General features: G+C 42.2%; 3 protein-coding genes across 3 annotated transcripts; 2 read left to right on the plus strand and 1 right to left on the minus strand.

Annotated features, from left to right (window-relative positions):
* The first annotated feature begins 6027 nt into the window (after nt 1-6027).
* Nucleotides 6028-41375, plus strand: CHRNB4 (cholinergic receptor nicotinic beta 4 subunit). Its single transcript, XM_074964738.1, has 6 exons — nt 6028-6163; nt 21156-21301; nt 30454-30498; nt 30614-30723; nt 37835-38807; nt 41211-41375. The coding sequence occupies exons 1-6, from the start codon at nt 6109-6111 to the stop codon at nt 41349-41351; spliced, it is 1470 nt and encodes a 489-aa protein (XP_074820839.1). The 5' UTR covers nt 6028-6108; the 3' UTR covers nt 41352-41375.
* On the minus strand, nt 8605-19508 carry LOC141994627 (uncharacterized). Its single transcript, XM_074964859.1, has 3 exons — nt 18871-19508; nt 18061-18291; nt 8605-8681 (listed from the first exon to the last, which is right to left on the minus strand). The coding sequence occupies exons 1-3, from the start codon at nt 19451-19453 to the stop codon at nt 8605-8607; spliced, it is 891 nt and encodes a 296-aa protein (XP_074820960.1). The 5' UTR covers nt 19454-19508.
* Nucleotides 41376-50484: 9109 nt separating the features above from the next.
* On the plus strand, nt 50485-60174 carry CHRNA3 (cholinergic receptor nicotinic alpha 3 subunit). The gene is made up of 6 exons (XM_074966071.1): nt 50485-50800; nt 52787-52926; nt 53019-53063; nt 54679-54788; nt 56172-57183; nt 58963-60174. The coding sequence occupies exons 1-6, from the start codon at nt 50722-50724 to the stop codon at nt 59089-59091; spliced, it is 1515 nt and encodes a 504-aa protein (XP_074822172.1). The 5' UTR covers nt 50485-50721; the 3' UTR covers nt 59092-60174.
* Nucleotides 60175-63902: the final 3728 nt, after the last annotated feature.

A 63902-nucleotide genomic window follows, 5' to 3' on the forward strand; every position in this document is an offset into this window, starting at 1 on the left:
AGTCCAGTCCCCTGCACTCATGGCAGGACTGAGTATTATCTAGACTATCCCTGACAGGTGTTTGTCCAACCTGCTCTTAAAAATCCCCAGTGATGGAGAATCCACAACCTCCCTAGGCAATTTATTCCAGTGCTTAACCACTCTGACAGTTAGGAAGTTTTTCCTAATGTCCAACCTAAACTGCCCTTGCTGCAATTTAAGCCCATTGCTTCTTGTCCTATCCTCAGAGGTTAAGAAGAATAATTTTTCTCCCTCCTCCTTGTAACAACCTTTTATGTACTTGAAAACTGTTATGTCCCCTCCCAGTCTTCTCTTCTCCAGACTAAACAAACCCAATTTTTTCAATCTTCCCTCATAGTTCATGTTTTCTAGACCTTTAATCATTTTTGTTGCTCTTCTCTGGACGTTCTCCAATTTGTCCACATCCTTCCTGAAATGTGACACCCAGAACTGGACACAATACTCCAGTCGATGCCTAATCAGCGCGGAGTGGAGCAGAAGAATTACTTCTCGTGTCTTGCTTACAATACTCCTGCTAATACATCCCAGAATGATGTTCGCTTTTTTTGCAACAGTGTTACACTGTTGACTTATATTTAGCTTGTGATCCACTATGACCCCCAGATCCCTTTCCGCAGTACTTCCGCAGTGTTTGTTTGTGACTGACTGTTCCTTCCTAAGTGGAGTACTTTGCATTTGTCCTTATTGAATTTTATCCAGTTTACTTCAGACCATTTCTCCAGTTTGTCCAGATCATTTTGAATTTTAATCATAGACTATCAGGGTTGGAAGGGACCTCAGGTGGCTCAAAGCAGGACCAATCCCCAACTAAATAATCCCAACCTGGGCTTTGTCAAGCCTGACCTTAAAAACCTCTAAGGAAGGAGATTCCACCACCTCCCTAGGTAACACATTCCAGTGCTTCACCACCCTCCTAGTGAAAAAGTTTTTCCTATTATCCAACCTAAACCTCCCCCACTGCAACTTGAGACCATTACTCCTTGTTCTGTCATCTGCTACCACTGAGAACAGTCTAGATCCATCTCCTTTGGAACCCCCTTTCAGGTAGTTGAAAGCAGCTATCAAATCCCCTCTCATTGTTCTCTTCTGCAGACTAAACAATCCAAGTTCCCTCAGCCTCTCCTCATAAGTCATGTGTTCCAGTCCCCTAATCATTTTTGTTGCCCTCCGCAGGACTCTTTCCCATTTTTCCGCATCCTTCTTGTAGTGTGGGGCCCAAAACTGGACACAGTACTCCAGATGAGGCCTCACCAATGTCGAATAGAGGGGAACAATCACGTCCCTCGATCTGCTGGCAGTGCCCCTACTTATGCCGCCCAAAATGCCGTTAGCCTTCTTGGCAACAAGGGCACGCTGTTGACTCATATCCAGCTTCTCGTCCACTGTAACCCCTAGGTCCTTTTCTGCAGAACTGCTGCCTAGCCATTCGGTCCCTAGTCTGTAGCGGTGCATGGGAGTCTTCTGTCCTAAGTGCAGGACTCTGCACTTGTCTTTGTTGAACCTCATCATATTTCTTTTGGCCCAATCCTCTAATTTGTCTAGGTCCCTCTGTGTCCTATCCCTACCTTCCAGCGTATCTACCTCTCCTCCCAGTTTAGTGTCATCTGCAAACTTACCTGTTGAGCCCGACGATCTAGCCAGCTTTCTATCCACTTTATAGTCCATTCATCCAGCCCATACTTCTTTAACTTGCTGGCAAGAATTCTGTGGGAGACTGTATCAAAAGCTTTGCTCAAGTCAAAGAATATCATGTTCACTGCTTTCCCCTCATCCACGGAGCCAGTTATCTCATCATAGAAGGCAATTAGATTAGTTAGGTATGACTTGCCCTTGGTGAATCCATGCTGACTGTTCCTGATCTCTTTCCTCTCCTTTAAGTGCTTCAGAATTGATTCCTTGAGGACCTGCTCCATGATTTTTCCAGGGACTGAGGTGAGGCTGACTGGCCTGTAGTTCCCTGGATCCTCCTCCTTCCCTTTTTTAAAGATGGGCACTACATTAGCCTTTTTCCAGTCATCTGGGACCTCCCCCGATCACCAAAGTTTTCAAAGATAATGGCCAATGGTTCTGCAATCACATGCGCCAACTCCTTTGGCACCCTTGGATGCAGCGCATCCAGCCCCATGGACTTGTGCTCGTCCAGCTTTTCTAAATAGTCCCAAACCACTTCTTTCTCCACAGGGGGCGGGTCACCTCCTCCCCATGCTGTGCTGCCCAGTGCAGTAGTCTGGGAGGTGACCTTGTTCGTGAAGACAGAGGCAAAACAAAGCATTGAGTACATTAGCTTTTTCCACATCCTCTGTCACTAGGTTGCCTCTGTGACAGTGCCCCCCATAAGGCTTTATGGAAATATGCTTATGAATATATATGACATAATTGGAATATGTTCTATGCTACATATGCCATGTAACATATCTAAGCAAAGGTTATGATCTACTGAATCTATTTATCCCATTTGTATGCATGTATCATTTTTGTATTCGAAGTTATGAATATTGGCCATGTACTGGCTTGATTACTAAATAACCTTAGTAAAGCATTTGGTCAGTTACTGGAGAAAGGAATTCGTAAAGTTAAGTGCCCAGTGAAGAAGCACTTAAGTAACAATGCGTCTTGGAATGCTCCAATCCACATAAGAAGTCTTCCTGGAGACATTCAAGATACCATGGCTTCTGCCTGTAAAACTGTGAGTCATGCATGGACATGTGACTTGCTCAGGTGACTCCAGAACTCCATCTTGGAGCTGGACTTTGCAAAGGAGAAAGGAGGGGGTCTCCACCCACAAGAGAAAGTCTATTTAAGACCGTGGGAGACCCCTCCATTTGATCACACAGAGCTGAGGAAAACATCCCTTGACTTTGATTAGATGCGCCATGACCCAGGTTTAATTAATTAATTAATGTTCACTCAGATGGAAGGTGCTACAGAAATGCAAATATTGATATATTTACTTTCCCATTAGACATTTTTCTGTAGCAATTTTCAGCAGTAAAGTGATAGCCATTCTGCTAGTTCAAATATTTACCAAGCCAATCTGAAGTTTTTCTTCAATTCACTTTAACCACACACTATAACCTAAATTTCAGTTCAACATTATAACTACTTGAGGGAAATGGTGTTTTTTTCACTTGGAAGCAATTTCTTTTTGCGGTGTTCTTCTTGTATCTGTACCAGTCTCATTAGGGATGCCAGCTATGCTTCAGGCTGCTTCTGCTCAGCTAGCTTCAGTATCTGTGGCTTGTTCTTAAGTAATACAAGGGGCAGCCTGAAAACACAGTGATAAATCTGCCAAGATCCCTGCTCAATTCTTGGGCACATTGTGATCCTGAATTCCTTATGTACTCAAACTGTCCACTGAAATCAAAAGAAGTTTTGGGGGTGGAAAGAATGCAGGTCAGATCTCTGCAGTTAGGTCAATTAAATGGATAGATTTCTTCCCTCCAATCTTCACTGCTTGTGCAGAACATTAGTATGTGACTCCACAATACTGGATACTAAAACGTCTGGTAGAAAGGCCTTTCATCTCAGGATCTCAAGGCTCAATACACACTACGAAAGCCCCACAACATCTCGGTGGGGAATCAATGTACATATGGCTAAAATGATGCACAGAGAGTTTAAATGACTTGTCCTCAGGGTCACACAAGATGTTAATGGCAAAGTAAGGAACAGAACACAACAGAAGAAAATCTGTCTGCCTGTTCTCTGCTTTCCTTATCTGATTCCAGCTCCACCAGCTATGGAGCAGTAGCACAGTCAGTGAGAGATTAGGAATCCTTCGGCTACTCTGGACCACTCACATTCACCCTATTCTGACTCACCCACTCTGAAGTATTCGAGCTAGCATGGCCATATCTACTCTATGTTTGTTCTGATATGTCCCCTGCTTTCTCATGGCTTTAGACTGTAAGCTCTTCACAATATGGACCTGTTGATTGTTCAGCACAGATCGCCCATTCTGTGGTATCACATAAACCAGTGAAGTAATATAATATTCTGTGTGAACTGTCTGCAGGAAGGATATAGGTACAGAGATGGTGCAAGATGACTCCAGGGTCCACAAATCCATTACTAATACGACTGCTGCCGAAGCCCAGAGCTATATTCAGTTGGCAGATGGAGGTCTTTCCTTTAGGGAGAAGAGGGCCAGAAGCAGAGAGGATAAAAATAAAACAAACATTTGTGTTTTTCTCCCAGCAGAGTGACACTTTGCTCCACTACAACCTCAAAAGCTGAAGAGAATGGCAAGGCTGACACAGCTGTCTTGAGCACAGTTCCCTAAATATTACTAAAGCCATGATTGCCAGATAAGATCAGAGATGTAGGAATCATATGATTCACAGGCCTCTAACACAGCCTTTCACACACAGAACAATAAAATATACCAGTCTGAATGCATGTTTTGATAGGTAATGTGAAGTGGAGGGGTACGGTATGAGAAATCCATTTGGGACACATGGTATGGGTTACAACTTGCACAAAGAGCTGGTCTTCTGGTGGAAATAATATCTAGAACTGTAAGGAAGAGCTTAATTGAAGGCTGCAGGAAAGGGGCAAGGACAGTGTTATATTTTGATTGCAAAAAGTAGGATTAAAATGCAATCACTTGGCTTGCAGTGGCTTTTTTATCCACTCAGACATAGATAAATTCACAGCTCCTCCATCCTGTCTCTCTCTTCTCAGTGTCCTTCTCTAAACTCCCTACAGTGTTCTTGAAGTACAAATTGCATTTACTAACTCCTGCTCAAATCAGTTAAACTTAGACACAACGTACAGGGAATAAAAAGGAGAGAGAAAGTAAGAGAGTGATATAACAACTTATTACAGTGTAGAACATAGCGTAATGAGGCCCCGATCCCTGATTTGGCTTCTTGACATTACCGTAATGTAAATAACAACAGATTACCAAGGCATAGCTGAGGATCTAGATAAGAGGAGACGCATTACAAGTGACTACTTTTGGAGGATATGGACATTAACACAACAGTAATTCTTGGTACATATATAGAGCTTTTTATCTCAAAGCTCCTTATACAAGCTTTAAGATATCAATAAAAAAAGAGTAAAAATCAGACCATGCACAAAGTTACCTTCCATACATGTAAGAAGTTTAGCAATTAAAATAGATGAAGAGGCACAAAAATTGAGCAATACTTTTGGACTTCTGGGCAATAATTAGAGAGCAATAATCTATCATTCATTCTCTCTGTCCTTAAAGAGTAGGTGAGCTCTCCTTCCCCCATCCCTGATTCATGACTCTTCACTGTAACTCCACAATACATAACATTTTCTACCCTTCATATACTGTTACCGGATGTGAACTCTCCAAACAGTAACAATGACCGGCACAGAGTTCTCCTGACTTCCCCTACTACCGCTCAACAGTGTCTTTATTATTGGTACTATTATTTCTCACTGGGCTGATTTAACCTCCCTTTTACAATTCCTATTAATGTTAATCACAATGCATGCGCCTCCTGAAACTTCCTTGGGCTTTCAGAGATCTAGCTGAAACAGAACACATACCGTCTGGGTTTTGGAGAGGAAATAGGTTGGTGGTAGATGACCAACTTTTCCACTAATGCAAAAAGTGATCCTAATATTTGGGCCTTAATTCACTTATGTGAGTTTCATTAGCTGGGCTTCTGGAACACAGTTATCTCTAGCTCTTTCCCAGCCAGCCATCCCCTGCCAACTCCAATGCATCCACTAATGAGAAAGCTATTTAAATGTTAGACAAATGCATAATTCTTGCTATTATATATTACAGACCTTGTTTATTTACTGGCCGTTATACTCCCCTCTTGCTTTTTTCATATTAGCACATTATGTTTCTTCTTTTCACATGCTTTTGCTCTTGCTCTGGTTCTTTAAACAGCTTTAAAGGGGGAGGGATCCCCATGCTCATGAAAGCTCCACTTTGCAGATCAGATCTGCTGGGTCCTACTGTCTCTCTCTTTCCAGAGAGTTAATATCTCCAAGGCTCAGGTTTGCTTTTATCTCTCATGCCTGTGCAACCCAGACAGCTGCGCCTATCCTCAGCAGTCTCGACTGAAGAACAGTAATTCACATCCTCTTGTTATTGCCATGAGGAATACACACAGGTTCTTTCTCTTTGTAGTGGTTTCTTTTTCTTTTAACGGTGAGTGTCTTTTTGGATAGAGTTTGTAGAACAATTGTGGCATTCAGGGAAGAGGAGGGAGCAATGGGGTTATTGATTTCAAAATGTCTCTAACTTCCAGGGGGATAGTTTACAGTCGTCAGAAAGATGCATGAAATCTGTTATTTTAGTGCTGTTTTGTCTTGTGTGGTATTAATGAAACCAAGATGTAGCAATGGTAACCTGGATTTAACATAACTCAATAAAAGCCAAAGTCAGTAGGAAACTATGATCACGGAATAATATTCCTATAGATGCTGCCTGGATCATCTGTGATAGTGATGGGGATGTGTTTAGAGTGACTGTAAATAGTAAGGAGAGAAGCGTGGCTTCAAATAATGTATCGCACAACTGATTCTACAAGAACAAGGCAAATATTTCCTTATGCTTTCTGATTTGTTTATTTCCCAGAGTCCTTGTTACCTAAATACTTGATTAATAGTATTTAAATATTGTTTAAATTAAGTTTATGTAAATATATGTTAAAGTATTCAATCATATATTAAGACCATTTACTATAGCCTACCCCTATTTTCATATACAGAATTTAGCCAACACAGAGACACAAAAATCAGGCAAGAGTATTAGTTTAGTGGTGGTGGTAGAAATGAAAGTCTGATTCCCAAATGACTAACCTTCCCTTCTGATCATTGTTATTTCTGCACCCAGCATTTTCTTACTTTATTCATAAAATGTAGTTTAAAAAAAATCTGTTTTGAAACATAATATTTGAGGAGTGAGGCCTAGTTTAGATTTAACAAAAAAAGAAATTAAGAAGACAAGCTTTGAGCCCTGTAAATATTTGCTATTGCTTTGCATTAATTTTTTATTGGAAATTAAAACGAACTTTAAAATGAGGCTCCATTAGATGCTACTCTGTATTGGAACAACCGGCATTAATTCTATACCACACTATAATGCAACAGCAATGGATTTTACATAAATAAATAATTTTACATAGAATATTTTGAGAAGTAATAACAATGTCAGTAAATAATGTAAGAGGAGACAATGGAACATTCTTATTTCTCTTCCCTGACAGTAAGAGAGAATCTGGCAAGTTACCATAGTCCATTTAGTCATTTTGCAGGGGGAAGGAAAGAAAAACAAAAGAAGTTACTCTACACATGGAACAACATGCCATTTCTAAATATGATTCAACATTTGTTAAAAGGTCTCAAAAGTCAGGAAAACAAAGGAAATGTGATTTATGTTTAGTTTTGCAGTTTAGAAGGTGTTCACAGGGCACTCAACTGTAGCTGCCAACTTTACTCCTTACTTCATTCTGTGGAAATCGATCCAACATGTTTGTTGTGATGTTCTCAAAGTGACCAGCTGTTGAAGGTGGTGAGTAGCTATTTCAATCTCATTTTACATTATTAAATGCTAGATCATGTAAAAGAGAAACTTTACACTGATGCTTTAATAAAACATACGATTTTGTTTCTTTTAGTATGAAATGCAAAATATCGTGGAAGGAATTTGTCGTAGCAAATGAGCTGTGGAAAAAAACCTTGCCGCTGAAAGGTATATTGTAAGTTACATACCAGTTTGGATTTTCTTTCATTGTACTGTAGCGTGTCCACTGCTGTTATGACAATTTGCACCAGCTGAGGATCTGGCCCTAACTGTTTTTCCCATTTCTGTTTTCAATATGTGAAAAAAATATGTACACCTCCTAATTAGAGCTGCTTGATTATTCTTGTTACAATCGTTTGTCCAAAAGCATCTGTCTACTCAAATGCAACATTTTTGTTGGTTACTGCCATTTGGAAAACATTTTGTCAAGGAAAGAAGCACTTAAAAAAAGAAAAAGTTTGAAATACATTGCCACTGACATTGTGAAATATATAGGACCTTGTCCACTTGGCTATTTTGCTTTCATTAGGTGCCATCCAATTAATATGTAGTTTGGCAAACAGAAAGTAGATTATAAAACCGGCTCAGGAACAAAAATAATTTTTAGACACTACTTGCAGGCATAGTTTCATCCTGGAATCTTTAAGTCAAGGCGCTGGTGACATCTAGTGGCATCCTATCTGTGCATCTGAATGATGATTTGTCATTTAAAGCTAGACATGAATGGATAATTCATAAGAATCATTTATTCAAAGAGTTCCTTCTCATTACCTTGCTTGTGACTTGCCCAAGAGCAGCTGATAGTTTCTTAAATGTACTCATTGTTTGAAAATATTTGCATAAGACTTTCCCAAAATAATTCTTAGTCTGTAACTCATTTGTGAACAATTCATTGCAAATATTTGATATTCCAAACATGAGCTGTTCTGATTGGACTCAAGTCCCATGGGATGTTTTGGTTTCCTACTTGGATGCAGATAAGGTTTAGAATCAGATTTCCAATGGAGAATACTCATGAACACAAATTCAAAATTCACCTTCTGCAAATATTCTGCAGTATTCATTTACCATTGGCCATTCAAGCAGATATCGCAGGGAGTAAACTCATTTGCTGGAATAATCTCAGACAGGGGTGTGAACACTAATATAGAGAATTAACAAAGATATATGCACTGAAATTTGTTAGCAGGGGTCACTCAGCTCCATTTAATTCATACCAAACTGCACTCCATTTCTATCTGGCTTTCTTATACAAAGAAGCTAGAGCACTAGGTTTGTTGCTGAGACTATTTATACATTGAAGTTACCTCACTGATTTTAAAACATCTTTGTGTTTAAAGAGAGATGCTCTTTTCAACTACCTCAAGACATCACCTCTAATAAACACACAATTAAAATTAATCACTCTGGGGCTGTAGTATTTCTCACTTTCTTCACTATATAGATATTTTTACTCTATATTAATGAGAAGATAGAATAGAAAAGAAAAGAAAGCAAGCCCAGAGTTCAGCATGGATCAGCACAATTCTATCTTGTTAGGCCTTTGATGAGACAGATTTGGATTTAGAAATGCCACAGCTAGTATGAATATGATATTAAAATCTCATATGGTACTATGTTTTTTGACTGAAAACAAAACAAAAACAGCCACCCAGAAGCATTGGCCTGCAAAACTTTTCAAATAATTTGGAACATTTTTGTGGAGTCTGTTCTGATGTGCAGAGCTACAGTTATCTTATTTTTTTCTGGTGATTCATCACATAAGAACAATTCTTAAGTAGATCGCTCACATGGGAGAAAGAAAACACAGGTTTCAAGATATTCTAACTGAAGATTGTCTAAAACCAATGCTCACAGAAAGGCTTGTGAGAAGGGTGGGATCAGAAGTGTTAAAGCTGAATACCGATTTCAAATGTGGACATTACAATTCTCTTTCTGGAGCATACGAGGAAATAACAAAAGTTGCAACATGAAACATCCACTTTATACAGTATTCTGGTGCAATCCTGCACTACTGTAGTCAATGGGAAAAGGGCATCTGGCACAAAGAGACAGCCTCCACTGTAACATATTAGAGTTGCTTGGATTCATAGGAAATAGAACAGCCTCAATATAATCTAGCCATGCTGCCCTGCTGCTTCTGGTGGACCAAAAGCCCATAGTCTTTATGGCTGATGCAGATACACACTGTTAGTATCAGTACGTTAGTGTATTTCAGGAATAGAGCCCTGGGTTCAAGCCATGACTGCTCAAAATAAATGTGGCAGTCTTCTCCTACCATGTATCCACCATACAATTATAACATTCAAAAACCAGTCGGAGAACACTTCAATCTCTCTGGTCACTCGATTAGAGACCTAAAACTGACAATTCTTCAACAAAAAAACTTCAGAAACAGACTCCAACAAGAGACTGCTGAGTTGGAATTAATTTGCAAACTGGATACAATTAATTTAGGCTTGAATAGAGACTGGGAGTGGATGCGTCATTACACAAAGTAAAACTATTTCCCCATGTTTATTCCCCCTCTCTCCCAACTGTTCCTCAGATGTTCTTGTCAACTGCTGGAAATGGCCCACCTTGATTATCACTACAAAAGGTTTTCTTCCCCCCCCCCCGCCCCCTGCTCTCCTGCTCGTATTAGCTCATCTTAAGTGATCACTCTCCTTACAGCGTGTATGGTAACACCCATTATTTCATGTTCTCTGTGTATATAAATCTCCCCACTGTATTTTCCACTGAATGCATCCGATGAAGTGAGCTGTAGCTCACGAAAGCTTATGCTCAAATAAATTGGTTAGTCTCTAAGGTGCCACAAGTCCTCCTTTTCTTTTTGTGAATACAGACTAACAGGGCTGCTACTCTGAAACCATACAGTTGACAGTCTTTGCTCAAGAGAGTCCCTGAACAGAGGCAGCACCGGTGCTGTAGGTCATGATTGAGATGCTGATTCAGCAAAACACTCAAACACATGCTTAGTTTAAATAAGCGCTTAAATCCCACTGATTTATTTGACCTGAATTTCACCAACTTCATAGAATATAAAAAATGAAAAGCTAGCTAAGTGCTTTGTGACTCTCAAATGAGTCTCAGGATGGAAAGATCTGAATGGTGTCACTGAAAGACACAGTTGGTTTTCTGTCTCATTACAAAACCTCACTGAGTGGGAATTCTAGGCATAAGGTAGTGGAGTATGCTATGTTCTTTGGGTTAGATCCTCAGCTTCTCCAGAGAAAAGGATGAGGAAAGTGGGCAAGGGGGCTTAAAGCCACCTTTGTGCTTACCAATTGCTGGGGCTGCCAGGGACCAGTCTGGCCCTGGTGTACCTTAGAGCAGTCTAAATTACACTGGTTGGGGATCACTGGAGAATCGGCACTCTAGCCACATATTCTAAGTCCAGCCCCATACACCAGCTGGCAGTCTGGGAGGGGGGCTGATGCAAAGGCAGTTACACCAGCTCTACACCAACTGAGGTGTACTCCTCTATTTCAGAGAAATTTCAGCTGCCAGTTTAGTGCAACTTTACAGCTCTGTTATAGTGCCAGAGAAGCTCAGGGGCCTTACTGAAGGGCAGAATCTGGCCTTTCGTGTCCATAACATATTAGAAAAAACACCAAAGACAACATTTGCATAACAGAAAAATTACCCTGAAAGCATCCCAGCAGTGAAATTAATCACAGTACAAAAAACTTGGTGGAATTTTTCACTGCAGGACTTTGTGAATATCAGCAGCTAGGAACAGGCAGCTATTAATAATGAGGAAAAGAGGCAAACTGAACAAACTTTTTGACATTCAAAAGAAGAAAATGATACTTTTCTATACAGTTCCCAGGCTGGAGCATGAGCTAGGGGTTAGAGTTGACATGGGGAGGAGTGGGTAGAAGGAGTGTCAAGGATCCTGCACCTATTTCCAGATAGTATGTTGGCTTTTGTTCTGTTACGGACTCAGTCTTTGACCTTGAGTGTGTCATTTCAGTGCAATTCTCACTGAAATCAATAGGAGTTTCAGTCAACTGAAACATGCTGTAGAAAGGCTAGGTATGATCATCATCATCATTAACTTTATTATTCTGTGTCTACCCAGAGAGCAGTCAATTGCCAGAATATGTAACTCAGCCCTAGGGAAGAGAAACACCAGTGGTACCGGCCCATCACTTCCACAAGAAGAAAGGAGAGAACTGTGATTTGTTGCCAAAGAGGTGATGTTATATGTAATAGTTCATTAATAGTAATCAACAACAAAAAAACAGCTTTACTATTGCATCTGAGCTCTTTAAGAACAGCAGTGGAACATCAACACTCTTCTGGATGAGAACAAGTCACACCCTTTCCCTACCCACTTGAAGCTGTCCCAGCATGCACTGGAGTAACGGATGAAAGGGCAGCATGCTAACAATTTTGACGTATGTTTTCAATTTTCCATTTTGGCGAAATAGTATAGGGCTTGCATTTGTTACTCTTGCTGCTGTGACTGAGAGTAAAGAGACAGACACAGGAATGAACTGCTAGCTCAGCTTTTTACCATCTGCATTAGATAACGAGGTCTCGCGAAACATTTTGAATGACTGTTACACTTATCCTATGCATTTCTGTAGAAATGGATACCATGACATACAGAGCAATAACTCAACAGTAAATAAAAATCTTTTCCCACCTGGCTGCTACTTGTCTGGAAGTTCTTGACCTGAGCAATTCAGTCTGAATTATTTTGATCACATTTGGTAACTGATCACATGGTTGTCTCTTGTTATGATAGTATTTTCAGAGCTGGAGAGCTACAGAACACACACTGAGTGGTCATTGCAACAGACATCTCAAAGTGGCACTTCTAGCTCATAAAGTAAGCAAGATGTTAAATGTCAAGCAGAGCTTTTTCTAAAGGGCAGGGGAAATCTTCACTTTTTTTCAATGATCTTTAAGATCCTATACAGTATATAGCATCTGTCTTGAATTCAAATCTAAGCTGGCTCTCCTATCCAAATGGACATGTTCAAAAGTGTGCTTACATGGCATTCCTAGTTCAGGCATACTGTGAGCCGAATATAAAGATTAATAAAATGTGCACATTGTCAACACACTGCATATGGATACTCAAGTTGGCTCTTGAATGCCCCATCACCCGATTGTAGTGACTACCATGTCAAATCGATGGCCCATATGTGAGCCCTAACTTACATACCCACATGTCCCATGAGCCAAACTGTCCTCTCACTTACTAAGGTACATCTTCAATGGGGTAGCAATGATGTAAATGTGAAGATAATTTGGCATCTTGTCTTTTATAGCTATTACACCTTAAAATTACCAGAGGCTACACAAATCACCAAAAGGAGGTATAATTTCTTTTTCTTAGGGCTCTGTGAAAAAAAATCCTACTTGATGAAGAAACCAACTTTTCCCTGGATTTTTAGAGTGAAAAATATAGTGCCTGTATGAAACACCTTGTTGCTGTCAACACCATTGACTGTTGGGAATTCCAATGCTTGAGACTGCAATGTCATCTTAGGCAGTCCACTGGCTGAAAAGACATCACACACCACTCTACCAACCCCATCTGGGTGTCAGTGACCCACCAGACTGGCAAACTAGGATCTGAGGCATGGAAAGAACACTGTCCTAGAAGATTCATGGCTTACCAGAGATTTTTCCTCTTTGGGTCAATGCCAATCAGGTTGGATCTGAATAATTTTTTTTTTACTGGCAAAAAGAATGTTGTGAGCAGAGGATGTTGATATTTCTGCAATTTTTGCGTTTGTAAAATTTCACAAATCTCTCTCTTTTCACAGTGGAAAATATGCAAAGTGAATACTTTGCATTTTGCTTAGCTTCGTCTTTTCAGACACAGGCACTGATCACTGCTTGTTGTATATCTCATCTTCTCCCATGGAAATGTCAGTAAAGTAATTAAAGGTGTGAGGCTAAGCTCGTGAGTGTGCACCATGGACATATTTGCAGAGAGAGATGGTATACATTTCTGTCATGCATTGTGTAAATTTGCTACGCTATCAATGCCTTGCTAGATGCTGGTTCTTAAGGGAATGAGCAATGCTAATATTCACCTCAACCTCTCCAGAAAGGTTTAACAGATCCTGCTCTGAGATGTGAAAGTGTTTGGGTGATTATATCCTACATTTTCCTCATTTAAATCAGAAGCAAAAATACTGAGAGGCTCTTCTTGTAGCATTTCTAACCTGGGTATAATCCAAAAGTACCACGATTCTCAAGAGAAAGCCTGTTCTCAAGAGATTTTAGCCCAATTCTAGGTCAAATTAAGCAACTCTTCAGATATAAGCAACTCAACCACTTGGAGGATTATTGGATACAAGCTTTCTGATGACTGTTCCTCTTTGAGTCTTACTGACATGCTACAGTGTATTGAACATGCTACCCTAATGTATTATAAATGTGAAACATTTGTAATGCTTAATGGCTTTTACTGCACATAACTGCTTTGCAATGACTTAGGGTATGTCTACACTACGGAATAAGGTCGAATTTATAGAAGTCGGTTTTTTAGAAATCGGTTTTATATATTCGAGTGTGTGTGTCCCCACAGAAGTGCATTAAGTGCATTAACTCGGCGGAGTGCTTCCACAGTACCGAGGCTAGAGTCGACTTCCGGAGCGTTGCACTGTGGGTAGCTATCCCACAGTTCCCGCAGTCTCTGCTGCCCATTGGAATTCTGGGTTGAGATCCCAATGCCTGATGGGGCTGAAACATTGTCGCGGGTGGTTCTGGGTACATATCGTCAGTCCCCCCCTTCCTTCCCTCCCTCCGTGAAAGCAAGGGCAGACAATTGTTTCGCGCCTTTTTTCCTGAGTTACCTGTGCGGACGCCATACCACCGCAAGCATGGAGCCCGCTCAGGTAACCGTCACCGTATGTCTCCTGGGTGCTGGCAGACGCGGTACGGCATTGCTACACAGTAGCAGCAACCCATTGCCTTCTGGCAGCAGACGGTACAGTACGACTGGTAGCCGTCCTCGTCATGTCCGAGGTGTTCCTGGTCGCCTGTGTGAGGTCGATCAGGAGCGCCTGGGCAGACATGGGCGCAGGGACTAAATTTTTAGTGACTTGACCAGGTCATTTTTTTTAGTCCGGCAGTCAGTCCTATTGAACCGTCTTATGGTGAGCAGGCAGGCAATATGGATTGCTAGCAGTCCTATTGCACCGTCTTCTGCTGAGCAGCCATGAGATGTGGATGGCATGCAGTCCTTCTGCACCGTCTGCTGCTAGCCAAAGATGTAAAAGATAGATGGAGTGGATCAAAACAAGAAATAGACCAGATTTGTTTTGTACTCATTTGCCTTCTCCCCTGTCTAGGGGACTCATTCCTCTAGGTCACACTGCAGTCACGCACAGAGAAGGTGCAGCGAGGTAGATCTAGCCATGTATCAATCAGAGGCCAGGCTAACCTCCTTGTTCCAATAAGAACAATAACTTAGGTGCACCATTTCTTATTGGAACCCTCCGTGAAGTCAACCCTGTAAGCCGTGTCCTCAGTCGCCCCTCCCTGCGTCAGAGCAACGGCAAACAATCGTGCATCTGAGTTGAGAGTGCTGTCCAGAGCAGCCCAATGGAGCACTCTGATTGGGCTAAAACATTGTCGCGGGTGGTTCTGGGTACATGTTGTCCGGCCCCCGTTCCCTCCCTCCCTCTGTGAAGGCAAGGGAAGACAATCGTTTCGCGCCTTTTTTCCTGAGTTACCTGTGCGGACGCCATACCACCGCAAGCATGGAGCCCGCTCAGGTAACCGTCACCGTATGTCTCCTGGATGCTGGCAGACGCGGTACGGCATTGCTACACAGTAGCAGCAACCCATTGCCTTCTGGCAGCAGACGGTGCAGTATGACTGGTACCCGTCCTCGTCATGTCCGAGGTGCTCCTGGCCACGTCGGCTGGGAGCGCCTGGGCAGACATGGGCGCAGGGACTAAATTTTTGGTGACTTGACCAGGTCATTCTCTTTAGTCCTGCAGTCAGTCGTATTGAACCGTCTAATGGTGAGCAGGCAGGCAATACGGATTGCTAGCAGTCGTATTGTACCATCTTCTGCCGGGCAGGCAAGAGATGACGATGGCTAGCAATCGTATTGTACCATCTTCTGCCGGGCAGGCAAGAGATGACGATGGCTAGCAATCGTACTGTGCCATCTTCTGCCAGGCAGGCAAGAGATGAGGATGGCTAGCAGTCGTACTGTACCATCTTCTGCCGAGCAGCCATGAGATGTGGATGGCTTGCAGTCCTTCTGCACCGTCTGCTGCCAGCCAAAGATGTAAAAGATAGATGGAGTGGATCAAAACAAGAAATAGACCAGATTTGTTTTGTACTCATTTGCCTCCTCCCCTGTCTAGGGGACTCATTCCTCTAAGTCACACTGCAGTCACTCACAGAGAAGGTGCTGCGAGGTAGATCTAGCCATGTATCAATCAGAGGCCAGGCTAACCTCCTTGTTCCAATAAGAACAATAACTTAGGTGCACCATTTCTTATTGGAACCCTCCGTGAAGTCCTGCCTGAACTACTCCTTGATGTAAAGCCACCGCCTTTGTGGATTTTAGCCTCCTGAAGCCAACCCTGTAAGCCGTGTCGTCAGTCGCCCCTCCCTCCGTCAGAGCAATGGCAGACAATCATTCCGCGCCTTTTTTCTGTGCGGACACCATACCAAGGCAAGCATGGAGGCCGCTCAGCTCACTTTGGCAATTAGGAGCACATTGAACACCACACGCATTATCCAGCAGTATATGCAGCACCAGAACCTGGCAAAGCGCTACCGGGCGAGGAAGCGACGTCAGCGCGGTCACGTGAGTGATCAGGACATGGACACAGATTTCTCTGAAAGCATGGGCCCTGCCAATGCATGCATAATGGTGCTAATGGGGCAGGTTCATGCTGTGGAACGCCGATTCTGGGCTCGGGAAACAAGTACAGACTGGTGGGACCGCATAGTGTTGCAGGTCTGGGACGATTCCCAGTGGCTGCGAAACTTTCGCATGCGTAAGGGCACTTTCATGGAACTTTGTGACTTGCTTTCCCCTGCCCTGAAGCACATGAATACCAAGATGAGAGCAGCCCTCACAGTTGAGAAGCGAGTGGCGATAGCCCTGTGGAAGCTTGCAACGCCAGACAGCTACCGGTCAGTTGGGAATCAATTTGGAGTGGGCAAATCTACTGTGGGGGCTGCTGTGATGCAAGTAGCCCATGCAATCAAAGATCTGCTGATATCAAGGGTAGTGACCTTGGGAAATGTGCAGGTCATAGTGGATGGCTTTGCTGCAATGGGATTCCCTAACTGTGGTGGGGCCATAGACGGAACCCATATCCCTATCTTGGCACCGGAGCACCAAGCCGGCGAGTACATAAACCGCAAGGGGTACTTTTCAATAGTGCTGCAAGCTCTGGTGGATCACAAGGGATGTTTCACCAACATCAACGTGGGATGGCCGGGAAAGGTACATGACGCTCGCATCTTCAGGAACTCTGGTCTGTTTCAAAAGCTTCAAGAAGGGACTTTATTCCCAGACCAGAAAATAACTGTTGGTGATGTTGAAATGCCTATATGTATCCTTGGGGACCCAGCCTACCCCTTAATGCCATGGCTCATGAAGCCGTACACAGGCAGCCTGGACAGCAGTCAGGAGCTGTTCAACTACAGGCTGAGCAAGTGCAGAATGGTGGTAGAATGTGCATTTGGACGTTTAAAGGCGCGCTGGCGCAGTTTACTGACTCGCTTAGACCTCAGCGAAACCAATATTCCCACTGTTATTACTGCTTGCTGTGTGCTCCACAATATCTGTGAGAGTAAGGGGGAGACGTTTATGGCGGGGTGGGAGGTTGAGGCAAATCGCCTGGCTGCTGGTTACGCGCAGCCAGACACCAGGGCGGTTAGAAGAGCACAGGAGGGTGCGGTACGCATCAGAGAGGCTTTGAAAACCAGTTTCATGACTGGCCAGGCTACGGTGTGAAAGTTCTGTTTGTTTCTCCTTGATGAAACCCCCCGCCCCTTGGTTCACTCTACTTCCTTGTAAGCTAACCACCGTCCCCTCCTCCCTTTGATCACCTCTTGCAGAGGCAATAAAGTCATTGTTGCTTCACATTCATGCATTCTTTATTCATTCATCACACAAATAGGGGGATGACTACCAAGGTAGCCCAGGAGGGGTGGTGGAGGAGGGAAGGAAAATGCCACACAGCACTTTAAAAGTTTACAACTTTAAAATTTATTGAATGACAGCCTTCTTTTTTTTGGGCAATCCTCTGTGGTGGAGTGGCTGGTTGGCCGGTGGACACCCCACCGCGTTCTTGGGCGTCTGGGTGTGGAGGCTATGGAACTTGGGGAGGAGGGCGGTTGGTTACACAGGGGCTGTAGTGGCAGTCTGTGCTCCAGCTGCCTTTGCTGCAGCTCAACCATACACTGGAGCATACTGGTTTGGTCCTCCAGCAGCCTCAGCATTAAATCCTGCCTCCTCTCATCACGCTGTCGCCACATTCGAGCTTCAGCCCTCTCTTCAGCCCGCCACTTACTCTCTTCAGCCCGCCACTTACTCTCTTCAGCCCGCCACCTCTCCTCCTGGTCATTTTGTGCTTTCCTGCAGTCTGACATTATTTGCCTCCACGCATTCGTCAGTGCTCTGTCAGTGTGGGAGGACAGCATGAGCTCGGAGAACATTTCATCTCGAGTGCGTTTTTTTTTCTTTCTAATCTTCACTAGCCTCTGGGAAGGAGAAGATCCTGTGATCATTGAAACACATGCAGCTGGTGGAGAAAAGAAAAGGGACAGCGGTATTTAAAAAGACACATTTTATAAAACACTGGCTACACTCTTTCAGGGTAAACCTTGCTGTTAACATTACATACATAGCACATGTGCTTTCGTTACAAGGTCGCATTTTGCCTCCCCCCACCGCGTGGCTACCCCCTCAACCCTCCCCCCTCCCTGTGGCTAACAGCGGGGAACATTTCTGTTCAGCCGCAGGCAAACAGCCCAGCAGGAATGGGCTCCTCTGAGTGTCCCCTGAAGAAAAGCACCCTATTTCAACCAGGTGACCATGGATTATATCTCACTCTCCTGAGGATAACACACGAACGGATGTTGCTTGAACGCCAGCAAACATACACTGCAATGCTTTGTTGTACAATGATTCCCGAGTACGTGTTACTGGCCTGGAGTGGTAAAGTGTCCTACCATGAAGGACGCAATAAGTCTGCCCTCCCCAGAAACCTTTTGCAAAGGCTTTGGGAGTATATCCAGGAGAGCCGCGAATGCCAGGGCAAAGTAATCCTTTCACATGCTTGCTTTTAAACCATGTATAGTATTTTAAAAGGTACACTCACCGGAGGTCCCTTCTCCGCCTGCTGGGTCCAGGAGGCAGCCTTGGGTGGGTTCAGGGGGTACTGGCTCCAGGTCCAGGGTGAGAAACAGTTCCTGGCTGTCGGGAAAACCGGTTTCTCCGCTTGCTTGCTGTGAGCTATCTACAACCTCGTCATCATCATCATCTTCTTCGTCCCCAAAACCTGCTTCCGTATTGCCTCCATCTCCATTGAAGGAGTCAAACAACATGGCTGGGGTAGGGGTGGCTGAACCCCCTAAAATGGCATGCAGCTCATCATAGAAGCGGCATGTTTGGGGCTCTGACCCGGAGCGGCCGTTCGCCTCTCTGGTTTTCTGGTAGGCTTGCCTCAGCTCCTTCAGTTTCACGCGGCACTGCTTCGGGTCCCTGTTATGGCCTCTGTCCTTCATGCCCTGGGAGATCTTGACAAAGGTTTTGGCATTTCGAAAACTGGAACGGAGTTCTGATAGCACGGATTCCTCTCCCCATACAGCGATCAGATCCCGTACCTCCCGTTCGGTCCATGCTGGAGCTCTTTTGCGATTCTGAGACTCCATCATGGTCACCTCTGCTGATGAGCTCTGCATGGTCACCTGCAGCTTGCCACGCTGGCCAAACAGGAAATGAGATTCAAAAGTTCGCGGTTCTTTTCCTGTCTACCTGGCCAGTGCATCTGAGTTGAGAGTGCTGTCCAGAGCGGTCAAAATGGAGAACTCTGGGATAGCTCCCGGAGGCCAATACCGTCGAATTGTGTCCACAGTACCCCAAATTCGACCCGGCAAGGCCGATTTAAGCGCTAATCCACTTGGCAGGGGTGGAGTAAGGAAATCGATTTTAAGAGCCCTTTAAGTCGAAATAAAGGGCTTCATCGTGTGGACGGGTGCAGGTTTACATTGATTTAATGCTGCTAAATTCGACCTAAAGTCCTAGTGTAGACCAGGGCTATGTTTTTAGGAATATTGGGAACGTACGTGAAGAGGGTGTAAGGGAGATAAATATTACCCAGGGTCAGATTACCTCCCCCTCTCCCCAGATTTTTTGGGGATAGAGTTACTTGCTTATTTGAAAGAGGAGAAGATATTTAAATTACTGATATTTCTATCCCCTGGACCAGAATGTCTTCTCATTCACACCAGTATAAATCAGAAAGTAACTCCATTTACGTCAGTCAGTGGAGTCACACCAGTTCAACAGAGTTACTCTACATTTACAATTTTAACTAGGAAAATAATCTAGCCCTTATATAAATTTCCTGCTTCCTGTGGAGGATTTGTATCCCTATGAGAAGTTGCTGGGGTCTCTAACAGCAACAGTGTTGATCATTTAGGCCCAAATTCTGCTCAGGGTTATACCACTGAAGTCAATGGAGTTTCTCCAGATTTACACTCATGTAACTCAGAGCAGAATTTGCTTCTTAATCTATTATGTTGTCAACAGTAGTTTGCAGAGGACAACACTGGGAGCTTGGAGAACATAAGCAAGAGCCTAATAACGGATTTCATTATCTCTGGAGTTGTGCCATAGACTACTTCAACTAATAGAAAATGTTCTGGATTACTTGATAACCTGGAATCCCTCAGATGTTATATTTCACAAGTCACTTAAATAATTGGTCACCTAGAATTTAAAGTGTTAATATTATAGCTACTCCATATCTCAGTTTTTGTTTCCAACTGTCAGAAGGCCCAAGTCTAGAATAGTGCTTTTGGTTCTGCTATACTTCATCAAAATAGTCTAGAACCAGAAATATATAGTGCTCTTTAATCATTTGAAAACCTTTCTAAAGTTTATCCCCAGGCTCTTCCCTATAAATAGCGCATGCTTTTCCTACCATACATGTGCCTGGGATTCCTCCTTCATCTTCTAGGACAGTTAAAGGGGAGATTTTCAAGTCACAAATGGGATTGGACATCTGTCTTCTGGGTCTTCAAAAATCTCTTCCTAAAACAAAGAAAAAGGACTTCCAATTTCTATTTCACACCATAACACAGAGAGTACCTATTGCTTTGGTGCTGCACTGATGAAGTTTCCAGTTTTAACATGAAAAGCAAAGGGGTAAATTCTGCCTTGATTTATGTCTTGTCCAACAAAGCTGACTTCAGTAGAGCAGAATTTGTCCCCAAAGGCTTTCATAATAAACCCAGATCCTTCTGTTTCACATTCAGTTAGAATCTTTCAAAAATCTAGAGCTTTTCCTATTTGATTTGGATGAGGATTCTGCGCTGCAATGCTCGCTTCATAATGTAATCTCTTCTTCGTGTTGGGATCCTGTTCTGTGCTGTTTTACAGGAAGCGACGCAGCAGATGCTGAGGAGAAGCTAATGAACCACCTACTGAGCCCTGCCAGGTATAATAAGTTAATTCGCCCTGCTGTCAACTCCTCGCAGTTGGTATCTATAGAACTGCTGGTTTCCCTGGCACAGCTAATCAGTGTGGTAAGTTTGAATAAGATGTGCCTTTTCATTCATTACTCTTTGTACAGAACTTTGAAGAGGTAGCACACTCTGTAGGTGATAGATTGTATTAGCATGACTGTCTCTCTGTTATTATATGGTTTATATCATCGTAAGTGACATGGGAAGATACATATGTTTTATTATCTATTTGTCCATCATGCAATATTCAGAATATGTAAGTATAACCTTTATTCAGGCAAAAGGAGATCTCTTCATTTCTAAACTATACAGTACTGAAAAATACAGAGCCAGATCCTTAGATGACACAATCTGGCATAGTTCCATCAACTTCAATAGAGCCACAGCAATTTACAGCACATGATGATCTTCTCCATAATGTGTATAATGATAAATTATCTTTTGCTGTGTACAGTGAAAAAATGTGGTATGGTCTGAGCACAGAAGTGAGGGCCAGGAACTCCTGTCCAAGAGCTCTGAATCTCTATGGGGTCTAGACCAAATCACTTAGGAAAGGACTTACCTAATCCCTATTTAGGACAGCAATTAGATATATGCTTAACTTTTGCATGAGCTTTAACTTAAATGGAGTTCAAGCACATTCTTAAAATTAAATATGTGCCTATGGTGGTCCTCACTCAGGGGTTGGTTGGTCAGGTAGTGTCACCTAGTGCTCGGGCTAAGGCCTATGTCCTGCAGAGGGGTTGTTGGTAGGGGAGCCCGGGGCCCTCCCACTCCACCGGGCTCCGACCTAAGGCCCTTTGAGGGCTATCAGTGATCTGACAGCGGAGGCTGCTTAAGGCTGCCCTCCCTGGGCCACTTCCTGTCTCCCCCCTGCGATTGTCCCAAGTCACCATCTGGGTTAAGGCAGCATGAAGGCTGCCCATTCACCCCCACAAAGCACCTTCTGGTGGTGGCATGCAGCATGGTATCTCCCTTTCTCAGGTGGCAACTGCCTTCTCCCAGGGTATGGCCCACCTTCCTGGGCCAGCTCAGCCCAAGGGGCTTTCCCCTGCTGGGGTAGTCCAAACAAAAAACCTAAGGGAATTACCAAAGTCCAAAGCTCATATGAGGGGGAGAGTGAAATGCTTTCCTCTCAGGCTGTCTCTGTGGCAGGTCCTCCCTTCCCTCAGGGAGGGACCTTTGGGTAGTTGTCTTAGGGAGAAATTTCTGCCTTCTTTCTGCTCTCTGCTGCAGAGTCTGCTCTCTTCCTTGGTCTGCCCCAAAATAGCTGTTCCCCAGCCTTTTAACTCCTCCTCCAGTTGGAGCATATCCTACAGGTGTGGCAGGGTAGGGCTGCCTAGATCCAAGGTAGGACCTTAACCCCTTGTTGCCCAGGTGGGGTTTATACACAATGCCTAAGAGCTATTCTAGGACTGGATGCTGCACCAATAAAGGCAATGGAGGTTTTGTTATTGACTGCAGTGGGAAAAGCATCTGGCCCATAAATAGGGTTATGTCTTGAACTCTGCCTCAGTCCCCCTAGCTGTAAAATGGGCATAGGAGTGACCTGCCATGGTTTTGTAATGATGAACTAGTGATTAATTATAAAGTACTCTGAAGTTGGAAAGTGACATATATTTCTAATTTTGATATAAGACAGGAAGCAGAAAGACACCGATGGAAGTAATAGGAAGCTGCATGAATGCATGCGTTTGAATATACGGAATTCTTTACCCAACAGATATTCTAATATAAACAAAGGGATTGTAGGTCCGATGTTCCCCTCTGCTAGGAGATTCCATCTGGCGACATTGACGGAGTTCCCTTCCAGAGCGTCCCCATGGTCCTCCCACAAGGAATAAAGAGTGCAGACTCACAGAATAGGGGGAAGCATGGTCTGCAAACCTCACAGAACCCAGGAGCAATAGGGTAAACAGCAAGTGCATTGATTCCAGACCATCATTTGGGTTAGCAAGCTCCTCCAGAGCCACTGCAAGGCCTTCCTCCCACAGGGCAGCAAGAATTGATTAAGCACAGCACTGCCATTTGCTCAGCTCCAACCACTTCTTCTATAGGGACAGATGCTTCCTAAGAGAGTTAATGGTGCTTTTTAGGAGCATTAGCGCCACCTTCAGGGATTTCCTGGCAGAAGTCCTCCAGGATCTTTGCCCTTCCATCTTTAGAGGCCCAGCCATGCCAGGGAGACTTCCATGTGCTCCAACAGAGGGAAGGTATGTGCAGCAAAGCCACTGCCCCTCCCTGTCATCCAGACTGTACCAGAGACACACATGCCCACATCTGCTCACAGGGAGGGGCGCTCCGGACCCATAAAGCTTAGACATACTATATTGCTAATGATATAACTCTAAGTGTGGAAGGAATCCTATCCAAAGGCTCTTCCTTCTCCTTCATGCATTAGGATATCTGTTCTAAATTTGCCAAAGTGCCTACACTTGGTGATATTTAGCCCAGATGCAGACGTCCACCTTCTTGACACAGCCTGCTGTGCTATTGGAGAGGCTCTCAACAACTGCCTCTGAAGCTTATATAAAGACACAAGGCTTTTCACAACTTCTGGAGCAACTTCCCCCCTGCCCACCCCCGCCCCCAATCACTTTGATGTCGCTATTGTCTCATGATCAATCTGGTTCTCTCTTCCACCCAATATATCTGAATGGCCGGGTGCAAATGAAACAAGGCCATACTATGGGTTTGTGTAGGAGTAAAGCAGTGTGTTCTCCTTTTATCAGACACTGTGGTGATGAACAAGGTATAAATGCACAGACAGATAAAATTATCTAGCCTGAACACTTCACAGACATTTATTCCTAGAGCTCAGGATAAGATAAACCACAAATATTTGTGGAGTATCCAGACCTGACCATACAAGCATGTTATCAAATGCAAATCAAATGGCAATCATTTACCTAACAGTCAAAAACACTAGTGCGGACAAACTCTTAGGCAATATCTACACTAGAAAAAGAGGTGTTTTTAACAGCTTAGATAACACGTTAAGATCTTAGGGAAGAGAAGACAAGCTGTAGTTTCCATATGTGTTACCTGGAGAATTCCTAGAGTTTGCCTTGACCACTTCACAAATTAAACTGCATCCTCTACATAAGATCTTAACACATTAGTTAACATATGTTAAAAAAACACCCTTTCCTAGTGTAGACACGGTCTTAGGGTACGGCTACTCAGTAAATTACAGTTCAATTGTATGGTATACCTTCTTTAGCTCTAATTTAACTAGCTCCCATACCAACAGTAGTGAAGACACAGCGATATGAACCCCAGCATAGGCTAACAACCTGAGTATATACCCAGGGTCAGCAGCAGGCATATAGTGAGGTGGTAGCCCATACCACCGAGTCTTCGCTGCCATCATTACCCATGCTATCAAGATTAAATCTAGTTTGGGTATGCCTACCTACCCCACAATTATACCTTAATTTGCACTGTAGACATACCCTATATATAAGCGGGGGAATGGTCCCACTATTGTGGGGAACTTTCCTGGCTTCTGCACTACCCCAGTGAGGTGGGATAGCGAAAAGATCTTAGTCCTCGTTCCCACTTCCTTTACCCAGAGGCCTCCCTGCCCTTGAGGACTCCCCTTCCACTCTCCTGTCTGGCAGAGTCCTCGTAACCCCAACAAGGCAGGGCCCAGGATTCCGGGGGGCTCGACCCCCAACCCTGCTGCGGTCACCTAGGACAGGGGCTAGGGTGTCTCCACTCCGGGGTACTCTCTCTGCACTGGGCACTTCCCTGACCCACTAATCATTACATACAATTTAAAGCAAATGCAAGTTATTTAAATCAACAATTAATTTTAAAAATAATAAGGAAAAATGGGAAAGGTAAAGGAAAACACATCACCTTGCTCTGTGGCAGGGAACATTACAAACAGTGTCTCTGGAATGCCAGGGCAGTTCACAGTCTGTTCCTTGTAAGTCCCAGGCCTCCTTCTCAGGCCCTGGCTGTGCTGCAGGGATGCTGCGGGTTAGACACTTGTTCTGGTGGTGGCCACACACCTCCAGGCTTTGGGTGGTGGGATCCTTCTTCCCAGCGTCAGCGCCCCCCATCAGGTTAAGATCCCCCTCCCAGTCTGGCCTGCAAGGACCCTTGGCTGGCGGTGTCTTTCTGCGCTGGGCCCTTTGCCCAGGGTCCCCCGTTGGCTGGCCACAGTTGCTCACCACACCTGGCTCTGTGGCTGCAGCTCTGTTCCCAGCACAGGATCTGCTCTCTCCCTGGGCTGCTTCTGTGGCTCTGCTCCCAACTCTGACCTGCTTCCTGGGTTGCTTTTCTGGCCCCTCTGGATCTGGCATGGCTCTGCTCCGCAGCTCCGCTTGGGCCCTTGCTTTCTCCTTAGGTCGGTCCCACTCTGTCTGACCCAGGCAATTCCAGCTCACACAGAGGACGACGGGACCCCTGTGGCCTCCCGACTCCCTGATTAGCCTGCCCGCCCTGTCCTTCAGGCTGACCTGGAGCACTGACCTCTCTCCATTGTTCCTGGGGACTGTCAGTCTCAGGGTCCTGATTTCCCATCGACCCTTCCCCTTTTAGCACCCGGAGCTAACCAACCAAAACACCCCCACTGAATGTTAGTAAGGGGGCAACCATCCCCTTACATATAGGGAGCAGAGTGCAGGGAGCCTGAAATGTACTATTGCTCATGCATAGCCTCCACTCACATTGTCACAGTAATGCAACAACCCTACAACCCTGCTTCCTGTCCTGAAAGGAATTCCAGGATCCAGGCCCATAAAGGGCCTCACATGATTTAATCTAGAGCATCTTTATGATAAATCTTCCTGTAAAATGAGAGATCAAGAGTCTCACTGACCAACTAGTGTGGCATCAACTCAGACGAATAATGAAGGAAGGAATAGATGTATTGAATCCAACTGAGTCCCAAGCAGAATAGACAATAAAATAAACAGAAGATCAAGAAAGAAAATAAAAACAAATTATAATCTAGCTATTACTTATACATATTCTATTTACCTAACATTGTTAATTTGAAGACACAGACTCAATTTCTAGAGATAACTATGACATTGGAATTAGTGAGACAAGGCTAACCCAGGGCAATGGCTGGGAACTTAAAGGCAATTAGCAATATTGCTAAGGGACAATTTTGAGTCTTAACTGATTTAGTTTATCTTTGTATTTTTGGCCCTTTTCACTGGCGTCTCTTATCTGAAAAACCACTCCAGCTCCACTTTCTGCCATTGCCCTGCAGGTCTGCAGCAACATTTAAGGATAGCTTGATTATCTTTTTGTCCTTATCTTCCATCCAAATTGCTTTTATGATGGCTGCCAAGCTACTTAATTTAAAGGGCCCCTTTGTGTTTACAGCCAACTAACAAGAAAAAGAGAGTCAATGAGGTTTGGTCAATTTAATTGCCAGGTAGCGACTCACCTATTTCTAGAGAGTACAGTGCCTGTGAATTTAATGCTGGAGAAAGGTGCAGAACTGAGGAGATTTCTGTTTATCCACAGAATGGGTAGGGCATAAGAAGCAGCAGGTGAGGCTTCCACTAATGAGCCTCTTCCCACAGCTAGAGTAACTACCTCTACAGACAAGAAACCAGATAGGTCTCCATATCCATTCAGTCTTTGACATCTTGTTGAGACGTCCTACCAGGATACACATTAGTGACGGTTACGTTGGCTTTTTGTGATGTGTCCACCAGGAACTGGACTGAGACCCTCTACCACTTCACAGGAGAGGATGTGGGGGAGATCCTCACACCCAAGCCATTCTTTTTATGTGACAAATCTGACTGAGGTGTCAGTACAAGACATTTTGGAACAAACTGGTAAATTAAACAGTAATAAGTCGCTCGGACCAGATGGTGTTCATCCAAGAGTTCTGAAGGAACTCACATATGAAGTCTCAGAACTACTTACTGTGGTATGTAACCTATCACTTAAATCAGCCTCCATACCAGATGACTGGAAGATAGCTAATGTAATGCCTATTTTTAAAAAAGGCTCCTGAGGTGATCCTGGCAATTACAGGCTGGTAAGCCTAACTACAGTACCAGACAAATTGTTTGAAAGAAAAAAGTTATTACATGCATAGATAAACATATGTTGGGGAAGAGTCAACATGGCTTTATTAACTGGAAATTATGCCTCACCAATCTATTACAATTCTTTGGGGAAGTCAACAAGCATGTAGACAAGAGTGATCCAAACTATATAGTGTGCTTCAACTTTCAGAAAGCTTTCAACAAGGTCCCTCACCAAAGGTTTTTAAGCAAACTAAGCAGTCATGGGATAAAAGGGAAGGTCCTTCCATGACTCAATAACTGGTTAAAAGATAGGAAACAAAGGGTAGGAATAAATGATCAGTTTTCACAAAGGAAAGAGGTAAATAGCAGGGTCCCCCAAGAATCTGTACTGGGACCTGTGCTGTTCAACATATTCATAAGTGATCTGGAAAAGGGAGTGAACAGTGAGTGGCAAAATTTGCAGACGATACAAAATTACTTGACAGTTATGTCCAAAGCAGACTGCAAAAGGGATCTCACTAAACTGACTGGGCAAAAAAATGGCAGATGAAATTCAGTGTTGATAAATACAAAGTAATGCATATTGGAAAAATTAATCCCAACTGTACATACAAAATGATGGGATCTAATTTAGCTGTTACCACTCAAAAAGAGATCTTGGCGTCATCGTGGATAGTTCTCTGAAAACTTCCGCTCAGTGTGCGGCAGCAGTCAAAAAAGCTAACAATGTTAGGAATCATTAGGAAAGGGATAGATAATAAATCAGGAAATATCACACCTTGAATAATTTGTGCAGTTCTGGTCACCACATCTTTAAAAAGATATATTAGAATTGGAAAAGGTGCAGAGAAGGGCAACAAAAATGATTAAGGGTGTGAAACAACTTCCATATGAGGAGAGATGAAAAAGACTGGGATTGTTCATTTTAGGAAAGAGACAACTAAGGGGAGATATGATAGCAATCTATAAAATCACAAATGGTATGGAGAAAGTGAATACGGAAGTGTTATTTACGCCTTCACATAAATACAACAACTAGGCGTCACCTGATTAAATTAATAGACAGACGGTTTAAAACAAACAACAGGAAGTACTTCTTCACACAACACACAATCAACCTGTGGAACTCATTGCCATGGAAAGTTGCAAAGGCCAAGTATAACTGGGTTCAAAAAAGAATTAGATAAGTTAATAGAGGACTGGTCCATCAATGACAATAAGCCAAGATGATCAGGGATGTAACCCCATGATCTGGGTGTTCCTAAACTTCCAACTGGCAGAAGCTGGGACTGGATGGATTACTCAAAATTGCTCTGTTCTGTTCATTCCCTCTGAAGCATTTGGCACTGGCCACTGTAAGAGATAGGATACTGGGCTAGGTGGATCATTGGTCTAACCCAGTATCACCATTCTTATGTAATTTTAGATAGAACACTGAGTGATCATCAGATATTAACAGCTTCTTGCAGTCATTATTTACCTGGTCTAGATTTAAATCAGTAACCCAGCGGTGAAAGGGTCTATTACCCAGTAGAAAATATTTAAAATTTAAAATATGCTTTACCAGTCTCCCAAAACATCAAGCCCCTTGGCATAGTGGAGGGAGGAGTTTATTACTCTTTATTGTTTGGAATATTCCTTCAACAGTTTGAAAATAGAATCTCTTCAATGGCGTGATGGATTTTTAAGATAAATATATTTAGAATCTGAATACTTCTCACCATTTTTATCTAGGACAATATTTGGGGTCTCAGCTATTTGACAGTGTCCTCTCCCTGCCAGTCTCACTCAGACATTAGTAACTGTCACAGGTCACTCTGCTTTACCCTCCTTTGTTCTTCTCTCAGCCTTCTTATTGTTTTTCATCATCCATGTCATTAAGGCTGCTGCTGCTCTTGGATCACTGGTAGAATTATTTACATTGTTGAATGAACAAAAATCTGCAGTGAGAATAAGCCTTAGTTCTATTGCTAGAATCTTTCTGGGTCTTATGGAATGTCAAAACTGGTGCGGCTTCAGGAATCTCAGCTTTATAGAAATCTTTCTTCATAATTTATCTATCCTCATTTTATTTACCACTCCACTAATTTTTATGTCATCTGTAAATTTTACCTGCAATGACTTTATATTTTCTTCTAAATCATCAACAAAAATATTGAATGTAGGACCAAGAACAGATCCCCCTGAAACTCCACTAGAAACATCCCCACAGAATCATAATTCCCTATTTACAATTAGTTTTGGCAATCTATCAGTTAACCAGTTTTTAATCCATTTAATAGGGGCCTCATTGATTCTGTATATCATTGGGATCACTATTTATTTTTATCAGAATGACATGTGGGACTAAGTCAAATGCCTTGCAGAATTTTAAGTATATTACATCTACAGTTACTTTTATCAACCAAACATGTAATCTCATCAAAAAAATCCATGTCAAGTTCGCTTGACAAGACCTATTACCCATAAAATCATGTTGATTGACATTAATTATGCTACCATCCATTAATTCTGTACTGACTGAGTTCTATATCTGCCTTTCTATGATTTTGCCTAGAATCATTTTCAGGCTAACTGACCTGCACTCATCCAGGTCATCCCGTTTATCCATTTCAAATATTGGTACAGCATTAGCTTCTTCCAGTCCTCTGGAACTTTCTCAGTAGTCCAAGATCTGTTAAAAATCAACAGTAGTCGTTCAGAGAGTTCCTTGCCAATTCTTTTAATACTCCTAGGTGCTGGTCGTCCAGTTCAGAGTAGATGAGAGCCCCCAACCTGTACTAGCCCCAATAGTGGTATAATCCAAAATGACAATTCCATTGGCCTGATGAATAGAAAAAGATGGTCAGAAGACTATTACTTTACCCATTTCTTGTTCTAGGGTTTTAAAAACAGCTTCTTAAAGCTGCACATACCCAAGTCCATCTTAGTTAACAGTTATAATGAATTACATAATTGTATGAAATTCTGTACCATGTCATATTTTGTGATTATTATTATTAATATAGTCAGAATTGTGCATTTTAGTGATAGACCAGTAGACACAGAAAGATTCCTAATGTTATAAGAGGTAGATTTTACATTATATGCAATGGTTTTAGGCAGCCAGGAGTTTGAGGTATCCCTGAAAGATTTATGAATAAATCCTAATAATAGGACTAACTTGTACAGTTTAGATTTATAAATGTTTTTTTCCTTCTTTAGAATGAACGTGAACAGATCATGACCACAAATGTCTGGCTAAACCAGGTAACCATCCCATGGGGATGCTATTGCAATCTACCAACACATTGCTTTCTTGTTGTCAGTATGACTTGACTGACACAAAATAACTTACATCACTGCTGTACAATTCTTTCTCTAGGAATGGACTGACTATCGTTTGGCATGGCAGCCCTCTGACTATGAAGGCATAAATAAGCTGAGAATCCCGTCTAAGCAAATCTGGCTGCCAGACATTGTGCTTTACAATAAGTAAGTTTTGATACAAAAAATGTTGCAAAGATTTTAAACAGAAACAAAAATCCTATTGATTTAGCAAGAAAAAAATCCCCAAATCTTTTTCTTTTGCAGGGAAAATAAGCTTACAGTAAGCTTAGGATATTATTTAAATTAATAATATTGTATACTGCACAGTGAAAAATCTCTTCAAGGAGAGGTGGTAGATCCCTGTTCAAATCCCTTCTCATCAAGAAGAGGGGGAACTAGAACCCATTGTCTCCCACATCCCAGGTGATTACCCTAATCATTGGGCTAATGGTTATAAGAATGATCTTCCTCCTCCATCCTCCCAGCTGTTTTGCATGGAATTAGATGGCCTCTGAGCCCACATATCAGATCAGGCCCTGCACTCAGTTTAGGTGCCAGAACATGTCTTCCTCCCAGTTCGTGGATCACTAGCACAAATAGGCAGCTCCCTGCAGGCCAGACTTAAAAACCTATCTCTGAGGGCAGAGCAGGACTGAGGACACACTCCTCTGGTCAGCATCTCCCAGTGCCTAGTATAGGTGGCTTCCCACCTAGGATGCTGGCTTTTGTGGATTGTATTCTAAGGAGCCTCCCTCTCCGCATTCATTGTACAGGGTGCCAGGTATCTAATTCTGGGTCACAGTGTTGTTCCTGTGATTTTCTAAACACCTAAAAGTTATGCGTTGTGATGTTTAGCGTCACATCTAGGTTCCTTTGTAGATCCAGGCCTATAGAACCAGCATGAAGAGATAAAATGAATAAGGCAAAGAGATTCTATGTTGCTGAGTACCAGATGACTGGCAATGGATTAAAGAGACTTACATTTCTATGCTGCTAGTTCTAATTGCCCCAAGCTGTCATAGAATCATAGAATAGAATTATAGAATATCAGGGTTGGAAGGGACCTCAGGAGGTCATCTAGTCCAACCCCCTGCTCAAAGCAGGGAACAATCCCCACCTAAATCATCCCAGCCAGGGCTTTGTCAAGCCTGACCTTAAAAACTTCTAAGGAAGGAGATTCCACCACCTCCCTAGGTAACGCATTCCAGTGTTTCACCACCCTCCGAGTGAAAAAGTTTTTCCTAATATCCAACCTAAACCTCCCCCACTGCAACTTAAGACCATTATTCCTTGTTCTGTCATCTGCTACCACTGAGAACAGTCTAGATCCATCCTCTTTGGAACCCCCTTTCAGAATGACATGTGTAGACATTCAGGTAGTTGAAAGCAGCTATCAAATCCCCCCTCATTGTTCTCTTCTGCAGACTAAACAATCCCAGTTCCCTCAGCCTCTCCTCATAAGTCATGTGTTCCAGTCCCCTAATCATTTTTGTTGCCCTCCGTTGGACTCTTTCCAATTTTTCCACATCCTTCTTGTAGTGTGGGGCCCAAAACTGGACACGGTACTCCAGATGAGGCCTCACCAATGTCGAATAGAGGGGAACGATCACGTCGCTTGATCTGCTGGCAATGCCCCTACTTATACATCCCAAAATGCCATTGGCCTTCTTGGCAACAAGGGCACGCTGTTGACTCATATCCAGCTTCTCGTCCACTGTAACCCCTAGGTCCTTTTCTGCAGAACTGCTGCCGAGCCATTCGGTCCCTAGTCTGTAGCGGTGCATGGGATTCTTCCGTCCTAAGTGCAGGACGCTGCACTTGTCCTTGTTGAACCTCATCAGATTTCTTTTGGCCCGATCCTCTAATTTGTCTAGGGCCTTCTATATCCTATCCCTACCCTCCAGCGTATCTACCTCTCCTCCCAGTTTAGTGTCATCTGCAAACTTGCTGAGGGTGCAATCCACACCATCCTCCAGATTATTTAGGAAGATATTGAAGAAAACCAGCCCAAGGACCGACCCTTGGGGCACTCCACTTGATACCGGCTGCCAACTAGACATGGAGCCATTGATCACTACCCGTTGAGCCCGACAATCTAGCGAGCTTTCTATCCACCTTATGGTCCATTCATCCAGCCCACACTTCTTTAACTTGCTGGCAAGAATACTGTGGGAGACCGTGTCAAAAGCTTTGCTAAAGTCAAGGAACAACAGGTACACTGCTTTCCCCTCATACACAGAGCCAGTTATCTCGTCATAGAAGGCAATTAGGTTAGTCAGGCATGACTTGCCCTTGGTGAATCCATGCTGACTGTTCCTGATCACTTTCCTCTCCTTTAAGTGCTTCAGAATTGATTCCTTGAGGACCTGCTCCATGATTTTTCCAGGGACTGAGGTGAGGCTGACTGGCCAGTAGTTCCCTGGATCCTCCTTCTACCCTTTTTTAAAGATGGGCACTACATTAGCCTTTTTCCGGTCATCCGGGACTTCCCCCGATCGCCATGAGTTTTCAAAGATAATGGCCCATGGCTCTGCAATCACATCCGCCAACTCCTTTTGCACTCTCGGATGCAGCGCATCCGGCCCCATGGACTTGTGCTCGTCCAGCTTTTCTAAATAGTCCTGAACCACTTCTTTCTCCACAGAGGGCTGGTCACCTCCTCCCCATGCTGTGCTGCCCAGTGCAGTAGTCTGGGAGCTGACCTTGTTCATGAAGACCGAGGCAAAAAAAGCATTGAGTACATTAGCTTTTTCCACATCCTCTGTCACTAGGTTGCCTCCCTCATTCAGTAAGGGGCCCACACTTTCCTCGACTTTTTTCTTGTTGCAAACATACCTGAAGAAACCCTTCTTGTTTCTCTTAACATCTCTTGCTAGCTGCAACTCCAGGTGTGATTTGGCCTTCCTGATTTCACTTCTGCATGCCCGAGCAATATTTTTATACTCTTCCCCCGTCATTTGTCCAATCTTCCACTTCTTGTAAGCTTCTTTTTTGTGTTTAAGATCAGCAAGGATTTCACTGTTAAGCCAAGCTGGTCGCCTGCCATATTTACTATTCTTTCTACACATCGGGATGGTTTGTCCCTGTAACCTCAATAAGGATTCTTTAAAATACACCCACCTCTCCTGGACTCCTTTCCCCCTCATATTATTCTCCCAGAGGATCCTGCCCATCAGTTCCCTGAGGGAGTCAAAGTCTGCTTTTCTGAAGTCCAGGGTCCGTATTCTGCTGCTCTCCTTTCTTCCTTTTGTCAGGATCCTGAACTCGACCATCTCATGGTCACTGCCTCCCAGGTTCCCATCCACTTTTGCTTCCCCTACTAATTCTTCCCGGTTTGTGAGCAGCAAGTCAAGAAGAGCTCTGCCTCTAGTTGGTTCCTCCAGCACTTGCACCAGGAAATTGTCCCCTACACTTTCCAAAAACTTCCTGGATTGTCTGTGCACCGCTGTATTGCTCTCCCAGCAGATATCAGGGTGATTGAGAACCAGGGCCTGCAATCTAGTAACGTCCATGAGTTGCCGGAAGAAAACCTCGTCCACCTCACCCCTGGTCTGGTGGTCTATAGCAGACTCCCACCACAACATCACCCTTGTTGCTCACACTTCTAAACTTAATCCAGAGACTCTCAGGTTTTTCTGCAGTTTCATACTTGAGCTCTGAGCAGTCATACTGCTCCCTTACACACAGTGCAACTCCCCCACCTTTTCTACCCTGCCTGTCCTTCCTGAACAGTTTATATCCATCCATGACAGTACTCCAGTCATGTGAGTTATCCCACCAAGTCTCTGTTATTCAAGTCACATCGTAATTCCTTGCCTGTGCCAGGACTTCCAGTTCTCCCTGCTTGTTTCCCAGGCTTCTTGCATTTGTGTATAGGCACTTGAGATAAGTCGCTGATCGTCCCTCTTTCTCAGTATGAGGCAGGAGCCCTGCCCTCTCGCACACTCCTGCTCGTGCTTCCTCCCGGTATCCCACTTACCTCAGGGCTTTGGTCTCCTTCCCCTGGTGAACCTAGTTTAAAGCCCTCCTCACTAGGTTAGCCAGCCTGCTTGCGAAGATGCTCTTCCCTCTCTTCGTTAGGTGGAGCCCGTCTCTGCCTAGCACTCCTCCTTCTTGGAACACCATCCCATGGTCAAAGAATCCAAAGCCTTCTCTCTGACACCACCTGCATAGCCATTCGTTGACTTCCACGATTCGACGGTCTCTACCCAGGCCTTTTCCTTCCATGGGGAGGATGGACGAGAAGACCACTTGCACCTCAAACTCCTTTATCCTTCTTCCCAGAGCCACGTAGTCTGCAGTGATCTGCTCAAGGTCATGCTTGGCAGTATCATTGGTGCCCATGTGGAGAAGCAGGAAGGGGTAGCGATCCGAGGGCTTGGTGAGTCTCAGCAGTCTCTCCGTCACATCGTAAATCCTAGCTCCTGGCAAGCAGCAGACTTCTCGGTTTTCCCAGTCAGCGCGGCAGATAGATGACTCAGTCCCCCTGAGGAGAGAGTCCCCGACCACCACCACCCGTCTCCTTCTCTTGGGAGTGGTGATTGTGGAACCCCCAACCCTAGGACAGTGCATCTCATGCCTTCCAATCAGCGGAGTCTCCTTCTGTTCCCTTCCCTCAGATGTATCATCGAGTCCACTCTCCGCATTAGTACCTGTGGAGAGAACATGAAAATGGTTACTTGCCTGTATCTGCGTTGCTGGTACATGGACGCTCCCCTTTCTTCTTCTGGAGAAATTTGGAAATTTGGAAAATTCTTCTTCTGCCAAATTTCTTCACTGACCTCCTGTCCCCACAGTGCAGCCTGCTCTGAATCTTCAGAACGTTGTGTCTGTAGAAGCATATCCTTACGTCTGTCCAGGAAATCTTCCGTTTCTCTTATGCAACGCAGGGTCGATATCTGTTGCTCCAGACCTTGAACCTTCTCTTCCAATATGGAGACGAGCTTGCACTTTGTACAGACAAAGTCGCTTCTGTCCTGTGGAAGAAAGAAAAACATGGCACATCCAGTGCAGGTGACAACAGCTGAACACTCCCCATCCATATTACCTTCCTTCTACGAGCTTCCTCAGGAGTTGTAGTAACTACTCAGAGAAGCCGGCAAGATGCTGTCAGTGATTCAAACATGCTTGCCTCTGGTGGCTGTTAATTACCTAAATGAAATGGCTTTGATGGTCTCAGTTGATTTTTATTTTCTGGGATTGTCAGACTGGCACCTTTAAACTGTAACTGATTAGGAGAATTTTTTAGTTATATATATATTCTGCACATCAATACTCTGTGTCACACACATAGTATTGATGTGCAGAATTTATTTGGCTGTTTATTTGTTTCACACTTTACTTAGAAGAAAAATGTTAATACTTACATGGCTCTTTTCTTCTTCAAGGAGCTTTATTAACAGCGAATAATTACTTATGCCTATTTCTAAATATTATGGCATAATTTCTGCTTCAGAAAGTAGGTGCAACTCAGTTGAAGTCAATGGAGCTATTTACATCAGTGGTAAATTTAATCTGATTTTTTTTGCTGAAGATAGATTGCCTCTAAATTATGTATTTTTCCCCTTATATTCTTTAATAAAAAGGAAAAGGAAAAACAAAGAATACTGTAATTCAGACAATTTCTCCCTTACTATATTTACTCTCATCTAACTTTAAAAACTGACTAACCCTGTTTTATTAAAAATGACTTTCCTACTCAAGTTTTTATTCACGTGTTTGTTAATTTACAGAGAAATAAGGTGATGAATAATTACTCTTTTCTAGCCTCATGGTGTCTTTCAATAACAGGATCAGTTAAGTTTATCAACAAATACGTATTTGGGGAAAAGTGCTGCCTGAGTGGATGACATATTTAAGCAAAATAATCTTGGGATCTTATTAACAGCCTTTTCTGTTAAACCGATCATGCTTTCAGGAATATTTATTTGCAGTCATGCCACTTTGCATTGCTGCCCTAACAAATATCATAAGCTAAGTGGCATCAAGCTGTTAGTCCAAGGATTCTGCAAGGAGCATTGAAGTATGGCAGGAAGTGGTGTTCACCATTACTTAGGGAACACTCTTCCCACTGAACCAGTTACCCACCCTGGTGATGGAGGACACTCTTCTGGTACAGTTTTAGTCTTTTGGATGAGAAACAAAACTAAGAGAATTTGTGGGCACTAAAAATCCCATGGCACTTTTAGTAAGAGCAGGAGCTTTAATCACAATTTTATCCTGCCTAAATTACAACTCATGTAATTGCATTCGTTCTGCCATGTTCCCCCTGTATCCCCAACTGAACATAGCATTCTTCTTCACTTCCTGCTCAAAACTGTTTAGAAGTGTTGCCATGTGCTGTTAATGGCTGTGTTCCAAAGCAATGGTGGCTGCATTTTGGTGATGGGTGATCTTATCTTTACATCTCTTTACACATCCCAATGGGGGTAATAATGCATAATTAATTGTTTTTAAAATACTTTGTGATTATTGGATGAAACAGGCGCTAGACATACACGTTATCATTAATAAATGATATTGTCTAAATATTGGCAAAAGTGTTAATTCCCAGGTTGAAAAATGTATACATAGTTTTCATTGTCAACTTATAAATACCTGGAAAATGGGTTTTATCATTGAAAGGGTACAGAAGTTTAATTCTAGCAGAGACAGTGGGACCCCTTTTGGATTCAGTAGAGGAGGCTGAGAATGTAGTAGTTTGTCCTTTTCTGTATTTTGAACCCATATTCTGTTTCTTCACTGATTTCAGAGTGGTAGCCGTGTTACTCTGTTATCAGCAAAAACAACAAGGAGTCCTTGTGGCACCTTAGAGACTAACAAATTTATTTGGGCATAAGCTTTCGTGGGCTAGAACCCACTTCATCAGATGCATGGAGTGGAAATACAGGAGCAGGTATAAATACATGAAAAGATAGGAGTTCCCTTACCAAGTGTGAGGTCAGTCTAACGAGACAATTCAATTACCCGTAGGATACCAAGGGAGGAAAAATAACTTTTGTAGTGGTAATGAGAGTGGCCCATTTCAAACAGTTGACAAGAAGTACTGTTAATTGAATTGTCTCATTAGACTGACCTCACGCTTGGTAAGGGAACTCCCATCTTTTCATGTATTTATACCTGCTACTGTATTTTCCACTCCATGCATCTGATGAAGTGGGTTCTAGCCCACGAAAGCTTATGCCCAAATAAATTTGTTAGTCTATAAGGTGCCACAAGGACTCCTCGCTGTTTTTGTCTTTTCACTATTTCTTTGTTTTTTCTCCCATTTCCTCAGCGCGGATGGTACATATGAAGTTTCTGTGTATACAAATGTGATTTTAAAGAACAATGGAAGCATTTTCTGGTTGCCTCCAGCCATCTACAAGAGTGCCTGCAGGATTGAGGTGAAGCATTTCCCATTTGATCAACAAAACTGCACACTGAAGTTCCGCTCTTGGACATATGATCACACAGAAATAGATCTGGTACTTAAAACTTCCATGGCAAGCATGGATGACTTCAGACCAAGTGGAGAATGGGATATTGTAGCACTTCCAGGAAGAAGGACTGTAAACCCCTTAGACCCAAAGTATGTTGATGTGACATACGACTTTATTATTAAAAGGAAACCTCTTTTTTATACCATCAATCTTATAATTCCCTGTGTGCTTATTACATCATTGGCTATCCTGGTGTTCTACTTGCCTTCAGACTGTGGTGAAAAGATGACCCTATGCATATCTGTACTGCTTGCCTTGACTGTGTTCTTATTGCTGATCTCCAAAATTGTCCCGCCAACATCACTGGATGTTCCACTGATTGGGAAGTACCTGATGTTTACAATGGTACTAGTAACATTCTCAATAGTTACCAGCGTCTGTGTACTGAATGTCCATCACAGATCTCCCAGCACCCACACTATGCCCCCATGGGTAAAGGTGGTTTTCCTTCATAAACTTCCAACTTTTCTGTTCATGAAACGCCCAGAGAATAACTCTGCAAGACAAAGGTTAAGCAAGCGCAGAAAGAATAAATCTGATAATCTATGCACTGATCCAGCCAACCTGTACAAAAACTCCACCTACTTTGTGAACACAGCCTCTGCCAAAAAATATGATTTGAAAGTTACTGAGAATCCGGATAACATCAGTGGCCATCAAGATTTTAGGTTAAGATCTTCAGTGAAGTTTTCTCCAGAAGTCCAAGAAGCAATTGATGGAGTCAGTTTTATAGCAGACCACATGAAAAGTGAGGACAATGACCAAAGTGTAAGTAACAGGAGAAATCATTCCCATCTTTCCAAACCCCAGTTTTCTTTCCTTTGATGTCTCAAATAAGTGTATTCTTCTTCAGAAGGGAAATAAGAACCCAACAATCTTCCTTAGTGTTAATTTTTATAGAGATCCTAGCTATAATTTTCATAGTCAATCACTGTTTAGTAATAAGTTTCTTTTCCTATAAATTTCCTATGAATAACAATTTGATAAAGTGGATATTGTTCTAAAAAGCAGTGTGCTAGACAAGAATCTCAGTCCCCACAAATAGAACATGTTTATTGCTTTGGGGCAGAGGGAGATGGAGATGAGTTAACGTTAAACAAACTGTGTTTTTACATCAGCAAGGTAATGGGGTGTAGAGACCACAGCTAGTGTGTGGCAGGGAGAGGGTTAACATTCAATACCTGTTCAGAGGAAACACCATATAATTGGGCCCATAATGAAGGGACTGCAGGTAAGTCAGCCATGACCATGGCTGCGTTCTGCTAGAGTAAGTTACTTAGAGCTGGGCTACATAAAGTAGTTTAACTAAATGGGTTTACAAATGGATTTAGTTTGATTGGCACAAACCCTTTTTAGGAACGCTGTTATTTTGGATTAAAATTATTTGGATTATTTTGGAGTGCTATCAATTAGCTCTCCATACCCTGTTTGGTTGGTTGACACATGGTGGTCATTATGTTTCCTCCCAAGATCATTCAGCACTGTCTGGCAAGAGTGTAGATAGAACCACAATATTCATACCACAAAAGCTGAGGCTTCTTCCACTTGAGCAAAAGGAGACTCTCCATCAGCTATGAGCAGTATAGGACCTAGAACACACATTCGAGCAGTTCCGCTCCCATCCTGTAGAGACACGTTACACTAGCTAGTACATTAAAGTTCATATAAGTATCCATTGAATAATGTTCAGCAAAACTCAGAAGGCTCAGATGAACACCCATGACTTTCCCCAACACCCACCCCGCATCCATGAAAAATTTCCTACGTGACCCTCCTCTGCCCCAACTCCCAATCTAGTCTTAAGTTCTCCATTACTGCTCTGTCCTCCTCCTCTCCTTTTACTATACAGGTCAAGTAGTCTGAAAGCCTGGCTCCTTTTCCCCTTCAGATCTTGCAGGAATCCCACATGAAGCCACACTGGTGACTTTCTTGCATTTTCAAGGAACTAATTACTGGTCAACAGAAAAAAGAAAGATCAGATGCTAAATCTGTAAATATAGCCTTAAGCTTAAACAAATTCAAATGGATTTGATGTGAGCATAGGCCTCACAATGCTGACAAAGTGTTTCAATACTGTCTGTGCTTTTGTAAAGAACTTATACTGGATATTAAAAAAATGAGTGCAGGGTACTGGACTAGATGACCTCGCAAGGTCCCGTCCAGTCCTAGGATTCACAAACTCCCTGTCCTCACCCTAGACTAAAGAGCAATTATCCAAGGTATTGTAAGTTAGACATTAATTTAATGCTTTCTGCACACAGGTCCTCTGACATTAACTTAAAGTGCTTAGTTACAAACCATTGTTTTCTAGATTCATAATTCTAATCTCCGCTTTTTCCATTAGCATCATGCTCTGATAGTGACTGTTCATGTACCCACAGTATATTCTCTTCTCAGAAGCATGGAACAACACCCGCTAACAGCAGTGGGAGGTGCATGTGTTCACTGAGGGGGGAAATATGTAATGGTCTAATACAAGGCAGGAGTCAGTTGGGAAGTACTGTGAAGTTGTTAAGAGGAAGAATTCCCATGTGTAACTAGAGTCAATTATAAAGGAAAAAATAAAAGTGATAAAAAAGATTAACACTTTCCCTTTACAACTCACTAGTATCCTGTAATCACTGTAGTGTATGTGAAGATAGGAGGTAAAATCCTGGCCCCATTAAAGTCAATGGCACAACTCCCATTGTGACTTCAATGGGACCAGGATCTCATCCACACTGGACAGGGATTTGAGTACAACCAGCAGTGCTAACATGTATTAAAACGCTTGCATACTGAGAATCAAGATCAACTACAGAATTATTTTCTTAAAAGCAGTAAGTATTGTTCATCGTTATTAATTGGGATTAATAGTATCAGCAAATTACAATTCACACACAGGAGCTTACTGGATTATGCTGACGATCCATCCTGTCTGGCACCAAGCATTCAGTAGTGATCAATACCTGCTGCTTCAGAGCAAGGTGTAAACTATTTATAGTGTCATTCACCAACTGTTCAGGACAGTATATGAGGGAAAATTCCTTCCTGACCCCTGTGGTGATCCTGAACCTTAAGATTTGTTTTCTCTTATTTTCATATACAAACTACAAACATTGAGCATCAACAAAAGAGATGGAGATGAACATGGTAAATTGCTATGTATCTTTAACTGACTTTTTCTTCCAGGTCATTGAAGATTGGAAGTATGTTGCCATGGTAGTGGACAGACTGTTTCTCTGGATATTCATCTTTGTTTGTGTCCTTGGGACTGCTGGGCTATTTCTCCAGCCCCTTTTTCAAAACCACTCTGCTGCTGTGAGCCCTTAACTCTCATTTAAAACTGTAAAATGTTTACACAGATGCTGCACGTGATTTTGCTCCCAGTTCCACTGGTGTAAATCCAAAGTGATGCCACTGAAGTCAGTTGAGTTAGTCTGGATTTACACTGGTGAACTGAGAGCAGAATTTGGCCTGCTGTGTTAACATGATTGTTAGGAATTTTCTAGAAGACAATCTTTTCTTTTTAAATTTCATTACTTTTGATTAAATATTGGCTCTTTTTTCAATATGTTTAAAAATTTTACAGAGAAATTTATTTATTTCTACAACTTACCAGTTTTCCTCAGAGTGCACCAGGATCATTATTAAAATGGCATTTACTTATGCCACTTTGGGAAAGACATTGTGTTTCCATAAGATCCTGCAGTTCACATTGCACAATTTTGCTGTTTCAAGAGAAACAGTTGCTACAGTATTTATTTCCTTAAATGCATCAAAAAACTCTGTGTTTGGTTTATGGAGCCCAACTCAATATATGATAAATAAACATATTTATACCCTCTGTTCATTGGTGAAATCTAAATAAAATATGAAAAAAACCTCTCCTTTAAATAGCCTTACTTCCAAAATGTTCCAGCAGCCTTTATAACTCAGAAAAGGGGAACTGGTATACAGCACCACGAATCTGAAGCTCAACAGGAAAGTGTATAAGGAGCAGAGGCAAATGGTGACTCAAGAGAGGTTGGACTGCAGGCTCACTCTATGGGAAGGAGAGAGAGCAGCGCTAAAATGGGGAAGAAACAGCAAAGAAGAATCAATCCAAATTGACCATCCTGTTTTATTGGAGGAAATTATTTTTGGGCATGGATTATGGTATTTTACAATGCAATTCTCAGAAAATAGCTGAGAAAGTACATAAACATGTCTTAGGGAGTGGAGATTTGGGGGCCCGATTCTCCTACTACACGATAGGACTTACCACCTACTGACTTCATTAGCTGTTACTCATACCCTGCTGCAGGAGAACTGCATTTTTTGTTCTGGAGCAATCTCAGCTTCATTTGGCAATATCATATGCAGTCACTTGAGCACCAGTAAGCAACACCACTGAAACAAATCACTAAGGGGCATCAGTGTTTCCACAGGAGAAGCTCTAAACTGTTGTTTCTATGTGAGCTTAACAGAATACAGAAGAACTTCAGAGTTACGAACACCAGAGTTATGAACTGAACATTCAACCACACACCTCATTTGGAACCAGAAGTACACAATCAGGCAGCAGCAGAGACAAGAAAAAAAAAAAGCAAGCATGGTACAGTACTGCATTAAACGTAAATGACTAAAAAATAAAGGGAAAGCAGCATTTTTCTTTTGCATAGAAGAGTTTCAAAGCTGTATTAAGGCAATGTTCAGCTGTAAACTTTTGAAAGAACCACCATAATGTTTTGTTCAGCATTACAAACATTTCAGAGCTACGAACGACTGCCATTCCTGAGGTGTTCGTAATTCTGTGGCTCTACTGTAAAAGTTTAAACCTAGTAGATAATTCACAGATGAAGACACCATTAGTTTTACCAGACATGGTTTCTGTATCAAAAACCAATTACCCTACTTCATGCAACCTACTAAATAATGTACTTTCAGAAAACCACTGTGAGTGGTGTACAGTAGTTGGGTGAAGGCAGCTATAGTCAATATGAATTGCAATGTTCTCCTTTTTCTGAGTGTGGTAGTACCTCAGGTTTCCCAACAGGAGATGTTGTGGCCATGTCCTTGTGACAATTTGTGGACCGTGGGAATAGCTGAAAGGGTCAGGCCTGCTTACACCACCTGGAGAGAATGCATACGTACAGTAAGACAGGCAGGCCTCCTTGTACTCCAGGATTCTGCAGCTGCAGGGTTTTCACAGAACTGTGCTCTACAATCCAAGGTTTCATATAAAAAATGTTATTCTAGCCCTTTTGGTGGTGAAAAAACCTTACAGGTGTAACCAGATGCCTGATGTTTGCCTAGCTCTGCTGACAACCCAAACCAAAAGCTGTGGAGTGTCAACAGCCCCCAATCATCTCAACAGGGGCTAATGCTGAAACCTAACAATGACAGTATAAATGTCAATATTAACTATCAAATTCTTTCAATCATTTTAGCAAAACCATTCAGTTTATCCCACAATCCCAAACCTCTTTCCCTGCTTTTCGGGGTCCCAAAAACCCTAAATGTCCCCTGTCCATGAGCCAAAACCTTCAGTTTCTCCCCTTACATTCTCTCTAATGCAGTGAATGGTGTCAGTAAAAATTCTGCCGTACAATGGAGATCCAGGGACAGACTCAGGGCTTAATTTGTTCCAGGGCTTGGCAGCTTATAGCCCTGGCACCTCTAGGCTTGGCAGTTCATAGCCCCGGCATCTCTAGGCTTGCTGCATCAGTTATGAATGTAAAAAAAAATTGCTTGAGCCCCGGCACCTCTATCATTACCAATTAAGTACTGGACAGACTCCATCTGTTTTGCACCACTCTGGCAGTGTAAAGGAGACAGAGAGCTATATCCTAAGAGGGCAGCAGAGAAGGAGAACCCCCAACAAAGCCTGACCAGACCCAGGGATCTGGCCTTGACAGCTTAAGAGCAGAATAAAATCAAATTAATTTAGTATAAAAAACAACACAAGCAGCCTCAGACTCTCCAGTCTGCCCCTCTAGAGCGGCACAGAAACTAGGGAGCCTTCCTGCAGAATTCAGCTCCAGCCTCTCCCAGCATACACGGGTACACACAGCATGAAACTTGAGAACAGGGATATAGCTCCATAGCAAATATGTTCCCCATCTGATCCCATAAACCCTGCACAGCCTGTCTATTCCGCCGTCCTGCCCCTGCACTCTACAGCCAGTCTCTATAGAGTCTATGTGCTCTATCCCATCGGCCCTAAAGCCCGTGCCGGTGCTAGCCCACCAGGGGCCCTAAGTAGGAATATTTTTGCCTTCTCTCCCCTCCCCAACACATACTAATAATTAAGGGCAGGGGGAGGGGCCTTAAGCTGCTCAGGGCCCTAAGCAATTGCTTAGACCTGTCTAGCACCAGGTCTGCCTACGCCTGTCTCTGCTCACACACAAGACACCGCTCCTCACCTCTCTGCCTTCACATCAAACTGCTTCCTCCTTTCCCTCATGCTGCTGGGTGCCAACACAGGGGTGGGTCACTGAGAGCGCAGGAGAGTCTCTTTGCTCTCAGTTCTGGCACCTGGTGCCACCACAGCCCTCACTCCCAGTTAGCAGTTGCAGGGAAAGGCCTGCTCAGTCCCCCTAAGGCAGGAGTGGCCAGCCTGAGCCTGAGAAGGAGCCAGAATTTACCAATGTACATTGCCAAAGAACCACAGTATTACGTCATCAGCCCCCCCATCAGCTCTCCACCCCTGCTCCCAGTCCCACTGATCAGTGCCTCCTCCTCCCTCCCCGCACCTCTGGATCAGCTGTTTCGTGGCGTGCAGGAGGCTCTGGGAGGGAGGGGAAGGAGCAAGGGCATGGCAAGCTCAGGGGAAGGGGTGGAGTGGGGGCAGGGCCTGTGGCAGAGCCAGGGGTTAAGCAGTGAGCACCCCCCAGCACATTAGAAAGTTGGCGCCTGTAGCTCGAGTCCTGGAGTCGGTGCCTCCGACAAGGAGCCGCATATTAACTTCTGAAGAGACTCATGTTGCTCCGGAGCCACAGGTTGGCCACCCCTGCCCTAAGGTCTGAGCTGGAGCAAGCTCAGGGCAGATAGAATCTTCAGCAAACTTAAAAGCCAAACTAACAGTCACTACTGAGCATGTGCAAACTGCAATTTCACAGAGGTTTATAATTTGGCCGGATTTTGGTGGATTTTCACAGGGATGGTACAAAGTATATCTCTGGCACCAGATGACTTCCCTGCTCCAAAAAATGAAGGCACTAGAGATTCTCGATTAAACAGCTGTAAGAATTTTTTTATCATGGATAAAATAATGTACTTTTCCCTAATCTTATTATCAGAAATGGCTGACTCATTTTTGCTGAAACTTTCACAAGTAATTCAGCTTGTGACAAGACCCAGCACAGAAAATTTCAGCCCAAACATTTGAAGTCTGGCAAAGTTTTAAACAGGGTGCTATAAAAGAACGTTAGGCAATGCTCCTAGCTATTTCCATTAGAGCTGGTCAGAAAATATTTCCTTCCCCTCTCCCTCACTCTCCCATGGAAAGTGTCAATAAAAAATTTAATTTTAATTTATAATGGAAAATGTTGACATTTCATCAAAAATCAAAATATTTCCACTGACAATTGAAATAATCTGATTTAAACTGGCACTACAGTGCCTCATGCTCCCATTCTTCTCTTTAGGTTGGGCTTGGTTTTTCTGGGGGTTGTTTTTTCAATGAAATACAGAAATTTTACACGGAAAGCAGACACCTCTCACAAAAATTTGTTTAGTCAAAAATTCTGTCAAAAAACAATTTCAATAGAAAATTTTCAGCCAGTCTGTGCTCCCATCCTAGTGGGAAAAGTCTCTGCCCAGGAGACTTGGAAAGTGTTCCCTTTTCTTTTCAGAGCTACTTCTGCCTGGATTGACCAGGGCTGGTCCAAGAGCCCCTATTAGGAAATCAAATGTAACATTTTTATGAGATGCTGCACACACATGACACAGCTCCTGATCAATCTGTTTGGGACTGTGGTGGCAAAAGGCAAACAAGCAAAATGAGCAAGAGCAGTGGACAAGAGCTGAATGTTGGCTTGTTGCAAAGGTAGCACCAATATCATGGTGTGGGGCAGGAGAAGAATCCCGTTTCCCCTGACTCATAATCTGAGCTGGACAGGGCTTGGTTTCCAGAAGCATTTTTATAAAACATTTTGTTATGAAGAGTAAATGCCATGCAGTTCTGTGTAACTGCAGGTTCTGTGTTACTGCAGATATTTGTGGTTGGATGAGCTTTTCCCCTGTCTGCCCAAACCCTTCTTCTACATAGTCCTGCAGTTGTCATAATCACATTTTTATATCACATCACTATCTGTTACCATGAAAATAACCTTATTACTGATCTAGCTGATTTCATCATGAGCTCCAGCAGCTGGATCAGAAAGAAGATCTTGCTTTGGAATAGAAATATCACTGGGCATTTGCAACAGCAACAAGCCAAATTAAGGGAAAACACCTGAAGTTTAGTATGGTTTGTAGTTGCTATTAGACAAACACCCCTTGAGCTTTGGGGGAATCTGGATTCCGATCTGAGCTTTGAAGCTTTAGCTCATGTCTAGCTGCTATAATTTATTTGTTTGTAGTGCAAAAGCTGCTCGTTAATGAAAATGAAGAGGAAGGGGGGTGGGGAGAAAAGCCCAGTCAGAAAATCCTAGAAAGGCTGAGAAACAAACACATCCACAAAGAGTTAAGCTGCAGGACCAAAAAGGCTGAGATCCTACTGAAAAATCAAAGGGACATACAGCCCATTTCCTCCAGCCTAACAGAATTATACAAATTATCAGAAGAGCATGTGTCTGGGATGGATTGAATGATGCTCCGAGACAGATAAGCAGAGTAAATAAACTTCATGCTGAGAGCATAGAAAAAGGATTCCTTGACATTTGGCAGCGAACCAGCAAGATGGCAACTTGGGTGTATGCCTACGCTGCAATAAAAGACCCACAGCACAGCTGAGGCTGGCCCGGTGAGCTGATTCGAGCTCACAAGGCTTGGGCTGTAGGACTAAAAATGGCAGTGTAGACGTTTGGGCTTGGGCTGGACTCCAGAACCCTGTGACGGGGGGAAGATCTCAGAGCCTGGGCCCAAGCATCTACACTGCTATTTTTAGCCCCACAACTTAAGCCCCATGAACCCAAGTCAACTGACCTCGGCTCTGAGACGTGGTGCTGTGGGTTTTTTATTGCAATATAGACACACACCCTCAAATAAAATCTTGGTGGCTTACATCAGCATACATCACCATTTCCGTTTTTTCAGTCCCCACTTCTTTAGGCAGCCTAATTGTCTTACAACATAAGGTGACTTGGCCAGAGTCATACAGGAAGTCAGTGGTACAGCAGGGAATTGAATCACAGTCTCCTGAATCCCAGGCTAGGCCCTACCCACTGATCCATCTTGCCTCTACAAAGAGCCTTTTCTCAAATCCACATAGAAGGAAAAGCCAGTTGCAAGAATCCCTCAAAACACTTAACTCAGATATTTATGGGCATTTCTATTCCAAATTACTTGGCTGTAAATCAGTGTGGTACTTTGCAGGGCACTTAGGATTCTCAGTACCTTAAAAGTGATCTGGAAAGGGAATTCTTAAATTGGCCAGGTACCCTTTTTTTGTTTCATTATAACGTACATAAGATGGCTTAGAAGGATTTTTTTTTCTCTGATTGGTTTTTACTTTAGGGACATATCAGGCATGTAAAGAGACCTTCCCTGTCTTTGTTGGAGAACCTTTGGGAGGTCTCAGAGATGTTTATTCGTAAACTTCATTGGTAGGAATTGAGATTCATTCCAGGGTGAATTGTCACAACCCACCAAAGAGAACATCACAGTGCTCCAGGGAGGTGTGGCATCTCTTTGAGAAGAGTCTTCACTGCCCCACAAGTCTACAGTCCCTAACATGTTTTAGGCTTTTCTTTAGGTGCATAAGGCATCTCAGACACTGGCCTTATATTTCTGGGTTATTTTAAGAATTCCTTCTACACAGCTTTATCTCCAATCAATTTTTCAATTTATCCTGGAAATATGATCTTACACAGGCCCATTGGGTCAAATACATGCCTGGAATAATTCTACTGGGCCAAATGCTGTTCTTTGATATGTGTGTAAATATGGAATAAAGCCACTGACTTCAATCAATTTATTTGAGCATAAGCTTTCGTGAGCTACAGCTCACGAAAGCTTATGCTCAAATAAATTGGTTAGTCTCAAAGGTGCCACAAGTACTCCTTTTCTTTTTGCGAATACAGACTAACACAGCTGTTACTCTGAAAACTGACTTCAATGTAACTGAGATCAGAATCTGGACTACTCAAAACTGCCACGCTCAAGAGGAAAAAATCCTGAGTAGCTCACCACCCCCAAAAAATTCATGAGATTGGCCCCCAAAAATCATGTGTTTTTTTTTTTTTTAAGGATTATACTGTGTTTTTTGGTCAGTCTTGATTTTTGAACTCTCCCTTCCCATCCTCTGTATCTCTGAGTGACAGTTCATGCCCCCTATTCTGCCATATGTATTGAGTAAGAGGATTTTGGCCCCTGCTACAGGAGCTCTCACTGCCACATCTCCTGTCCCCTGCCCAGCAATTAATGCTGCCCCAAACCAATACTGTGCAAAGCAACCCTGCATCAGTTCAGTGCCCACCAAGCCTCACCTCCGCTCCTCCTGGGGTTCTTCACCCCCACACCAAGTGTAAGGGGGCTGCAACAGGGCCCCATCTCTCACTTCCAGGCTAAGCGGGGCAGCTCCAGGGGCTCTTCATCACCACCCCTTTATCCATTCTGCCTCTCTCCAAGCCAGGTGTTGCTCAGCCAAATTTAAAGAACCAGCCTGAGAAAGTCATGCAGGGGGAAAAGCTATGGTAAGAGCCCCGCCCTGCACGGAGGCGAACTGACAGTGACGAGGAAGGCACTCCATTGGTATGCTCCCCTTAGGGTGACCAGACAGCAAATGTGAAAAATCAGGACAGGAGGTGGGGGGTAATAGGAGCCTATATAAGAAAAAGACCCCAAAATGGGGACTGTCCCTATAAAATCGGGACATCTGGTCACCCTAGCTCCCCTCTCTGCCTGGAGAGAGAGTTCTTTGCTGGAGCAAGATCCTAGGCCTGAGAATTATTCCTGAAATTAAAAAGAAAAGCTCTCAACAAACAAGCCCTTAAACATCATCCGCCCCCAGCTGCTTTCCACCTCCCTATGACTGGAGGGGTGTTAATGGACCTCTTCACCTTGAATGGTCCCTTGACATATGGAGGAACTACTTACACCAAACAATCTGTTCCACCTTGTGTTTAGTTGTCACGTTCTGAGTTAGTTTCCCAGGCCTGAAGAAGAGCTCTGAGTAAGCTTGAAAGCTTGTTTTTCTCATGAACAGAAGTTGGTCCAATAAAAGACATTACCTCACCCACCTTTTCTCTCTAATATCCTGGGACCAACACAGCTGCTACAACACTGCATACAAAGAAAAACCCTGGCAATTAAAAAAAAAATCAGTACATTTGATGCCTCATAGGAATTTGAAACAGTCTCCTGTTAAATTCCAAGGAGAGGCGCAAGTGAGCTTTTAAGCCACTATCCAGCCATTGCTAGAGATGGGCCTCAGCCAGAACGTCAAACCCAGCCCCTCTCCCTCAATGTCGGGTTTCCGTGGAATCAGTCTGGAGTCGCTGCATCCTTCCCTTCCCTTTTGAATTTGGTACCAACATTTAAATTTTCCTGACCCAAGATGGCAGGACTCTGGCAAGCACAGCTGTTCTCAGGAGATTTCAGTGCTGTTGAACCCAAACTAGTTTAACCTCAAACCTGAGCTCTTGGCCTAACTGTGGTCACTGTACCTTATGTCAATCTCTGGGCCCCAATCCTGCAAACACTTATGCATGTGCTTAACTTTCCTACTGTGAGTAGTCCCATTGATTTCAAAGTAGGGGAGCAAGTCTACTACTGCCCTCACAGAGCACCCCCATCAGGAAGCTGAAAGTGAAGCTAAAGTAGATGAAATGCAACATCAGGATGAAGTAGTAAATACTTTCACACATGCCTGCAGGATTGGGGCTCTCCTCACTACAAAGCCTCAAACAGGTACACATTTTTATCTATGTCAGTTAATTAACTGTGCACCTGAAGAAGAGCTCTGTGTAAGCTTGAAAGCTTGTCTCCCTCACCCACAGAAGTTGGTTCAATAAAAGATATTACTTCACCCACCTTCTGGCGGTTTTGGTCTCTTGGGCTCAGTTTACTGATAATTTGAGTGTCTCTAATGTCAATATCCATTTCAGCACAGTTCAGTTATAAGATTTTTATTAATTAAACCTGTTCTAATGGCTTGGCACAAAGTTCCTATAAAGATTCATATCCTGTAAAGGAGCTGATTGGAAAAACTCTTAGCATTATCCAATTACTGGGCTCATTTATGCATCCACTAATGGCCTCTTGCCTACCCTTGTTGCCTGATGAATCGATGATTGCTTCTTGCCTACAGTAACTACATCTATTTGGTCTACGATTTATTTTGTGTTTCCAGTGCTCTCTGTTTATGACAATATGAACAGCTGAAAAGGGGGGCAGCACATCGTTGCTAATGGGATCTCCATGGTGCAGAACTGTTCTCCAGGGTCCTGCAGTCTGCCTTATACAAGGATTTTATACATCGGAAGATTGGAGCTGTCTGTATTTCCCATGCCTGTGCAATCCTAGCAGCTGAGCTTGTCGCCAGCAGTCTCTGTTGATGACAGTAATTCATAACGCCATGGGGAGCACATTCGCTCTATTTCTAGCTGCTGTTGCTGTTTTCTTTTTCTTTAAAGGTGAGTGGTCCTTGACTTTTTTCTTTTTTTTTTTAAAAGGAGGGGGTAGAAAGAGGATGGGTTATGGCTTTGTACAATTGTTTTTAATTGGTCTGGACTTAGGTTCAGCACTAATAAGTGGCATGCTGCAGGATTCATATGAATCCCAGCTTCTTTTGTTAAACAATTTTAAAATCTCGCCTTGTGAACTCGTAACAAATAGCAGCCCTGATTTGGCATGCCAAATGGGTCCCATGATCCCACAAAGCCATTTAAACTTTAATCAAAAACTTCAATGTGGTTTTTAGGTTTAGCTCACTGTGGATATGTGCTCTAAAGTGCTGGGGCATCAGCAGAAATAGGTGATGCCAAACAGCTGCTTGAGATAGCCTTAAAGGTGGCTCTGAACAGTGCACCTTATCTCTGCAGAACAAAGATCTCCTTCTTGCTATTACTGGTGCTCTGAGATGACAGCAACTTTAACCAGAATGTTGAAACACTGGTTTATATATACGTAGTTATTGTCTACAATGTGATGGATGCTGGATGTGGTGGTAAACACAGAGATTTAATTCACGTTATGGAAATGTAAATTGGTCAACAGCATTTGGGAAGGAGCTGGCAAAAGGCTGAATATGAATCTTAAAACCCACCTACATAAAGGACTCAGGCATATTTAATCCAGGGGACTCCTGACTTGCTAATAATTATAGGTGAGATATCACTAAATGATTAAAGCAAGTCTACTGGCTAAAAAGTTAATTTTCCAGAAATAGGAAAGTATAAAGCTATCTATTTTAATCTGGTGTGTTGGTTTGAGTGACTTTACTAGTGACTTTGAAAAAAATAGCCTTCAAAATGAGTAGAGAGTGGGGATGTTTAACTGTATGTGGTCTGACATTGTGCCAGTCTCAGACTAGATGTCAACAGAACTTCTAGAATAGGTCGGAAGGTAGATATTTTATTTGTGAAAATTTATAGATCAGTTATTGTGCAGATGAGTACTTCTGCTGCCCTTCTGTTTGCTGGAAAATACTAACCTAGTATGACTGGGGAAAAAAACCTCGCAAACATATCCTAGCAACTGCATGTAAATCTATATGCCGTCATGCTGTCATATTTTAAAAGATCACAGACTCTGTGTAGCTATTCGAGATTTACACAAGTGTTTCTGAAAGCAGAATTTAGCCCTAACTGTTAGTTTGTCTCACCAGCCATGTTGAAATATAAAATTATCCATAAATGGAGAAGAGATCTAACTTTTTTTAATGAAAGGATTTGGGCATATCACATCCAAGTACCAGTAGAGAGTCTCTTTAGGACAAGGCCACTAAATTCCAGGCAGGGTCTGCCTCCCACAGTGTTTATCTGTTGCCTATGAGAATGGAAGCATAGTTTAGGGGACAGAAGATTCCCAGTTGTGCTTTGAGACCTTCAGTTTATAGCCATAAGGTACCACAGATAGCAAAACCAGCATCAGAAAGCGACAATTGCAAATAGAATGTACTACCTTTGAAATGGTGAATCAATTTTTAATCCTTGTTTCCTTATTTATAATGAGCAAGCTGTTAGCATCATTGCAACCATCCTATAATGAGCCTCAGTCTCCTGGGACAGTAAAATTTCCCAGGAGCTGGTCATATTAGAAAATGTAGTTTTAGCTCCTCATGGGCTTAAGTTTGTAAGAAACATTTTTTTCCTCTGACCTTGCTCAACCCCAACTCCTTTTTGTAGTGCTGAGGGACAAGGTGAGCCAGGGAAAAGGGCTTTTTCAGCTCCAGTTCCTATGATTTTATTAAATTATCCTTTAAACTCCACTTGCAGAGACATATGAAAATCTCCATCTACCATTACATTTTATTCTTCTATTTTCATCTTAAATGAATGCCAAATTAACATCATGCAGATTTAATGTCTGGTTATTTAATTTTCAAAGGAAATAGCATTTGGCCACAAGAAGCTGCGTGGGTTGTTTCAAAACCAGAAGCCAACATAATCTCTTTTCAGGTTGCAGTTGTTCAGAAGCGGAGCACAGACTGTTTGCAGCCTTGTTTGCTAACTACAGTCAGTTTATCAGACCAGTGGAGAACGTGTCAGACCCTGCCATCATTCAGTTTGAGGTATCCATGTCACAGCTGGTGAAGGTGGTGAGTACAGGCTTCTTTCAGAACCTAGTAAGTATTACATTATTAGCCCAAAGACAGGCCCACTCCTTTTTCAACATGGCTGTGTTTTTCAGGATGAAGTGAACCAGATAATGGAGACCAAGTTGTGGCTGAAACACGTGAGTAAATATAATCCCAGCACTGATAATATCAGCTCAGTTAATTTTTCTTTTAATGTCAATATGTGAGGTTTCTTGCTGTGTCCTCCACCCGCAATTTGCGAAGCAAAATGTTATACTGACCATCCTTTGCGTAATGCTCATTAATATCAACATTTAGCTAACTACTATAAAAGTGACACTGCACGTTACATTTATATACTACTTTTCATCCAGACATTTCAAAGCACTGTAGATAGGTGGGAAAGCATTATTATTGCAATATTATAGTTGGGTGAACTGAACAAAAAGGTTAAATGATTTTGCCAAAAAACAGAATCCAGATCTGCTGACTCCATGCTGTCACCATTCAACTACACTGGGTTCTTCCCTGTAACCATGAGGTCCCATGCTAGAGTTCCAAGGTCTAACCATTAGGTCATCCTGAATCCCCATTTTTCCATTCAATCTCTTTAATGAAAAATGTAAACTGCTAACATTAAAGATTTGTAAATAGGAATATTTAGGTCAAAAGCAAGGAATACCAGCTAAATCTTATGCTCCAATACATCTGTTAGTCGATAAGGTGCCACAGGACTCTGCCGCTTTTACAGCTAGATAAACTGACCTAGGAATATTTTGGGAGGAACAGAGGAGGAAAATGGTAAACATTTTGCTAAATACAAACTGTTTCTACTATGTAAGTGTGACTATTATGTAAAGTAAATAAAACATCCTTTCAGTCATGAAAAACAGCACAACAGAAAAATGCCTCAGCATAAGTAAACAAAAACTTAAATAAGCCAATGCTCAAAGATACTGAGACATTCTTCCTAGCCAGCATTTGTATAGATTTGACTTGCATTTAAGGAAAGGAAAGATCACAGCATCAGAGGTGCTGGCCTGGTAGGGTACTATGCTGCTTTGGTGCAGAGATTTGGGTTGGCCACACTTACCTTAATCCATTGCTGACACCTAGTGGCTGGCTATTTATTTGCATTGAATGATTATGCAGCCTCCTGTGATAAAACCCACTGGAGCAGCGCAGGAGGCCTAGGAAACTCCGTGAAGCTCATCTTGTGGAGAGTAATTACACCGGCTACAGCCAGTCACAGTGCAGACACTGTGCAAGTTTCCCCCTGCATGTCTGCTAGTGCACTTTAGTTCTGTGAGGCCTCTGCAAGCCTAGCTTGGAATTCTTCTCACTATAATCTTTGTTGAACTGGACTACAGGTTATTGTTATGGGTAGAGTCGGATTAATGCAGGGGCTTTAGGGGCTGCAGCCCAGGGCCTCGGGCTAATGGGGACCCCACAGGCCGGATGCGGCCCGCTGCTTCTTTTAATCTGGCCCGCAGCAAGTCTCTGAGCCACAGGCTGGACACTGGTCCCCGAGCCTTTGCACCCCCCGCCGATGTCCCCTTGTGGCCCCTAGGTGAGGGGAGTTTAGGGAACCTCTGCGCGCTGCCCCCACCCCCAGCGCCAGCTCCACAGCTCCCATTGGCCAGGTACTGCGGTGTCCACACCGGCGCTTTTGTCAGTTGGGGGGTGAGGGGAGGGAGTTTCACAGCCCTGATGACACAATTTGAGATGGGTCTTTTTGTAATTCTAATGAAGTTTGGTTTCTTCTGTGATTAGATCTGGAATGATTACAAACTTAAGTGGAATCCAGAGGAATATGGAGGTGTTGAGTTTATTCGAGTTCCAGCTGATAGGATCTGGAAGCCAGACATTGTCTTATATAACAAGTAAGACTATGCCATATCAAGTGCCTTTACTCTTAATTTGTTTTGGTTTTGTACCATGAATTTTAAAAAAAAATTGAGCATTCCCATGACTATTACAAAAGACCTAAGATTTTGATCAAACCCGGGTAGCAATACACAGCGACTGCGGTATATATTGCAAACTGTTACTTCTCTAGTAGTAGAACTACCCCCCAATCACTGCTTCTGGTGAACATCAATACTTTTGGAGTCTGTTGAGCTAATAAGTATTAAAAATTGAAAACACACATTTTAATAAGAGAAACAGACAGGAAACTTTAGACTCTGCATCCCTGTGCTCCTTCTACTCCCCACTCTTTCTATAATTGTTTTTGGAACTATATGCAAGGCTGGCAATAAGAAGGAGCAGATAGTTCTGCTACACAACTTTCCTCTCATTTACAGATGAGAAACTCTTCAGTAATTCAGACCTTTCATTGAAAGGGAGTATTAGATCCAGACATTTTTGCAGTTAAAATTGCTACCCATCTGACATCAACACAGCATTAAATATAACTATAGAAAAGCCCCAGGGTTGGTACACACTTAGGACTTTTGCTTCCAACACGTCAGTAGGAGATCAAATGTGTTACTGAGATGATACGTTGGCTATACGCTATGTAGGGAAGCTGGCCTCAGTGAAACATGCTTGAAACACTCTCCAGTACAGGAGTTCCCACACTGTGGTCTGTACAGCACATGCTGGTAGATCCATGAAGAGCTGGCTGGTCATGTGGTGCTGGCTTCTTCTCTTCTGCAGTTTTCTAATCACGTAAATAGCTAAAAATGCTTTCCCAGTCTTACTTTTCCATGTAAAAAACAGCTGAAATTGCCACAGGGATGTTATGTGATTGTGAACAGGGTGGAGAGATGGCCCTGCTCTGATCCATGCATCCACAGTGACAAGCTGTGGCAGGAGCCCTGAATTCCTGCTTTCTTAGAGGAGTGATACTGCAAGGTACTGTGGGGATGGAGAGGAGAGAGAGAGTGAACCAAGCACAGTAAGGAAGATCAGCTTGTCCATCACTTTGTTCTGACACAAAAGAGCTCAAGTTTGCTGCCTTGGGTATGGATCACATTTAGCCAGGTTACAGGAGTAGAAAATACTACCATCTTGATCTTCAGCAGTTGTAAGTCCATGTAGCTCCACTGATGACAATGGAACTACGCTTATTTACATCAGCCATGGATCTAGTACTACACATGCAATTTAGCACAGTTAACATTACTGCTGGAATGCTGAAGTGTGCATTTGCTCACTTACAGTGCATGAATCCAGAGTCACTGTATATACATAAACCTATGTTCTTAACCTTTTCTTATATGAAAGTGATCTTTTTTTTCCACCCTGGTTTATTTTTACAGTGCAGTTGGGGACTTCCAAGTTGATGACAAGACAAAGGCCTTTTTGAAATACACAGGAGAAGTGACCTGGATACCTCCAGCTATTTTTAAAAGTTCATGTAAAATAGATGTGACCTACTTTCCATTTGACTATCAAAACTGCACCATGAAGTTTGGTTCCTGGTCTTATGATAAAGTTAAAATTGACTTAGTTTTAATTGGCTCTACAATGAACCTCCAAGACTACTGGGAGAGTGGAGAATGGGTTATTATTAAAGCTCCTGGATATAAACATGACATTAAGTACAACTGTTGTGAAGAGGTATATCCAGATATCACCTATTCTCTTTATATTAGGCGCCTGCCTTTATTTTATACTATCAACATGATTATCCCATGTCTGTTGATTTCTTTCTTAACTGTTTTGGTGTTCTACTTGCCTTCAGACTGTGGTGAGAAGGTGACACTATGCATATCAGTCCTTTTATCCTTAACTGTATTTCTCCTAGTGATCACAGAGACCATCCCCTCTACCTCTTTGGTGATCCCACTTATTGGAGAATACCTCCTCTTCACCATGATATTTGTAACTCTTTCCATTGTCATTACTGTGTTTGTACTTAATGTGCATTATAGAACACCCAAGACGCACACAATGCCTGAGTGGGTGAAGACCATTTTCTTGAACTTACTTCCCAAGATCATGTTTATGACCAGGCCTGCCAGTGATAAAGAGAAGAATCAGAAGCCAAAGCCGCTTTACAGTGCTGAGCTCTCAGACTTAAATTGCTTCAGCAGCTCTGAAACCAAATGCTGCAAAGATGGCTTCATATGTCAAGATATAACATGCAGCTGTTGTTGGTGTCAACGAATAAAGTTTTCTGACTTCAGTGGCAATCTTACAAGGAGTACAAGCTATGAATCGGTAGATGCTCCGCTTTCGTTTTCAGTTTTGTCACCAGAAATGAGAGATGCAATTGAAAGTGTCAAATACATTGCAGAGAATATGAAAATGCAGAATGAAGCCAAAGAGGTAAGAACAACTTTCAGCATTAGTTACTGAGGTTACAGGCATTATTTACCATGAGTGTCGGAGTGTGTTTTTTTTTTTTTGTAGGAGTAAACATCCCAGATACCTTTCATAAAAACATTGCAGAACAATTCACAATTTCTTGATACAAATAACCCACATTGTTTACATTACAGGTGTATGGGGCCATGAATCAATCAGTGGATTGAAATTCATATTGGGGAAACACAGTGTTGCACTGAACTCCTTTTACTGCCAATGCCAACCCATCTGCTAAAGTGGAATCTATTACATTAACTCTTTTGGAGGGAGTAACAAGCACAAGATTTGCAGTCAGAATGAGAGCTTGGGAAATCCTAGCACCGCAGTTAGCTCATTGTGTGCCCTTGGGCAAGTCACCACTGCCGTAAAATGAATATTTACTTACCTGTAGTGAGGCTTTCCCTGATAATAATTCTCATGCTGAACTCCTTCTGTGTACAAATACAGAACAGCGAAGTTCAGGGCTCTCAATTTGGCATTTTTCTTAAGTGCTAAATTCACACAATTTTTCTGTTTCAATAAGCCAGGAGAGCTTCTGATGGTTATCACTACTTCTCAGTCATACAGAGAGCAGATACAAGTAACTCATATGCAGCCACTCTATCATTATCTTTACCACCTGTAGGTCATGTTCAGCAAAGCACTCAAACACCTGCTTAAATTAAGTTTGGGCCTAAGTATTTTGTTGAATCTGGGCCTTATTCAGGACTCATGTGTTCTATATGCTCTTTTGATCTCCCTCAGCTTTAAGAATTATGGTTCTTTTCTAGAAAAATCTATTTTCTACATCAAAAGTAAAATGCATTGTTCTTATTTTTTATAATAGCATTCAAGAATGAAGTATGCACATATGCTGTGTTCATCTAGGAAAGTTGAAGTAAAGATTGAAATTTATTAAGCTTAGCTTTACTTAGGATACTTATTTAACAAACATTTATTTCCAACATTAACTTAAGGTTATGCATTATTTCAAAGCCATTTATCATTTTATTTCTTGTTATCAACATAATCATTCAATGTAAAAACCACTCCTTCTGGAAAGCTTTTTTTCCAGTCTTGATACAGTATATGAAGGAGAAAAGTTTTTACATCATACATAAGCATCTTGCTTTCTAATACAGTATTAAAAACTGTAAGAAATGTCAAGAGAAGCTTTTGAAGTCATTGACAGATGAATTAAGTTGCATCTGCCCATGCACTTACCACTTCAACAGGAATGGTGCGTTTCAATAGGACTTAGATACATAGGTGCCCAAGTGACTTTTGAAAGAGCTCCCTCTATAAAGTCTCTTTCACCTTCAAATTTCTGTCCCCATGGAAGAGGGGCCATATGTCCCCTGTGTGTTTAGTGAAAGGGACAGTTCTATTATCTTAAAATAGTGTTACAAAGTTGGAATTAATTTAGAAAGATAGCTTCTGCAACTCATGCAAAGCAAGTTTCAGCCATAATGAATCAAACCATTTGGGGGATGAAGAGATAGTAAGTTAATTCTGCACTGTTTTTGGCCTGAATGTTTTTGGATGAATGATGGATGAATTTCTGCTGCCTCAAAAGCCAGGTTCGAAGTTGTGGTCATATGAAAGAGGAAACATTCTATACATGGAGGAGCTCCCATGTACATTTTTGCTGAACACAGAAAGGAGTTCTGATATTACCAACCAATTTAATGATCAGTAAACTTTACCTTTATCAGAACATGCCTGCTTCCTGTCTTATTTGTCTGTGTTTATATTTTTCAGATTCAGGATGATTGGAAGTATGTTGCCATGGTAATTGATCGCATTTTTCTGTGGGTTTTTATTCTGGTATGTATTCTAGGAACAGCGGGATTGTTTTTACAACCATTGATGGCTGGAGATGAAATGTAGGAATTCAAAATACTCTGTTGTAAAAGAAATTTGTTTGCTGACCAAACATTTTATGCTCTTTTTTGTTACTTTAGCTGCTTCTGTATATACTGCTTTATTAGTAGAATAAAAGATGTCTGTAGACTCATTAAGCTTCACCCAGCAAAGCTTCATTATAAATGTGAAAAGCTTTAACTGATTTTAAAATGTAATGACAGCCAATCTGAAGGTAATATTCTCCAGACTATTGCCAGATATCCCTTACAAGAGCTGGGGAAAAGGAAGGTAGCGTATAAAAATTCACAGAAGTGTTTGTTAAAAAGCATTTATGATATAGACATGTCCAACAGAAATTGGAAATCACAGCATTTCCACAGGAATGTTTAGAGGACTGACAAAAGGCTGAAGAATTTAGGTTACCTGACCTACTTCCAACACTCATGTCCAGTGCTATATCCTCCAGGATGCGACATGCTTCAGTACAATTCTTCTGGGAGCAAGATCACAACTAGTGCCATAAAGCCACTCCAGTATATAGCCATTTAGAAACTGTAGCTCTTGAATTGCTGTACTAATATGCAACTTGTTGGTATATGATGTACCCATTATTATGCCAGGTTTTGAGGGGAACAAGTAGTGGGTAAGTTACTTTAGAACAAGGCCAACTCATTTATAGCTGGATATTATGTTAAGGTAGCAAAGTGGCCATTGCATGATTCTGCTCACCTCCCATTTTGGAAACGGAACAAAATTGCTAGCAAAATGTCAAGTTATTCAGATCTAATAATATCATTACACGCGCGTGCACACACACACATCAGAGGAGACAAACAGCTCACATGAAGGAATTAAGATATTACAGGATAGTTTTGTTTCACATGCTATAGACAAGTACTTAAACAAAAGGTAGGTAGATATAAAATTTTCCTGTAAAGTGTAGTAGAACTGCTTCTCATACATACATCCCATATGTTTTTACCAATAACTGTAGAGATACTTAAACAGGAGCATGAAGATAAATATAGTACACTAAAAGGGTCGGGGAAGGCGCTTGGTAAAAATGTGAATTGTTCTCTCTGTGCAAAATTGGAAATTTCATGGAAATGTGGAAGTAGTTATATAAAATTTTTGAAAAATAAACAGAATTATGTAGTTTCAAAACGTAGTTGTTATTCTGGTTGCATGACACTCTGTGTAGAGTAACATTAGCTACTGTTTGGTGCATTCAGACCCCCAGTAATTCACAGAAGCACAGACCCAGGAGTAGGGGATCTATTAGAAATTATTTGGTTTTAAAACGCTTAGAGCAGCAATTTGAGGCCAATAATTGTGGTGTGAGCGATTTTGTCTTTATGTAATACATAAAAATTATGGAAGTGACTGAAAGCTTTTCTCCATTTTACAAAAAAATGTTACTTAAATCAGGATTGGGGCCCTGTTGTATTAGAACCTGACAATCAGCTCAAATGTAAATACAGCATAATTTCATTTTTGTATTGAAGCAAGAGGGGAAATAAACATTAGCAGCAAGGAGGTTAGAACCAGGTATCCAGTCCATACTATTGCTCTCATTTTCATACAACATGACCACAGTAACTAAACAATGTGCGCACTACAACTGTAAGCAGAAGCAATGAAGAAAATATGAATGTGAGAGGAGATCCAAAACAAGTTCTGTGTCACCACTCACAGGCAACGTACTAGGGTGCTGATGCACCTTAATACTAGAAAAGATAAAAGTTGAGTCATACCACAGGTCAAATCAGATACCTTATTAGACGTCTACTTTTGAAATGAACTATAACAACAAAGAAAGACAAGTTAATGTCTGATTACATGTAACTATATACACAAAGGAGATAAGTTAGAATCTTTTCAATCACATGTACCTGTAAATTGAAGGCCAGAAAATGGCAATGTGCATTTTTTCCTCCTGTTTGTGAGTGTAATTATATACTCTGTACAACCTAGAAAGTTACTCTACAGATGAAATGTGTTGTGAAGTAACAAGCAACTATATTGAAAATGTTCACAAAATAACTTTTATAAATACTAAATATGAAGTAATTCCAGCCAGTATGAAAGTCAGCATGACACCAGATCCAAATAGAAACAAAAAGAGAAATATCTAATTCCCCAACATTGCAGCCACTACCATATACCATTAACATCAAAGGACAGAATGTTGTAATTTTCACAAAAGAAACACCTTATTAATACCTCTCTGCAATTTACATGAAACTCTTCACAGTAGCTGTCAAGGTTCCTTCCCCACTCTGAACTCTAGGGTACAGATGTGGGGACCTGCATTAAAACCCCCTAAACTTATTTTTACCAGCTTAGGTTAAAACTTCCCCAAGGTACAAACTATTTTACCTTTTGCCCTTGGACTTTATTGCTGCCACCACCAAGCGTCTAACCAATATATAACAGGGAAAGAGCTCGCTTGGAAACGTCTTTTCCCCCCAAAATCCTCCCCAAACCCTACACCCCCTTTCCTGGGGAAGGCTTGATAAAAAGCCTCACCAATTTGCATAAGTGAACACAGACCCAAACCCTTGGATCTTAACAATGAAAAAGCAATCAGGTTCTTAAAATAAGAATTTTAATTGAAGAAAAAATAAAAGAATCACCTCTGTAAAATCAGGATGGTAAATACCTTACAGGGTAATCAGATTCAAAACATAGAGAATCCCTCTAGGCAAAACCTTAAGTTACAGAAAGACACAAAAACAGGAATCTACATTCCATTCAGCACAGTTTATTTTATCAGCCATTTAAACAAAACAGAATCTAATGCATATCTAGCTAAATTACTTACTAAGTTCTAAGACCCTATTCCTTTTCTGTTTCTGGCAAAACAACACACAGACAGAGCGAACCTTTGTTTCTCCCCCCTCCAGCTTTGAAAGTATCTTGTCTCCTCATTGGTCATTTTGGTCAGGTGCCAGCGAGTTTATCCTAGCTTCTTAACCCTTTACAGGTGAAAGGGTTTTTCCTCTGGCCAGGAGGGATTTTAAAGGTGTTTACCCTTCCCTTTATATTTATGACAGTAGCTAAATAGCAAAATCAATATTTTTTCTAGCTTTTAAAACAATTATTAAATAAAGATATTCTCTAAAATGTTCTTGTTTGGGTTACTGAATTAAACTTGATGTGGGGGTGCTGCTATAGTATGACATACTCATGTTAAAAACAGCAGTGTAGAATAGTCAGGGAGATCTTAGATTCCAGGGCACAATATGAGCATAAATTCAATCTAGCTGGTGTTACTGAAACCTGATGGGAGGGTTGCAAGATTGGAATGTGACAATCAATGGTTATAACCTCTTAGAAAGAACTGAGTGAGCAAAAGAAGAAAGGTAGTGGCACTCTTTCTCAAAAGTGGCATTACTTTGTTTCCAAGTCATTGATAATTCAGAAGAAAAATGATTTTGAATGCTTAAGGATCAATGTCCTAAGAGATAAAGCACAAGATGGAGTATTAGTTGGTGTCTGCTACAGACCACCCAATCACATGAGGGAACAGGATTACCATCTCCTTTTGCACCTATTTTTAATGTGCAGAGGGAAAAGCTGCATGATCATGGTGGACTTCAGTTTGAGTGACAAATGCTGGAAGTCTCATGCTGCCGGTACTCAAACATCCTTGGGATTTCTAAATATTATAGCTAATAATTTCCTAACTCAAGAAGTGTTGCATCCACCACAGGGGAATTCTATATTAGACGGCATCTTGACTGATAAAGAGGAAGTGATCATAGAACATGATCACGCTCATAATGTGCAAACACATTAAAGTCCAGACCAGTAATATTTATACTTGGTGCTTTAAAGGGGCAATTTCACAAAGCTGAAAACAATTATGAGCCAAATCAGCTGAATGAATTTAATCAGAAAAACATGAATGATAATTGGGAATCATTTAAGGACCCTTTACTAGATGCCCCAAAAGCCACAATTCCACAATCGAGGAAGAAGAACATACTGGCTAAAAACTGACTTGAAATTGAGAGGGGAAGTGAAGGGAGCTATACAAAAATAATATATAACGAATGGAAGAAAGGGGAAGTTAACAGTAATGAATATAAATCAAAAGCTAGGAATTGTAGAAAGATTGATAAGGGAAGCAAAGGGACACAAGGAGCAATCCATGGACAGCGGAGTTAAGGACAACAGTTTTGTTTACAAAAAGAATCCTGACAATGATATTGGTCCATTACTAGATGGAAATGGTAGAATCATTATTAATAACGCAGAAAAGGCAGAAGAGTTCAATAAACATTTCTGTTTTATATTTGGGAAAAAAACAGATGATATAGTCATATCATATGAGAACACTCTTTCCATTCCACTAATATTTCAGGAGGATGTTAAACAGTAGCTACTAAAGTTAGACATTTTTAAATCAGCAGGTCTAGATAACTTGCATCTAAACGTTTTTAAAGAACTAGATGGACCATTAATACTGATTTTTAATAAGTCTTGAAACTTCAGGAAAGCTCCAGAAGACTGGAAGAAAGCTAAAGTTGTGCCAGTATTTAAAAAGGGTAGACTGGATGACCCCAGTAATTATATACTTTTCAGTCTGAAAATGATCCTGCACAGAATAATGGAGCAGCTGATTCAGGAGTCTATTAATATAGAATTAAAAGAGGATAATATAATTAATATCAACCATCCTGGGTTTATAGAAAATAGATCCTGTCAAACAACTTGATATTTTTTGGATGAAATTACAAGTTCAGTTGATAAAGGTAATAGTGTTGAAGTAATAGACTTAGACTTTTGTAAGATGTTTGTCTTGGAATCACACAACATTATGATTACAA

The sequence above is a fragment of the Natator depressus genome, chromosome 10, assembly GCF_965152275.1.
Source record: "Natator depressus isolate rNatDep1 chromosome 10, rNatDep2.hap1, whole genome shotgun sequence".
Taxonomy (NCBI): Eukaryota; Metazoa; Chordata; order Testudines; family Cheloniidae; genus Natator; species Natator depressus.

Excerpts from the sequence above, each read along its gene's own strand:
- LOC141994627 (XM_074964859.1), bottom strand. The coding sequence starts at position 19,453 with ATGCAGAGCTCATCAGCAGAGGTGACCATGATGGAGTCTCAGAATCGC. Across the intron at positions 18,292-18,870 it reads AGGCGGAGAAGGGACCTCCG|CTGCATGTGTTTCAATGATC; the intron begins GTGAGTGTACCT and ends TTTCTCCACCAG. Across the intron at positions 8,682-18,060 it reads TAAGTGGCGGGCTGAAGAGA|TGTTCACACCCCTGTCTGAG; the intron begins GTAAGTGGCGGG and ends TCTCTATATTAG.
- CHRNA3 (XM_074966071.1), top strand. The coding sequence starts at position 50,722 with ATGACAGTAATTCATAACGCCATGGGGAGCACATTCGCTCTATTTCTA. Across the intron at positions 53,064-54,678 it reads CCAAGTTGTGGCTGAAACAC|ATCTGGAATGATTACAAACT; the intron begins GTGAGTAAATAT and ends TTCTGTGATTAG. Across the intron at positions 54,789-56,171 it reads GACATTGTCTTATATAACAA|TGCAGTTGGGGACTTCCAAG; the intron begins GTAAGACTATGC and ends TTATTTTTACAG.
- CHRNB4 (XM_074964738.1), top strand. The coding sequence starts at position 6,109 with ATGAGGAATACACACAGGTTCTTTCTCTTTGTAGTGGTTTCTTTTTCT. Across the intron at positions 21,302-30,453 it reads TGGCACAGCTAATCAGTGTG|AATGAACGTGAACAGATCAT; the intron begins GTAAGTTTGAAT and ends TTCCTTCTTTAG. Across the intron at positions 38,808-41,210 it reads GTGAGGACAATGACCAAAGT|GTCATTGAAGATTGGAAGTA; the intron begins GTAAGTAACAGG and ends TTTTTCTTCCAG.